Source organism: Pinus tabuliformis, chromosome 6 (genome assembly GCF_031772625.1).
Source record: "Pinus tabuliformis cultivar Carrire ecotype Pingquan chromosome 6, CPIR1, whole genome shotgun sequence".
Classification (NCBI taxonomy): Eukaryota; Viridiplantae; Streptophyta; class Pinopsida; order Pinales; family Pinaceae; genus Pinus; species Pinus tabuliformis.
In genome coordinates, this window is record NC_142292.1 from 1,352,859,891 (window position 1) to 1,352,931,979 (window position 72,089).

Below are 72,089 nucleotides of genomic sequence, written 5' to 3' on the forward strand. Positions count from 1 at the left end.
AGGCAATAACATACCATACTTTGGAGGAATATTTGCTACTACTATGTCCATCAAAATGGTTTTGGTAATATATTGGACTAGTGACACACACAAATCTTTGATTAAACCCAAATGTTTGACCTGACTTGAATCAAAAGAGAAAAGATCTTTATATGGCCTGGTGATGTCAAGGTCAAGTTTCTCCATTACAGATTTAGGCATTAAGTTATGGGAAGCACCAGAATCGAACATGGCATTATGGAGTATCTTATCATGTATTTTTAAAGCCACATAAAAAGGAGGAGTTTCTCCCTCTGCTGTTTTTCCTTTTACTTCAGGGCCAAATATCAATTCAAGCTGGTCATCAAAAACATTTACTGAATCTTCGTTTAGAGAAATTTTGAGTGATCTGCTGATTTGACTTCTGTAGGCATGATGTTTGGCTAATTCTGATAATGGAACAACTATCTTTAGTTTGCCTACTTCTGTCTCAAGATTGAAAGGTTTTTCGGTCTGAGTTTTCACATTTCGGATAGCTGAATTTTCTGCGTTTTTCTCGTCTTCAGGAGTGGGATCATGAGCCGAAACTTTTTCCAAATCACGTTCTGGAGGTTCTTCTTCTTTTCCTTTAGAAGGAATTACAGTGGAAGGTTGTTTGTTAGGTGGCTGAATGTCTGATATGTCTTCGATAGTTGGGTTATTTGGGTTAGGATCTATTCTAGCAAGAATATGTATAGGGGGGATACTGTTTTTACATTTGTTGGGTTGTTTGGTATCTTTCTGTTTGCTGATTTTAGGGACATCTATTCTTCTGCTCCTCAGATTGTATTGCTTATGGACTTCATAAATGGTTGTATCATATCCCTCCCTGAAGTCAAATGATTCACCTGACTGAGTTTGGAATTGTTTCACAATGTGAGCTTCTTGATCTTCATGGGTCAAGAAAACTTGTTGTTCATTATTGAGTCCCATCAGATTAATTTGAGTGTCTTCCATTGGTTCATCGGAAGTTGAGGCTTCAACATAATTTTCTTGAAATGGGGGCCTAATATTTTGGTCAAGCCCTGTCTTTCCAGTGTTAGGATTTTGATTTTTCCTGAAATTTGGATTTCGCCCATTATTGCTTGGTTGACCATCCCAAGGGGATTTTCTCTCAATTGTTTCAACTCTATCTCCAAGTCTATCTATTCCTTTAATAATAACATCTAATTTCTGTTCAAAGGCAAAAGGTTATTCTTTGAAAGGGGTCCTTCTTTCAGCTCTGGCTCTAGATCATTTAGATATCAGATTGGCCTCAACACTGACAGCTATGCTCTGCATTTCTTCTAAGTTTTGAGGAGCTCTTTCCCTGAGTTGGTATGCCATATCAGAATCAAATGCATCAGGGAACTTAATCAAAGCCAAATCTGGAGGAGGTTTGAGATTTTGAGGAATAACGTTGTAGATATTATTGAATATGGTACAATAATCTTGGACACTTTCTTGTGTACCTCTTATTAGGTTTTCATACTTTGATAAAATGTGGAGAGGATCTTTCTTCCTTTCCCATTTGTTCAATAAGGTCTAGTAAAGAGCTTGTGGGTCATTGATATTGTTTGCAGGGAGGGCTCTAAACCAGGTTCTAACATCTCTAGTTAAACTTTGAACAAATACTTTCATTCTGATATCATCATCATCAATCTCATAATTTTCAAAATAGTCGGTCATTTTCTTGGTATGTTGTTGAGCTGTGTAAGTACCAGTACCGTAAAAATAGGTTATTTTACTTTGATAGTCTTGAGGCATAGCCCCTGGATTTGAAGGTAAGTTTAGGGTAGTATATCCGTTTGCCATGGTTGCAGAAATAACTGTGACAACTGGAAGAGTAGGGATAACAATGGGAATATGTGTTGTAGATGGAGGAATGGAAAGGGTGGCTTGAGGTGCTAATGGTGAACTTGGAGAAGCTGTAGTAACCCCAGAAAGGTTTGGTGCTTTTCCAGAGATAAGCTTAGATTGGATGGAGTTCTGCAAATGTTTGTCAAGGTGTGAACTAGCAGAATTTTCTTATCTCTCTCGTCTTCTAACAATCCTAGAAATCAGATTAGGATTTTCAAACATAGGTGGAGGATTTGGATCAGGATTTGATCTAGTGTAACGAATATTTTCTGAAGCTAGTTTCTAGGTATGTTCTTAGTTTTTTCTTGGAGTAGTTTTGACAATACAACTTTGACAGTCTCTTCTAGGAAGTTTAGATGTGGAAATTTTTGAACTTTCCTAAAGATTTATTGAAAAGAGGAACTGATCAAATATTTGAAACCAATTGTTCAAAACATAAACTAGACCAGAGATAGACTAAAGCAGCATTTAGTTACTTCTGCAATTGCAATGCAAAAGTAGTTTCAAAGGCTACCTGGCTAACTTCAAGCTCCATCTGTAGTTTATACAGAAAACAATAGAAACAAATAATTATTCAGGTCCCTAGTGGAGTCGCCAATGATGTTATCATTGAAGTTGTTCCCAAGAGTTGTAAGAAAGGGAATACGGCCGAGGTAACCATAGACCAATCTTTTAGATATAGATTCTAGCCATTCTGCATCCAGAGAGGGCTCTCTCTTTATGATTTAGCTTTGTTTTGAAGGATATTAGGCTAGTTATGAAGTTTAGGGGTTTTGTTTTGAGTTTGGGTGGTGAGATTCAATAGAACAATGAGGTAAAATTGAGTAGTTCAGTCCATTGGGCATGATGGAGTCAAAGGAGATGGCTTTCTGGATTTGGTTTCTTAATAGAGGATGGCATCACAGAGCAAGGTAGTCGAACATGGAACAATTTAAAGGCTGGAATGAGATGGAGTGGGCTCAAATGGGTGAAAGGCAGTTAAGAATCCTTCAACATATTGAAAGAGGGAAAATGGATACTTACCGACAAAGAGCAGTTAAGAATTCTTCATCAAATAATCAATATGAGAGAATCAGGAAACATGAGCAATTAAGAATTCACTGTTTATACTAATTCTGAAGAAAACACAGAGAATAATAAAGACTAAAGACATAGTTCAAATTATGAAACACAGATGATATAATAAACATGAAAACTAAAAAACACAAGTTATGAGGGACTTATTGATCCAGAGGTTGATTCAAGAATTCTGTGACAGGTCCTCTGCTTCAATTCCTCATCTAGTAGACTAGAAAATAGTTTGATTCTAACAGCGTTTTATTCCAAAGGTTCAATATTATAGGAAAGTCTAAGGAAATCTACACAAACCCAAAAAACCCCTTTAATTCCTCTAATGAAGGGGATATTTATACAAGAAAATATGTAAAATAGATATACCATAAAAGCTCTGAGATAATATCTAAGTTTAACCTAAAGTAATTTACAAGCAAAGTAGAAACAACTAACTTATGCTGTGCTGGAGGCAGGATTTTAGGGTTCGACTTGCAGCTGTCCTATAGTAGCTTTGTGCATCTGCCTGTCTTAACTGCGCTCTTAAATTCTGATCTGCTTCTCCTTGTCGGCTCGAATACTCTTTAATTTTGACTTGATTTGCCTTTAATTCTACACTGATACTCTTTAATGTTGATCTGATACTCTTTGACTTGTTGCGTACCCTGTTTTCTTTGTTCATATCTGTCCGATGTTTAGCCCAAAATATCTCTGTGTATGTCGGTTTCTCTCTTCTGCAAGCTTTGGAAATCCCTCTGTTTGCTTTAAACTGAATTTAAAGAGGAAGAAAACTATAATATGGCAGGTTGGTTGAGGCCGAGCTCATCGATGGAGCTTTTTCCTAGTCGGAGGCAGTCGAAAACCTGAAAATGCAACCTTGGTCCCTTTTACGCCTGGAGCGCGCGGGGGCGCTGAATGAAAAACATAACAAAATGACCTTCTCATCCTTTATTTGACAAAAAGAATTTTTGGTGGGAAATTTTGGTTTCAAGGATGGACGACGTTAGCGAGGGTCAGCGAGAGGGTGATAAGCTGTTTTGCCTGCACTGCTTTTGGGTTTGGGTGGTCTCGGGTGGAGGCCTAGCGAACACACCGGGCGCGCGACGCGTGTCACCTATACGCGAGAAACACCGCGGTTTCCCCGGGACTTAACTTTCGATGGGGGAGGGGGTCATGATATGAATATCAGTCGTTGGATGGGGTGATGGAGATCACACGGTGGGTGCTCAACGGAGGTGGTGGGGAGTTAACGATGCAGGCCTGATCAATTAATTAAAGTTTTTTAATGCATCAGGGCTGATTTCATTGGTTTGGGGTTTGGTTATAATTAACCCGGGTGGTTAATTATCCCACGGTTTGCACGGCGAAGGCTATGAACAAGTTCCAAGTGAACCTATTAATCCCTAATTAATCAGTGCAATGGTCGTAATCGACCGGGGCGGGGAATATTAATACATGGGGCTTTTTATTATATACATACATTAATACGGGGAAGGGTATATCTGCATGGGATTTATATACTAAGACTTAGAAATTAATATGATTGTTGACATGAAAGCGTTATGCCAAATGTTAAAAACTTAGGCAAAAAGGGGAAAGTGGGTTTTGAGAGATATGGCTACTTTTCTAAGTAAAACAGGGTTTTTACTTTTGCAGTAGATGAAATGGAAGGAGTGGTTTTTTGGGGATATTAAGCAGATCTTAATATCTATAGGGGAAATTAGTAATTGATTCGGGAGAAGTGTGAAAGGGAGTTAGTCATGCCTCGCTTGAGCTGCTCCAAAATATCTGCCCTGCACTTGTGATAGAGGTGTAAGTTTAACACACATTTTGAGAAACAAAATCCATCACAAGTCTCATTCTGCAAAAGCAATCTACTTACCCAGCCTACTTTGCCTAACATTTTTTCTTGTTTTCTTTGGGTGCACTTAGACTAGCAAACCCTTTTTAATCTTCTTTTCTTTTCATTGTAAACCTACCTAAGTCTGCACTTATTACTTCCAAGGGCTCATATTAAACTGTTGAGCTCCTTTGCTTCTCTGCCTATCTACTTATCTGCCAAGATTAAACAGTTTGGACAGATTTTATTCTCTATCTCTAAAACAGGAAATTCAAACATGAACTGGCCAGGATTAAGCTGTTTGGCCATTCATCAATTGTGGAAAAAAGTTAATAAGTCACACACAATGCTTTATTTACAGAAAATGAAATAGTAGTGGCATTTGGACTTGCACACTTTCCTAGTCTTTTTTATTTGGGGTTCATTTCTTTTCATTTTTTCTTTTGACCATTTATTTTTTCCACCGTTTGATTTTTCTTTTAGGGTATACCCTCTTTACATTTTTTAATTCTTTTGATTTTTTGATAATATGGAAACCTTTACAGCAAGGAAAGGATGAACATATTACAGAGCTCAACCAATCAATCATGAAATATGACACCTATTACTATAGGAGTATAACAGGCTCATCAGGGAACAATGAAGACAATTCTGCTTCCAATTGTAAGGCCTTGAACTCATTTATTTTGCCAAATAGAGAAGCGAGATTGTCCCAACTTTTCTTTGGAGTATCAAATTTTTCAAGATAGAATAGAAAATTGTCCAAAACATGAAGCCCAATTAATCCCGTGGCTTTATCTACTATTTCACATGATATTTATTACACTGGGCAGTGGGCTTGGGAATAGGGAGTTAAGGTCTTTCAAAAATTGTTGAGTTCTGGTAGGGAATTAGTGCAAATTAGAGCCACAATTATGCTTGGGAGAATAGAAAAAATTGCTTCAGAGGACATTTTAGAAGAAATAGTGTCACATTTGACTTCCCTTCTATGTCTTCCCTCTAGTGGTGGGTCTCCATCTATTCAAGAGACAACTACTTTTTCCTTGGGAAGGCTTGCACGCAAAGGGGATCATTTGCTTTCTATTGTTGGATATTCTGATCTATTCCCATCCTTGTAAGACTCTTGCTAGAATTTGAAGGGAGAATGGAGAGGGTGGTGGTCAAGGCTTTAAGGGCGCTTATCATATGTACACAGAGTAACCAAGTAATTTTGGCTAGGAGTGGAGCACAAGTAATAATGAATCTTATAGCTTCATCCCCTAATGATGCAAGGAAAATCGCTACAGAAATATTGACTTCATTAACACTTAAAGGACATTCAATGAGAAACAACTAGTTTGTGTGGAATCCCCATGTTAATCTAGTCAGCTAAATTAAGCAGGATTGCATCTAGTGTCAGGGAAGCTGAGGAAATTAGACAACTGGGAGTCACTAGAAGGGTTAGAAGGATGCTTATGAATGTAGGTGTTATTCCTGTTTTGATTGAGATGCTAAAATAAAATGATTTGGCTGCAAAGATTGTTGTTGTGAATGCTTTTGGAATAATATTAGCCCATGTTGATTATCTTAGGACCGTTGCTCAGGTTGGTGCCATTCCCCTCTTTGTAAAAATGCTTGAAGGAACCAATCCCCAGGGGAAAGAAAATGTTGAATATGCCTTTTGTATTTTGGCAGTTGCAGAAGAGAATGCTATAGCCATTGTGGAGCACTTAGTGAGGATACTACAAGGTTCCAATGTTGAAACAAAAGCTGCAGCAACAAATGTTGTATGGGATCTCTCTAGCTACAAACAATTTATCTCTGTTGTCAGAGCTTCAGGTGTAATCCCTCTACTTCTGAAACTGTTTGAGGATGAGAATGATGATGTTAGAAAGAAGGCATTTGGTGTTTTTGCACAATTTGGTTATGATCGTGCTGACATACTAGCATTAACAAAGGCTGGGGTCATCCCCATACTTCTTTCATTGTTGCAGAATGAATCAGAGGAGCTCAAAGACAATGCTACTGAAGCTCTGATCAATTTCCAAGGGGACCCATCATTGAGAGACATGATTTCACAAGCATTTGATGTTCCTGCATTCTAAAATATACAATAAAGACTTATGAGGATACAACAATCAGATGAGCATACCACTCACTCTCTAAGGTATATGGGGCTGGAGCAATTTACATCATAAGTCTCTCTGGTTCATAAACAGTTCTGGATGATATGAATATTTATCTTTATTCATGTTTAATGACCAATCAAGCATGTGTATAGTGAGAGACATGACTAATTGGATATTCTCTCATTCTCGAATAGAATAGGAAAACAGAACCAATCCCTTCAAAAGGCATTGTGGGATATTATATTATTCGGCCAGTTTCACTGGATTCTATTCAACACCTTTCGAAAATTTTTAATCCTTTTAAACTAAAACCATGACCAAGTCACCAAGTCACCAAAATGATCTGCAAGGGCAAAGAATTATCTTGCAATTTAGAAAATACAACTAAATTTAAGTTTCCATGAATTGTAGACAAGGATATGCACTACAAAAAAATTTAGCCATAATACAAGTTCTTGAACTACCAAAAGTAGCATGATATCTTTGCTTTGGTTCATTTCTATAGATGTGCATTCATAATTATAGAAATATTAGGATTGCATTTTCAATAGACTGCATTCTAAGGCTCCTATAGTTAATTTTACATATTGTATTTATATGACTAACATTGATGCGCATACCTACAACTCTACCCTAATCATAGTATGCAGTGTTCTTGACAAGTCATCACTGAAATATTCAACAACCATCATTGGCAAGCTCAATGGAACTAAGTTATTTCCTTGAAGTTTTGTACAATGTTCTTCAACACCAACCTAAGCACAAATAATTACGAACGTGAGGCCATTTTAGTGTGCAGGATATTAACAACAGTATCAAGGCTCTTTCCTGGCATGACCTCCATCAAAACTTTCACATCATACTCTCGTTTGTTATAATTGTCATTGTGCAATAATACATGATATGGTGGATATTTATTCCCTAATTTTCTTTTATTGTAGTGACAAGAAAATATCAAGAGACTTAGAAGATGCATCGAAGGAATTGGAAATTCTAAAGACATCATATCTATTTCAATGAAAATGAAAATAAAATTCAAGTAAAATTTTAGTCATATACACTCTAATAACCATGTCCTTCAGAGTAGATATCTTTATTTGACAAAATTTCTACATAAGACAATACAATGAAACAAGAATCTATTCATAAGTCATCATTCTATTTACTGTAGATCAAACTCTGATTCTCGACCAGGTGTAGTTTTATCAATTGTTAGCATCTCTATCAATCCAACACCTTTTCCCCATGGTGAGGTTGATCTGATTGTAGAAAACACCTCAGTTCATGCATATCCCTTTTGACTATGATATTTTGTCACCTTGGAGACTTTGCAACGTTTTTGTCTTGTGGTTGTTCTCCTCACATTGCCGTCTTTTTACATGTAGTAGCTCACACATGCTTACTTACTAACTTACCCATTAGGGAAAGCTGATTTATGTTGATATGAATAGGGATGGGGAAGAATTAATCTCGAATATATCAAACTGGCCATCACTTCTGACCCTACTTGAGAGTACAAATTCATGTTGTACATAACGAGAGGACAACTCTAGAATAGTGGGCCTCTTTCTGTTATTCCTCTTTCATTGTTGTTTGTTTCCATGACCTTTTTTTTCCTTTCCTACTTTCCATTGATTTTTAGTTGGGGAATAATTTGTGGATACCCAGTGATTGAAGGTTTGGCTGGTAGTAAACTGTGGTTGAAATTTCAAACTTTGAGATCGACCAAGTTCTAGCTAGAGAAAAATAATCTCCTCAAGGTTTTGATTCATCAGAGGGCTATGTTGGGGATATAGTTTTCATGTTGAAGGAATAAGAGTAAGAGATATTTATGTGATCACCTAGATTGACCTCAAGCTGGAAGGGAGGCAAATGCTAGGGTAACCACAAACCAAGCTTAGCCAAGTAGCTAGCCCTACTAGGTCAAGAGAGGGCTCTCTCCATAAGGATCTCAGTCAAGATGAATAGATCAGGTAAAGGATTGTAGGCTAGGTATAGTAGCTCAAAAGTTTTGATTGGATTTTTTAGAGGTTTTTTCGGATGAGGAGGAGTTGGGCAGTTCAGGTCCGGGAAATTAGGTCAGAAATGCAGAGTGTTGTATGGGGCAAGGTAGGCATAGGCTTTAGCACTCTTGGGCTTGATGGGATGAGATGTTTTGGACTGGTGAGAAGCTGAGAAGGGCATCTGAAAATCATGGATCCTTCTTGGACTACAGAAACCATGAAATGGTGAAAGGTTTCCCAAGGCAGAGCACTGATGCAATGGATTCTACCTATCAAACTTGAAAACATTCAACTAGAAGCAATGAAATGTTTGATGGCATACATAAAACATAAAAACATATAATCACAGAAGAATAAAATATACTAGAACTCCATACCACAGAGATCCCATAAAAATAGATGCAATTCTTATTAATCACCTACCAAACTGCTTACAAACGTATACAATCAAGCTCTGAGCATCCACATTGAGTACAACCAGTAAAATTATTGAGAAAATACATGATATAGGCCTAAAAACAACTAATGCTAGCCTTAGGGGTCGAATCCATGAGAGTAGGGGGAGTTGCACAAAAGACTGAACTGACAGCTAAAGGCTAGGGTGGTCAAACTGACTCATCCCTAATATGATACAAACTGATTCATTACATGCCACTTAGGCCATTCATCTGATGTATCTACCCTAGGTAACAAAAACACACTTTAATTACATCATCATTATGAATTACATCAGTGAGATATCAAAATCCCACATGTGAAAAGTACTTTCTGAGAGAAATAATGAAAAATTTGGCTGCCTGTCAAGTGCGCAGCACCAGTGTCAAACGTGCAAGGCTTGAAGGAAGTGTTCAACGCCATCTTTAGGGTGAGTTTTGACCACCTTCATGGTGTCCAAATCTAGCTCAGGATAGCTCATTGGAAAGCTTATCCTTTCGAGTTTCCAAACATACCCTTAGTTTCCAAATTGAGCTTGATTTTCCCCTCCAAAACTGCAATCTCCAAAGACTTCTCAAATGCGCAATGCTTCCCTCAGAAAATAGGCAGAAACATGATTTTTAGGTGGTTTTTCATCTTTTCCACCTAGTAGTTTTGACTTTCAAATTTGCAATCGTGTTTTTCTTGAGTGTAAATGGTCTTATAAATCCAATGGTGGTGGCCATTCCTCCAAAATATGCCCCAAAAATGTGTGCAGCTCCTTAGGCGCTGCGCGTTTGACCAAGGGACTGATACAAAAATTACTGAAGGAAGTGTGTAGCACCAAGAGGAAACACACAACACCACTTACATGTGACGTTTTGCTGATTTCCTAGTGTCCAAATTAGGCACAGGATAGCTCATTGGAAATTGTGTTGAGTCTACCTTCCGTAACATCTTGAAATTTTCAATTTGGAGTTCATTTTCCCTATCAAAAGTTCAATCTCTGAAGACTGGTCAAAATGTGCAAAATGAGGCTTCCAAATTGCAGAGTGCTATTGCAGTCAACTTTTGGATGTCTTCCGCAACTCCAAATTGAGCTCATGATAGCTCATTGGAAACCTCTGTATGTCTAGCTATGATTTGAATCATCAAGCAAGTCATTTGGTCACTCCAACTAGGAGAAATAGTGATTTTCCCAAGGTCACTCCAGAAGTGCATCAACTCTCCTGAGGAAACTGTATTTTTGACATTTCTTTAAAACCATGACACCTGTGTAAAAAGTGAAGGCAATTTTTCTTACTTGGCCTATTGTGGACAAAAAAACTCTCACTTTTTCGAAATTCTTCCCTGTTTGGTCTAAAACATAGTTTGAAGAAAAATCAGCCCTATGTGTGGCAAATGATTTGTCCCTAGGAATGACTTATTGAAAAATGATGAAGACATGATGTGTATGAGTTGGAATGGCCTCATACTCGCTGAAATGACCTCCATTATGCCTCATATACTCAGGTGTATTTCATTCCATAAACAACCCTAGCTCAATGGGTGAGAAAATTAGGGTTTAGTGGAAAATGATGATTTGGACACCCCTGGGAAAAAACAACTCCCTTTGGAATGCACTTCACCCTTTGAAACTTTACCCTTTCACTTAATTATTTCCTTTGAAAAATTTATCTTTTGATAGTTTGACATCTTTAGAACACTCAGTTAACAGCTTGGGATGGTGAAATTATTACATTTTAAAGAAATAAAATTACATAATGAAATACACATTTCTCTTTACAAATCATCTTCACATGGTGAAGGGATGTTATTTGATCACCCTTTACTTGCTGGTCTTATGTAATGGAATGGAACCTTGGCAACCCTAATGACATAATGAAACCTTGAAAAACCCTAAAGACCTAATGAGACCTTGAAGGACTGAATTTCAAGATGACATAATGACCTCGTGACTGATACAAATGGCATGATAAAAATAACTTTATGGATGATGTACAGTCAACAAGATATGAAACTATGCCAGAAAGTAATAACATTTATGGAAGTGTGATGTTTTTCGACTAGGACTACCATTAGTGACTAATTTTTTGCATGACGTAGTGGAATGATAAAATATTGATGAATCGGACCCCTAAAATGATATGAAAAGAAGATTTTTTATCGCTGATGGTAGGATGAAAATACTGACACTAACATCGGCCTTATTGGGGATGGAAGCTCCTTGGAGGTGTCAAGAACACCGTAGACCAAGTGCCTAACCATGTGGGCCAATATGGTCAGAAACGTAAATTGAAATGCATGACTGAAAACTAACGACTTGACGACACAAACTAACTTTGGAACTGACTAAACCATGCTCACTTTTGTGAGATTATTAATCACACCCTACTCTAAGTGATCCATTCCTCACCTGATCAAGTGAAATGAAACAACCAATGCAACCAAGTAATAATTCTGGCTGCTTTTTTAATTCTCCACAAGTGCTTTCTTACGACCAACAAGAGAGAACTACTGAAATGCAACTCCCATGAAAACTTGTAAACAAATCCAAATTTTCCCAGATTGAATAATATGGATGCTCTATTCGACTACAAAAATATTGCATGAGGATCTTTAAATTCATGTGCACTAGGACTTAGCTCATCCAATGAATTACTTTGTTTTTCTCCTCATACCATGAATGCAAACTTTCATCTGAGCTTTGTGACGAGACTCCTAATGAAAATGACAAAGAAACTGGCTGCCAGATCAAGTTTGTATCAATACCTTTTTCAAGCTCACAGTTAGCTAATGGATTAGGATTTTGAATGCAGAGATCATCCAACACATTAGCTATTGGATCATGAAAAACTTCAAAAGACTGTTGCAACCCATTTTATTTTTGTTCCAATGAGATTGCAAGATTTTCTACAGGCTGCTCATCCTTTATTAAAGATATACTATGTAAATTTCCCTTCAAAAATTGAAATGATTCAAAACAAAATGGTACATAATCATCTTGCATCATTTGATCATATGTTCCAACTTCCAATTCTTCATCTGCAACCGAACATTCAATGGCATTAGGGGACTACAAATCTATCTATGAGAAGTCTTGAACAAGGATTTCATTGCCCTCTAGATGGTCAAGATAAAAACTATCAACGGTTGATTTCTAATTGCACGAAAGTGGTCTCTGATGAATTGAAATGAAGTAAAACAAAGAGGAAAATATCATTCACTTACTTCAATTTTTTCTGCACTTTCCTCCTCACTTCTATAGCTGATATGCAATGGCTGATCACTATATTCAAGTTGCTAAAAATGAACTTCCTCCTTCCAGAAACCAGCTTTTGATTTGTCTACAAGACTAGCTTATGTTTGGAGAACATAATCATCATCATCATACTGATCAAACTTAGGAAAATAATCAGTATAAAACACATCGTCAAGCATACATTTCAGATTAACAAATCTCTCTTCTCCAAGATGACCTATAAAAAATTCATTATTAGATCTATGACAACTGGGATAAGAAAGGAAATGTTTTGGATTAGTGACTTGTCTTTCCTCAATTAGTGAGCCATGGTCTTGAACATCATAGTCATTCCTTGTGGTGATCTTTTGCATCTTCTCTTCCACTACACTTACCAAAATGTCGAGCTTTACCTCTAAAGATGTTGATTCCTCTAGATCTATGTTCTTCCTATCTTCTTCCTTCAACTTTTCCCTTCTGATCAACAGATTAGCCTCTACATCCACTGCACTATTTTTCATGTCTTCAAGTGTTGCAAGGTTCCATTCTCTTAGCTAAAACTCCATTTCTGGATCAAAGGCATCTAGGTAGTGCAAGAGAGCAAATCCAAGAGGAGGCCTTATACTAGCAGGCGTCGAAAAATAGATTTGGTTAAAATTGGTTGAACATTGTTGTGTTGTCTCCCCTGGCTATCTTTTTAGCTAGTTATACTCTTCTACAATCAAGAAAGGTTTTTGTATGATCACCCACTTGTCGAGGAAAACTTTGAAGAACTACTGGAAATCTGAGTTGCTCGGATCAGGCAGGGTTTCGAACCAACTCTTGACTTTACCTTGCAAAGAGAGAGCAAAAAGAATAGTATTGAAATCCTCTTCATCAACTTCAAAAAGTCCAAGAAAAGACATAAAATCAGTACATGTCTCTCAGCAGTGATGTTGTCACATTCACCATCAAATCTTGGTAGATATAGGTAATGATTTTTAGGGAAATCATGGGATATAGGAAGTAAAATCAGAGGCTTGTATCTATCTATAATTTTACAAGTATAGGAGTATATATAAAAGTTGTAGAAATATTCTTGATATCTTTAGGCTCATAAGTTTGAAGACGATCATCATAAGATTCAGAAGAAGGGTCTTGATCAAGATCAAAGGCATGCGAAAATTTTGTATTCACAATCTTTAAAGGGAAAGAATCACATGAAGGTCTAGAATATTTTCTCAAATACAGTATACTTTGTAAAGCATTCTTGGCATTCTCGAGAAACAAGAAGAAATAATTTATAAAAAACAAAGTAATGTCTTGGACGAAATTCCAGCTTGAATACCTGATATTTCCATATTGCCCTTTCATGTTTATGCTGGTGAGATTCATCCTCCAGTGGAGTCCTTAGATTTGATCTCAAAACTAATTTAGAGTTTCCGGGTGAATGATTTTGGTCTTCCGGTGTCTGATCGTTGTCAACCATCAAAAATCAGATCTAAAATTGATACATTTTACTGAGGAACATAAAATTGTGTTCCCCAGTTGAGTCACCACTATGTTATCACCTAGATTGACCTCAGGCTAAAGGGAGGCAATGCTAGGGTAACCAAAAACCAAGCTTAGCCAAGTAGCTAGCCCTGCTTGGCCAGGAGAGGGCTCTCTCCATAAGGATCTCAGTCAAGATGACTGGATCAAAAGGATTTTAGGCTAGGTATAGTAGCTCAAAAGTTTTGATTAGATTTTGTAGAGGTTTTGCCGGATCAGAAGGAGCTGGGCAGTTTAGGTCTCAGAAATTAGGTCAGAAATGTAGGGTGTTCTATGGGGCAAGGTACGCATAGGCTTTAGCATGCTTGGGCTTTATGGGGTGAGATGTTTTGGATTGGTGAGAAGCTAAGAAGGGCATGTGACAAGCATGGATCCTTCTTGGACTGCAGAAAACATGAAATGGTGAATGGCTTCCCAAGGCAGAGCACTGATGCAATGCATTCTACCTATCAAACTTGAAAAAATTCAACTAGAAGCAATGAAATGATTGATGGTATACATAAAACATAAAAACATATAATCAAGAAATAAGAAAATGTACTAGAACTCCATACCACAGGGATCCCATAAAAATAGCTGCAATTCTTATTAATCTCATGCCAAACCATTTACAAAGGTATACAATCAAGCTCTGAGCATCCACACTGAGTCCAACTAGTAAACTAACTAAGAATCTACATGATATAGGCTTGAAAAAAACTAATCCTAGCCTCAGGGTTCAAATCCATGAGAAGAGAGACAATTGCACAAAAGACTAAACTGATAGCTAAAGACTAGGGTGGTCAAAGTGACTCATCCATAATATGAAACAAACTGTTTCATTACATGCCACTTAGGCCATTAATCTCGTGTTACATCTATCCTAGGTAACAAAAACACACTTTAATTACATCATCATTATGAATTTCATCAGTGAAGAATCAAAATCCCCAACGCTTGAAGGAAGTGCGTAGCGCCATCTTCAGGGTGTGTATTGACTGCCTTCCTGGTGTCCAAATCTAGCTCAGGATAGCTCATTAGAAATCTTATCCTATCTAGTTTCGAAAAATGTCCCTAGTTTCCAAACTGAGCTTTATTTTCCCATTGAAAACTGCAATATCCCAAGACTGCTCAAATGTGCAGCGCCTCGCTCAGAAAATAGGTAGAAACATGATTTTTAGGTGGTTTTTTGCCCTTTCCACCTAGTAGTTTTGAATTTCAAATCTGGAAACATGGTTTTCTTAAGTGTAAATGGTATTTTGAATCAAATGGTGGTGGCCATTCCTCCAAAAGACTTCCCTAGGACGCTGCACATTTGACCAAGGGACTTATACAAAAATTACTGAAGGAAGTGCACAACGCCAAGAGGAAACGCATAGCGCCACTTTCAGGTCCCTTTTGCTACCTTCCTGGTGTTCCAAATAGGTGTAGGATAACTCGTCATAAATATTTTTTGAGTCCATTTTCCATAACATCTTGAATTTTTAAATTTGGAGTTCATTTGCCCTGTCAAAATATCAATCTCCCAAGACTGGTCAAAATGTGCAGAATGAGGCTGCCAAAATGCATAGTGCTCTTGTAGTAAACGTTTGGAGGTCTTCCTGAACTCCAAATTGAGCTTGTGATAGCTCATTGGAAACATATATGTGTCTATTTATCATTTTACTCATCCCAAAAGTCATGTAGTCACTCCAGCTAGGAGAAATATTGGTTTTCCCAAGGTCACTCTAGAAGTGCATCAACTCTCCTGTGGCAACTATATTTTTGACATTTCTCTAAAACCATGACACCTGTGTAAAAAGTGAAGGAAGTTTTTATTCCTTGGCCTGTTATGGACAAACAATCTCTCACCTTTTCCAAATTCTTCACTATTTGGTCTAAAACATAGTTTGAAGAAAACCTGGCCCTATGTGTGGCAAATGATTTGTCCCTTGGAATGACTTATTGAAAAATGATGAAGATATGATGTGTATGAGTTGGAATGGCCTCATACTCGCTGAAGTAACTTCCATGATGCCTCATATACTTAGATGTCTCTGATTCCATAACCAACCCTAGCTCAATGGGTGAGAAAATTAGGGTTTAGTGCTTGTGGAAAATAATGATTTGGACACCCTTGGGAAAAAACAACTCCCTTTGGAATGCACTTCATGTTTTGAAACTTTACCCTTTCACTTGACTATTTCCTTTGAAAAATTCATATTTTGATGGTCTAGCATCTTTGGAACACTGAGTTAACTGCTTGGGATGGTGAAATTATTACATTTGAAAGACATAAAATTACATAATGAAATAAGAATTTCTATTTACAAATCATCTTCACATGGTGAAGGGATGTTATTTGACCACCCTTTACTTGCTAGTCTTAATATGCAATGGAATGGAACCTTGGAAACCCTAATGACCTAATAAAACCTTGAAAAACCCTAAAGACCTAATGAGACCTTGAAGGATTGAATTTCAAGATGACATGATGAACTCATGACTGATACAAATGGCATGATAAAAATAACAAGATATGAAACTATGCCAGCAAGTAATCACATTTAGGGAAGAGGGATGTTTTTGGACTAGGACTACCATCATGACTAATTTTTCACATGACCTAGTGGAATGATAAAAAATTGCTAAATCGGACCCCTAAAATGATATGAAGAGAGGATTTTTGATCATTGATGGCAGGATGCAAATACTGACACTAACAATTTCTATGCCATAGTTTAAACAAACCAACAAGGGCAACATCTCCAATTATTTTTCCATTCTTGTCTTTTAGTTGGAGATCCTTCGATAATGATATCAGAAATTATTTATGTTTTTGACTAATATGATTATAATCATTGAGATTTTTCATGTATAGCTATTTTTGGCTTCTTACACACTAAGTTTGTTTATCTTATTATCATGTAACTAGATATTTGATAAGGCCTCTAACATAATAGGAGTTGATGGAAAACTACAATTTTAACCATATGAATTAAATCTTTATATCTATATTTGTATTTATATCTTTATTTATTGATATGTGTCTTCATCTTTCGTATTCAACCAGAAGCAAATTAGACTTTGAGTTAAAGTTTGTAAACCTTCCCTCAAAGACTCTGTTAGTAGTAAAATATATCATAGGGAATTGTAAAATGTATGGGTTAATGCCATCTTCCAGTTTTAAAAATAGCATTTACTCCATGTGGTGTGGTTGGGATGGTGACTATTATGCCATGGTAATAGCATAGGTCTTGTCTTGTTACAAGTTGATTGGCTCTTATAGAGTAGACTCAGGACTGCATTACCTGCATTCATAATCACTCAGTCAAATATAAAACATTGGTAAAGTCTCATGGAAAAAGAATGTCATGAAATCTATTTAAGGTACCTCGCGTAAGATGATTTCTTAAACAATGCAAATCCTAGTCATGAATAAAAAAGTGAATTTAAGATACTTGCGATTAAAAAGATTATTCTATCATGATAAAATCAGTTATCAATGAAGACATTGGTTGAGGTGATCAAAGTCAAACTGATCAGTGATAGGAAATGATTTTGCTTGGAAGTGATATTCGAAATTTATCTTTGCTGGTTTCTGAGTTATATTATTTCAAATTAGTAGTATTTTTAAAATTATTCTTAATTAAGAAAGAAATATAAGACCTGCAATGTATCTGAGGTTCTTGAATGAATTTCTTAAACATGTAATTGTATTTCCATATCTATTGATTTAAATGCATTGCTTCCACCAACTATATTTTCCATAGTATATTGATATAAAGCAAGTTTAATTGAAATTTGTTCCCATGGGTGGAGTTTTTCCCTAATAGAATGATTTTCTGTACAGATTGTGAGCAGAATTAACATGGCTATTGCAACAGATGTCTCTCGCTTTGAAGGAGTGACAATGGCACCTCCAGATCCAATTCTGGGTGTTTTAGAATCCTTTAAAACAAATAAGTGATTTGAAGCTTAATCTTGGTATTGGAGCTTACAAAACATAAGATCTTCTATCCTTTGTTCTCAATGTGGTGAAAAGGTGTCATTGAATTCTTTTTCTTTTAGCTAATATGCATTGAATAGTATAAAGGTTTTGAGGTCTTTATCTTAGTTTATAGAATTTTGAGGGCTCTTTTAGATTTATATTATCAATTGGAATCCTTCTTATCACTGCTTCTATTTTGCAGGCAGAGAATCTGATGTTGGAGAAGGGAGACAATGAAGAGGTATGCATGTGGTTTTAGTGAAGAAACTATTGCACCCTTTCCATGGGAATCATTTTAAGTTTTTACATATTTGACATTATCTTGTTATGCTTTGTCTACAGTACCTCCCTATTGAAGGTTTGGCTACTTTTAAGAAGGCTATTGTGGAATTGTTGGTGGGAGCTAACAATAATGCAACCAAGAAAGGACTATATGTTGTCTCTGAATTATTGTGGACAGAGTAGGGTGGGTGTGGCAAGGTGAGATGAGTGGCACAATATTTTCCCTTATACAGACTATGTTAGGAAAAGGATATTTGTATCTCTGTAGATCACCTAAGAGATGGTAGGGAAGGTTTGTATCATAGAGCACGTTTTTCAGATTGGCATTATAGCGCTTTTACGATGTGTGTTTTAGGATGATGATATTTTGTGCTTGTGTATGTAAAATTAAATTTACATAATACCCTGTTGATGCTTATGCAGGTGGCTATTATCCAAGGCCTTTTAGGAACTGGTTCTCTTTGCCTCACTGCTACCTTTATTGAAAGATATTTTCCTGGAGCACAAGTCTTGATTTCTTCTACAACTTGGGGTAATTATTAGATTTTTTATTCTGAGCTCTATGTAACGTATTTAGAGTTGTGATACTGAACTCTAAGTTATATATTTAGATTTGTGATACTGAACTCTATGTTATGTATTTAGAGTTGTCATGCCCATCTTACAATTGAACATTTTAATCATTTTGATGCAAACTAATATTTTATCTATTTGAAGCTATTTGATTCTAGTTTGATTTTGACCAAGGAATCACAATAAAATTTTCAATGATGTTGGGGTTCCATGGTCAGAATACAGATACTATGATCATAGAACTATAGGACTATATTTGAAGGGGTGATTACAAACATCGAGGTAAGAAACATTTTTGTTCTTGGATACTTTCACAGAGATATGATAGGTAAATGCACTATTAATCTTTTGTTAGTAGAGGAGACTGATAGTTTCTCAACATCCTTTAGCTTGCACCCAGTGCTTCTTCAAGGTTGTGCTTACAATTCAAATGGAATTGATCTCACTCCTGAGTAGTGGGAGAAGATTGTTGATTTCATTCAGGAAAATAATCTTACTGCTTTCTTTGATGTTTCTTATCAGGTTATTGATGATATGGGGGTTATGTTTACAACCTTTATATTGTGAATCACTCATTTCATATTACTTTGTTCTTTCATTTGTTTACATTTTTCTATATTGACAAGTCTTATTTTGTTTTTTGAAAATAATTTTTTAGTTTTTACTGGTTCTTCATTTTCAAATATTTATGATTGCATTGCAAGTTCCCTCATAATTTGATTATCAATATGAGAATAATCATAATATCATCAACTTGTTGATTCCAGGATGCAAGATTTTACCAAGAATTTGTATGATTACCAAGATGCAAGAGTCTATCAAGACTATGTACCATACTAAATTGTAGGGTGACATTGGAACCAGTAACATAGGAAACACTATAAATTGTACTATTATTGACATGCATTTGATAGTAATCTAGGTTGTCATAACATACTATGACACTAGCCAGTGGAAATAAGGGGTTCATATGGGTTGGATTATTGTTAATCCACCTATTCTCCAACCTTGACCTTGTCATGCAATTGAGAAAGGAACAGTTTCACTTGAGAGAGTATGCAGGTTGCAGGTTTTCTTGGAGATCCCCTTGGAAAGAGTTGTGAATGTCAGCTCCAGATATGACAATAGATCTTTAAGAAGGTCTCTGAACTTCTTGCATCAAGACGGGAGGCCACAAAAGATCTAATGTGCCACATCATGTCCAAAGTGTTTTACCATTAGGTAAGTGTCTCGTGTTCCTAGGATCATTCAACAAAAAATTTGAGGGAGGGATGCCTTCCAGACCCTTTCCTTTGTCCTCTTGTCATGCCTCCTCATCTAGCCTAGCAACCTCATGTAGGCTTCTTGAGTGATTGTAGTTGAAGGATGAATGTGGGTGTCTATTGCCCACTTTGAAATAAGGAGGATTTCCTTTCCCAAAGACTGACTTCTAAATGTCTTCATCAATATCTTCTCCATTGTTTGAGCTCGGGGGAACCCTTCTTTCCTTAGGGTAACCTACAGTTCCGCAACTTGAAAATCTCTTTCCATAGACACTGGGGGTAGACCCCACTTCTTAATCAATTTAGGTCTGGCTTCATAGATGAGGATTGGGATATGCTTGTCCATGGATGTGGGAGGGTGAGTCAAAATATAAGCAAAGGATAAGATCAAACCCATGACCAACATTAGCCAAGAAACTTCAACCACCAAACAGAGATAAGTGAAGGAAAAAACCAACTGCAGTGAAATAAGAAAGGCATGGTATGTTGGCTTACATGCTGAAAAATAAAACTTGTTCATGTTGTTCTCCATAGATGAGGTCTATTGTTACATGTTATAATTTGATTACTGTTAGGGAGGTAGGTGTGGGGAGGGTATCTTCAACCTTAAAGCATATCAAATAATAATGAGGTGGAAGCCTTGGAATTATACAAAGGTCTCTTAATCTTAAAATATAAAGGGGTCCATATAGTTACAATGGTGGGGACCCCTCAATAATTCAAACATCAATGTATCAAAAGGATTTTAAAGAATTTCAGTCTATATAGGCTAGCACAAAGAATTCTAGTAGTGGTTAAATACTTTGAAAATATTTGAATTTTTTAGTGTCCCATGAAAGCAAAACAAGGTCATGGACAAGTAGGCTGATAGGAGAACTAGGTTACAGATGGGTGTGTGATTCAAATGGGGCCATACTATCCATCTATCCCCATGAATTCATTTGAATCTTAGGGCGAGACCTCATTTAAACACACATAACATCTTGTAAAGTTTGACACGGTAGTAAGTTAATACATCAATATCACCCCTTGTTGTTCTTCCTCACAACTTTTTCATAGGTGTTTATGAAGGCTACATTGGAGGAGTCAAGTGCCACTTGTGGGTTTATTTGGCTAGGAATTGGGATAAGGACTGCATTATGCTCCCTTCATTTGGGCTTTGACCCCCTCTCTAAGTGCAAGAAATGAGCATGTGGGCTTGTTCGATAGGGAATTGGGACTTTGTTTGACTTTTTTGTCTCTAATTTAGACTTTGACCTTTGGCATGAGCAATGGAGATAAAATGATGGTTTACTATTTGTTCAGATTGTTGGGACTGTGACAATGGCTCACCACCATTGCAAGAATGTTTCTTGTGAATTTTCTGAGCATGGTAGGGTAAAAAAGGAGTGAAGCACATGAAAAAGAAATAGTTGAGGTGTAGTGTAGTATGATGAATTCCACCATTCTTTGATAGAATGTTATGATGTTATCCTTCACACTCAGGTTCTATTCTTGCAAGTGACATGACAAAACTTTGAGCTTCACAGAATTTGGTTTACCTTGTGTAACATCCTCAAAATGAATGTTATAGACATTTTTGTGCCTTACAGCATTGAGCATGAAATGTCCATAATCTAAGGGATCCAAAGTCCCTAAACATGTTGTTCCTACCCCTAGAGGAACAAGGCTAACTAACCACAGCAATTCACAGAAGTTCTCCACCTGAAACCACTCAAAAACAAGTCAATTCAGGATCATGTCAACTGCTCCACTGAGCATCTGCGCTAAATGTCAACTGCTACACTGGCTACCTGCGTTGAATGTCAACTCCAACACTAGCTACCTGCACTCAGCGAGTTTGGACAAGTGGCAGGCTCATTCCTCAATGTGTCAATGCTCAGGAAGCTTCCAAAATAAAACTTGCCTCAGGGAATTCGACTGGTGATGAGTAAGAGGTTCCAAATCTCCAAGTGGAAGCAAGAACCTCCAAGTGGACTCAAGAACTGAGAGAGGGAGAGGACACTAGTCAGATCTCAAGCTGACTCATCCTCTCTCCAAAATAACTATATATAGATCTCTCCTCCATGAGATCTGGAGGCTGGAATTTTGTTATTGCAAAGAATTGCCGTTGGTTTGAAACTGGAAACATTCGGTGCTTAATGCTTTGAAGGGAGTTGAAGAAGGAATTCTATTCTGCTGGGAAGGAGATGCTGGATTGGAGCCCTCTAGGTTGTATCTCTTCCTGAACCTTGTTATCAATCAATAAAGCTATCTTGGTTTTCTCCTATATACTGGTGTATTTGTATGATTGCATTAGTGTATTTGATTTACTTCTAATCCTGAATCATTTGTGAATATGAATATCTGCCTTTGTGTTGTGTTCTTCTCTTGTCGCAAGTAGCTGTTCTCTTGTCACAGGTAGCTGTTCTCTTGTGATCTCGTGGGAATCAAGTAGCTGTTCTCTTGAGCAAGCGAGGAGGCAAGTAGCTATGAACACCCAAAGAGAAGAGGATCTAGATCGAGGGACAAACGAAAGACAACGGTAAGTCTATCGATCTCCCCTCTTTCACATTTCACAAAGGAAGAAATCAGAATAGTTGTATCTGTTTGTTGCTAAGGCACTGTCACACCTTAGGTGGATAGGATCGTCCTGCATAGGCATTTTTCCCCACAACAAATTGGCGACTCCGCTGGGGAGATTTCTTTAGTCATTTTATTTGTGTTTACATCATTGTTTGCTTCATAGACTCAACAGCAATAATCGAATTGCTTCTGCAAAGTAGACTGTTGCTGCCTTGATCCTTCACTGGATTTTGTCTATGATCTAAAAAATGGACTCACAAATGACTTGATGATCCTTTGTGATAGTCTTTAGTACCCTCTCAAAGCATCCCTTTGATTATACCTTGCTTGTGTTTCTGATTTGGCCTGAAACAATTGATTTTTAAGCATTTTATGACCCAGAACCCAGGGGAAATGAGAGTTTCTCCTTCAGCGCAGACACTGTGAAGGCAGTTTTCATTTCAACGCAGGTCCCGTGAAGGCTACCTGCGCTGAATGTCAAACCCACAGTGTTGGACTTGCGCTGAACCAGTTTAGCCTTGTGCAACTGGGGTTCTCTGCTGTCTGTTGCCCTGTTTTGATCTCTGTTTTTTGCAGCCTTTAACCAGCATAGGTACCAGTCTGATAACTCCTTTTCTTTGCTTAGATTCTGCCTCCTTTTGTACAAAAAGACTGTGAGTGTTTTTATGTGTTTTTACGTCATTTACAGTTTTCCTTTGCATGAGTGAAATAATCATCCTGTAGCCCTTGATTCAGATCTGATTGACTGTGATCTTAGGAGAGAGTTCATTGGCTGTTTACAGTTGATTATCATTTGCTTTTGCTTATTGGTTTGAGTTTGTCTCTTTTAAGTGTCGAAACAGGTATTCATTTCGAAAGTCGCAGGTGATTGTAATCTCTTCTACCCTTGTTGTTTTCGAAAAGGTAAACTTGTTTCTATCTGTCGTTTAAAAGCAAATTCAAAGTTGTACAAAAAGCTTTCTTTGTAGGCATCTATACTAAGAAAGCGAAAAACAAACACCTGCATTGTGCATTTTCATTTTGATAAGTTTGCATGATTGATTTAGGGAAGAGTGCATTAGAGTGTGCTGATTGCTCTTTGAGAAAAGATAGTGTCTTTCTTTTCCCTTAGTAGCTAGGATTTTCAAAGTTGAAAAGATAATAAAGCTTGCTTATCATCTTAGACTGCATTTAGGAATTGTACCATACATCTCGTGGTGATCCTGAAAGGCAAACTTCTAAAAAGATCAACTTAAAATAAACTGAATGAACCTAACAACGCTTTGCAACATAACGCACAACATAGAGGTCTAGGCTAGAGACGTGTTTCGACGTCGTTAAGCCTAGTGACTGTCGATCTCGCGGAAGGTGGGTGATTCCTCCTGAGGGACGACAGCGCTAGTATGGATTGTGCTCCCACGTACCGTCCCGTATATATTGGGAGACCCCTATAGGCATATATCCTTTATCCTTAGGAAGCCGTGTCGGCCGCCCTACTGATCGCAATGCAGTGAACACAACATTCACAAAGATCGACCGCCCGTACCTTAAAAAGTATTCTGCGATTTTGCGAAAAGTTTGGCACACCCTCTGCCTAGATCTCTAGAGAAGTTTCTTTTGGCCTTTTTCAGACTCTATAACAGAAAACGTCCATCCGAGCATTTGTCACTTCGGGCTCGTTAAAACATCGAAGGAGAGTAGAGTCATCTTTAGATTTTTCTCGACTCTTTAAAAGTGAAAAAGCAAGTTGTGTCTAAAGCATCGTTAACAATTTATTTTAAACGGAACAATCACCCTTTAATCCTGCGTTGATCTTTAGGTTGAAAAGATGGAGCACACCAATCAAGGAATTCCTCTTGGTGGAAATCCTAGTCCCTTCTCCTCTTGGGGAGATGTTGGTGCGCCCCACATGGCCACATTGTCGCTTCCAGGACTGACAATTGGCCTACCAGTCTGGCTCTTTTCAACCAATGTCATTCAGAATACCACCATTCCTGAACAGTCGAGTCAACAGTTAGATCAGACAAGAGTTGCCTCCCAGCCTTCCACTTCATCTTCCTCCCCTCCTTCCTCTTCGCTTGACGGAACTGGTCGAATAAAAAACCGGGTTCCTAAGGAGAAGAAGGAGCCTAAGGCGACTGGGGGCAAACAAGTGTCATTTAACAAAAATCCACACACAGCACTCATAAGGCCTAAATCGCCATGCGTCATATGCAAGGGAGACCACTTCCATAGAGATTGTCCCTGTATCCCTCGGATACTAAGGGACTGGTCCCCCCGTTTGCACAATTCGGTAGCATCGACCTCTGATAGCCATGTCGACTGCTCACCATCAACTAGTGGGAGTGAAGCCCCAGGACAGAGCAGGAAAGCTAGATTTCCCTGCAGACTGTGTGAAGGCGATCACGCCATCCACCGTTTTCCCTTCTTAGATGAGGCAAAAAGAGTTCTGGAAGATCGCCCGATTTTACGAGCGCATCTCCCTCCTGGATATCAAAGACTCCTGCCAAGTCTCTCACTAGTTGAAAACCCGGCTGACCCGCCCAAGTGGTCAACCGAAGCACCTGTCATTGAAGAGGAACCGTCTGAATCCATACCTGACGAAATTCGAAAGGTTGAAATGGCAGTTGACCCGGTTTTTCCTTCAGAGGATCTATCTTCGAATGACACCATCACAGAAGAGAATAAAGATGACACCGTCCAAATTCTCTTCATCAGCACTGACTCCGATGATCAAGGGGGCAATGCCACCATTCCTTTATCGCAGGAAGGAAGTTCATCAGAGCGCTATCCGGCCGTATACTCGGTCCCACCACCAAGCAACCTGGTTGTGTCCTTCGACTGGAACCAACTAGGCAGACCCCGCTTGCCAGCTAGCATACCATTCATAATCATTGTCCAAATATACAGAATGGTAATGGCTGGTACAGTTATTGATGAAGGGGCATATGTGAGTATCCTTTCCTCTATTGCTTGGAAAGCGCTTGGTTCGCCTGCGCTTTTGCCTGAAATGAGAAATCTATCAGGCTTTGATAAGGGAACCAATCGACTTTTAGGGATCCTCCCCAATGTGCCCATAACATTGAAAGGGAAGACCATTCAAATGAATGTGATGGTCGTTCAAGGACCCTTGGATTATAACCTACTCCTTGGACGAGACTACATATATTGCATGGGAGCCATCGTCTCATCACTCTTTAGAGTAATGTGTTTTCCGCATGAAGGAAGAATGGTCAAGCTCGTGGACCAACTTTCATTCCCCAGATCACGCATCGCAAGTAGTGATGAACCATCCCTAAATGGTCTATTCACGCAAGAAGTGTCTCAACCCATGGTCCGTCCTCCTGATGAGCGCGAGTAATCCAGGAGGATATGACTGGAACCCAGGGGGCATGCGTCCTGGCCTGCTTCGACAGGGAAACTTTGGGTATAGGGTAGGTTTCCGCGGGAGAATATGACTAGTCCGTACCCCGTCCGTAGAGGAAGAGGGGTTGTTCTAGAATAAGATTCTTTTGTCAAAGTTATGTGAGTCGGTGGTCGCTGTCGCTCACCGATGGTAGACATCGCCGAAGAAGTGTTTTATTCGTAGCCGCGAACGAAACAATCTTTGGGTAACCTGAAAGAGGTAGGCCTCTCTCGGCAAGTCAAATGTTTTGGCGGAAGAAGTAGAGGTAACCTTGAAATTGTACTTTATGCTTGGGGGCATGCAAACCTTTTGGAGTGCAAGCAAGGGGCGGCTATTTATTTTTTAAGTTTTTAGGACCTCTAACCCTTTAAACTCGTAGGATTAGTCGTTTCCGAACTTGCCTAAAGAAAGGATCCGGGGCAAAGCTTACGTGAGATGAAGCTCCATAAAAAATAACATCTCCAATGAGACACTCTTATCATATGACTGGTATAAACGAGCAGTTTTAGCATAAAGTTAATGCTCGTTAAAAAATAAACGCAAGATCCGAGCAGTTTTAGCACATAGTTCATGCTCGTTAAAAAATAAACATAAGTTCGAGCAGTGTTTTGGCACATTCAAGCTCGTTAAAAAATGAACCTATTCCGGTAAATAACCATTGCGTATGTAACCTTATCTGCCATAAAAGCCTTGGTCGTATTTGCACCGTCACCTCCACTTTTCATTTGGCCGATCGTTTACCTCCATTTGATTGTTTACCCATTTTGAGGAACAACTGCGAAGAGTGATTTCACCTAGCCATCCTTGTGACACTGCCGTGATTGGAAAATTCCAACCTGTACCTGGAATCAACTGCTAACCCTGTTCATCACTCGTTCCTCAGAAGACGAGTCTTCTTTAAGCTCTTTTCAACTGACTCGTAAAATATGAAAAGATTGCCGAGTTTTGGCCTTCCAGCTCGTTAAAACGACCGGAAGTGCTATCCCTCCTCTAGATTTTAATCTTTTTGGACCTGAGGGATTATTGCACAAAAAGATCGAGCGCTTGTTTTGTTCGGCTCGTTAAAACTATCGAAAACTCATCCCTTCTATATTGTTTTATACCTTTTCGGACTTAAGGGATTAGATGATGAAGAAGGACTTTTGGAGTTAACTTTACGTACCTTTTCAGACTCTCTAAAAATGAAAAGGACCGAGTTATCCTTGTCGTTAGACTCATTAAACCACTAAATAGCGACAAACTTGTCTTTAGACGAGAACGAGTTTCACTATCGCTAGACTCGTTAAAACATAGCGATGGGCTTGCCCGAAGGGCAGGTTATAGAACAAGAATATGTTATCCTCCTCAAGCTTGACAAAAATAAAGAGGTACTGGTCAACAATGACTGGGGAAAAATTGGGAGAAAATCAAGAAAACTTTGATGGTAGTAGGTCGCTCTTGAACATGACACTTTTCATCCGTACCACAATCGGGTTGGGTTGTCTCATTCACCAGTCACATCACCATGGTCTCACCATACCATCCATATTTGGGGTAATGCTACCGATCCATCGCATCAGTGTCGCCATATGTTCAAGAGAAGTCGTTCAGAAAGAGTCAGCCGGGTCCCATCCACTGCCATACATTATCCTTCATCCATTCATGACCGCCACCCTGAATCATATGTCACAAATCGTTTTCACCTCCATTAAAATCATTAGCTCCGTTCCATGTCACTGATGTGGGATTCATCAAGGCCCTCCTTTGACGGATCGCTTCTTGTCGACATCAGCTCATTATCCAAAAGGTTGATCTAGGAACAACCCCTTCAGTACTTTGAAGCTTGCATGCCTCAATGGCAAGTTTCTCACTTCCGGCGACAGGTATACATCAATAACCTTTGACCAGAAGATTTTGCGTGGTGTTCGATGCCAAGTCCTTTATTCACACCACGTGAATTGTACTGCAGTACCTTGAGGGTCATTATCATTATCGGTGATTCCTCTCGCGCTTGTTAACGGTTGACATCATTGACCGGTAATCAAGCGATGTCTTTCCATGTTCGACTTCAGCGCAATTCTCACATGGATCGACTTGTACTTAGAGTGAATATCGAACGAGTTTGAAGACCCCGGATCTAGTTTCATCCATCCGAGCTGCGATATATATTTAGTAAAGATAAAGACATTTGACATGTACATCATTGCAGCAGATGATCATCCTACTCAAAGGATGATAATTTCGCCAAAATTATCAGTCTACCATCAGACGATCGTCTGTTCTATGTACAAAAATGAATTTATAAAGCTGAGCATGGGAATGCCCACCTCAGCTAGATCATGAAAGCAGTATGAATCATAATGTATTGTATTGTATCTTATTACAGGCCTCCTCCCAGCAAATGGATGAACTTCAGACCCTCCTGGATAAAGCATTTCACCCGATAAACGGCCTCATACTTTAGGGGGCAACTGTTATAGACATTTTTGTGCCTTACAGTATTGAGCATGAAATGTCCTTAATCTAAGGGATCCAAATTCCCTTAACATGTTGTTCCTACCCCTAGAGGAAGAAGGCTAACTAACCACAGCAATTCACAGAAGTTCTCCACCTGAAACCACTCAAAAACAAGTCAATTCAGGATCATGTCAACTGCTCCACTGAGCATCTGCGCTGAATGTCAACTGCTACACTGGCTACCTGCGTTGAATGTCAACTCCAACACTAGCTACCTACGCTGAGCGAGTTTGGACAAGTGGCAAGCTCATTCCTCAATGTGTCAATACTCAAGAAGCTTCCAAAATGACACTTGCCTCAGGGAATTCGACTGGTGATGAGTTAGAGGTTCCAAATCTCCAAGTGGAAGCAAGAACCTCCAAGTGGACTCAAGAACTGAGAGAGGGAGAGGACACTAGTCAGATCTCAAGCTGACTCATCCTCTCTCCAAAATAACTATATATAGATCTCTCCTCCATGAGATCTGGAGGCTGGAATTTTGTTATTGCAAAGAATTGCTGTTGGTTTGAGACTGGAAACATTGGGTGCTTAATGCTTTGAAGGGAGCTGAAGAAGGAATTCTATTCTGCTGGGAAGGAGATACTGGATTGGAGCCCTCTGGGTTGTATCTCTTCCTGAACCTTGTTATCAATCAATAAAGCTATCTTGGTTTTCTCCTATATACTGGTGTATTTGTATGATTGCATTAATGTATTTGATTTACTTCTAATCCTGAATCATTTGTGAATATGAATATCTGCCTTTGTGTTGTGTTCTTCTCTTGTCCCAAGTAGCTGTTCTCTTGTCTCAAGTAGCTGTTCTCTTGTCACAGGTAGCTGTTCTCTTGTGATCTCGTGGGAATCAAGTAACTGTTCTCTTGAGCAAGCGAGGAGGCAAGTAGCTGTGAACACCCAAAGAGAAGAGGATCTAGATCGAGGGACAAACGGAAGACAACGGTAAGTCTATCGATCTCCCCTCTTTCACATTTCACAAAGGAAGAAATCAGAATAGTTGTATCTGTTTGTTGCTAAGGCACTGTCACACCTTAGGTGGATAGGATCGTCCTGCATAGGCATTTTTCCCCACAACAATGAAGGAAAATTTCTAGTGGGTTACTTTGAGAAATACATTACGTGGAAAAGAAAATGGAAGGAAGAGAATGAGAAGCATTTTCTGAAAAAAATTATGTTAGGGACTGTTGTGCAATGGACACAACAATCACATGTTGGAAATATGGGATTGTCAAAAAAGTGATGCATTCAATGGGATTCAATACAGGAATTATTTGGAGTTAAATGGACATCTATGGTTTCTACAACATATGGTTCGAAGAATTGTGGCCCATTTTGATTTACCTCTAGAAATTGTCATATCCCCCTCTTGAAGATTCAAGTCCATTTGTGGCTATATCGTTGGTCATTTGGAGAATTGTAGGGGTATTCAGCTTGTTCAAAATCTGGTAATGGTTGAAAGTACATATAAGGTCAGCCTTGTTGCTGCAATCGGGAAAGAGAGGCACTTGGAGGGCTATTGGAAGTGAGCCAAAGGAGGAGAAATAAGAAGATGCCTGTAGTATGCATGGAAACTAGTATTTTTCTTTTCCATTTTTATATATGTAAGGAAATACACTTGTAAGGCCCTTAGAGGTTGGATCAGGGAAGATTGAGTATATGGTTTGAAGGATTATAATTTTGGATTTTGGACATTCGGTTATGGATACTACTTTTATTTTTTGTATTACAAAGATGTTTGGTTTGACTGCAACATTTTCTTATAAAAATATATATTTTATTATGAAAAAATATAATTTGATTACTATTGTGATGCTTGTATGTGTTCTTAGAGAACCTAGATGTGTCTTAGTATTTGATGTAGTAATGAACTAAAAATTTCTTCTGAAAGAGATTATTTTCATGATTCAAAATTGAGATTTTACTTGAATTTGCAGGGATTTGCAAGTGGCAGTCTTGATCAGGATGCATCATTTGTGAGGTTGTTTGTAGCTCATGGGATGGAAGTTCCTGTTGCTCAGTCCTACAACAAGAACTCAGGTTTTTATGCAAAACGAATAGGAGCTATCAATGTTGTGTGCTCCTCATTAGATGCAACAACTAGGTATCACTTGTAAATTGGGGATTTTTATTTTTCCCATTGGGTGTTTATATTGCTCCTAGATATTTAGCAATTGTTTAAATGGATAATACAGTTGATTCAATTTTAGCTAGTTTTAGTTTGGATATTTTTTAGGATGTAAATGAATATGAAAGAAGAAAATCAAGTGGGTATTCAGCATGTTCAAAATATGGTAATGGCTGAAAGTACATATAAGGTCAGCCTTGTTGCTGCAATCGGGAAAGAGAGGCACTTGGAGGGTTGTTGAAAGTGAGCCAAAGGAGAAGAAATAATCATATGCCTGTAGTATGCATGGAAACTAGTATTTTTCTTTTCCAGTTTTATATATGTAAGGAAATACACTTGTAAGGCCACTAGAGGTTGGATCAGGGAAGATTGACCATATGGTTTGAGGGACTATAATTTTTCATTTTGGACATTCGGCTATGGCTACCACTTTTCTTTTTTGTATTACTAAGATGTTTGGCTTGACTGCAACATTTTCTTATAAAAAATATATTTATTGTGAAAAGAATATAATTTGATTACTATTGTGGTGCTTTTATGTGTTCTTAGCCAACTTTGATGTGTCTAGTAGTATTTCATGCAGTAATGAACTAAAAAATTGGTCTGAAAGAGCTTATTTTCATGATTCAAATTTGACATTTTACTTGAATTTGCAGGGATTTTCAAGGGGTAGTCTTGATTAGGATGCATCATCTGTGAGGCTATTTGTAGCTCGTGGGATGGAAGTTTATGTTGCCTAGTCCTACAACAAGAACTTGGGTTTCTATTCAGAGGGAATAGGAGCTATCAATGTTGTGTGCTCCTCATTAGATGCAGCAACTAGGTATCACTAGTAAATTGGGGTGCATTCCTCTCAGGAAGATATGGTGTAATAAAGGTGACACAATCGAGACATATTTATGCTTGCATCATCTACCTAAACAATTTGAGAACCCCTATACCTCATCCATGTTGAGCAGATCCAGTAGTTATTGCATTTCATGAAACCACATTTCTCTCAAGCATGTCCTCAAAAACCTTTAGTGAATCCTCTACATCCCCACATTTTTTATACATGTCAACAAGGGCACTCCCCATGATAACTCTTGATCCAAATCTAGGTATAAAGTGGGAATGGACCTCCTTACCTTATTGTAGCACTGCATGTTTAGCACACACATCAAAAACACTACCCAAAGTGAACTGGTCCTACTTTATCCTGATACATGTCAACATGTCCTAGTACATACTAGAAGAATTAAATTATTTTGGAGCAGAGACACTACACCTTTTCATCTGTGAAACCATGAAACCATTAGATCTAAAGAATGCGTAGAGAAAATATGATCCAAGCTATAAATAGGGTAGGAAAGGAAGGAAATAAGGGAGTAATAGGGGAAATCCTTTGCTTCCCATTTGAATTTCGGGAGGTTACTTGGCAATTTGTAACCTCATAGCATTAATGTAAGGACGTTGACTGTGGGACAGAGACATAATGGATATGGTGGAAGGGTTAGGATGAAAATGGTTTCGAGGGTGTTAGATTGCCAGAGGTGGCAAAAAAAATGGTAGGAAAGAAGTCTATTTTATCTTATAGATAAACTATGCCGAAAGTAAGGCATGTCATCGTTGTTTTTAGGAGATCTTTTAGTGGAAAACTAGTAAATGCTAAAAGTGCTACTTGAGGTACTGCAACACTTAATAAAGATCCCACTCATGAGACACACTTGTGATTGAGCCCACCTTTAGGTAGCCATTTCCATATATTTTTTAACAAAATATAATTTTCTCATAATTTTTGAACAAAAGCTATTGTCATATTTCATGAATGTTATCCAGAGATCAATTATTTTGTCGTAATGCCCTTTGTCTGGAAAAAATGAAAATACTTTGCCATAACATATTTAATGGCATCATTGCAAACATAGAACTCAACATCTAGAAGTTGGAGTTGTCAAGGAGATATCTTAACTTGTGTGTGCCATCAGTAACTTATCACTGGTAGCTGATTTGGGTTCCCTCCTTTCCCATTAACTGTTTTTGTCAGAAGTGTAAAATTTCACAATTAAGTGTGTTGTAAGTGTCCACATCATGTTTTATGCCTTTAACTGGCATGTTATCCCTAATTCTAAATGTTGCCTCTAATTTTACACTCCTGCAATAGCCATGGATAACATCATAGTAAGAAACAACTGGAGTCAACCCCCTATCTAGCATATCATCGAAGAGTCATTCAACTGCCTCCAACTCTCCTTTTACACAGAACCCACTGATGGGTATCTTGAAAGTATTAATGTTAGAAGCCAAATAATTTTTGACCGTCTTCTCCTACACTTTTAAAGCTTCCTTGCATTCTATCTTCCTTGCAATAACCATCAATTAAAATGTTATAATTTGAAACAATGGGCTACAACCCATTATTGATCATGCAATGAAAAATTTTATCAGCTGCATTTGTTTCTCTTTGCATGCAAAGTTGGGTAATGAACAGTATGCATATGCCTGATTTTGGAACAATGCCTTTTGCGAGCATTTCATCCATTAGAACCAAAGTCTCTTGAATATTTCCTTCCCACAAGTGCCCAAGACTTAGTGTGGCATAAATACTTTTTTTGGAGTATGAGACCTTTCTTTAGTATTTTAATAGAAATACTATGAGTTTCCTGAATCTCTCCATCCTCCTAAATCCCACCAACAACCATTTTGTAGATAGATATGGCAGGAGGAGGAAAACATTTGTGAATCATTTCCTCCAACAACTTCAATTCCATCCTTGAATTCCCACTCTAGTAATGGCTGTATATAAGCTTGACATAGCTACTTTTTTTGGGATTCAAACCCCTTTCCTACATTTCATTAAACCATTCATTTTCTTCTTCCATTTTTCCTCCTTTATACAACCCTTCAATCAGTGTAGTATAAGTTGGAGCATTCAATACTATACCTTTTCTAATAATGTCATCATGGATTATGTTTAGTTGTTCAACATTGCCCTTGAGGCAGTTAATCTCCACAACTGTAGAGAAAATGGTTGATGTAGGAACTAATCCTCGGTCTAACATTTGAAAGAAAGATTATTCACTTCCTCTACCATTCCAAGGTTACAAGGCATGCCAATGAATGAATTGTATCTAGCTATGTCAAGGAGAAGACCATGTTCTAGAATTTGATTGTGTAGCTATGTATCTTGTCTAATGCTTCCCTTCTACAAATGAGTTTCAATTAAAACTGTATAAATTTTGAAGCTTGGTTTCAATATCCTTTGATGAATTTGTTGTACGAGGTAGTAGACATCCTTCAAATTACCTATCTTGCAGAGACCTTTGATAAGTGCATTATAAGTTTTTATTTGAGGCACAAAGCCTCCTTGTGAAATGAGATCATTCACACTATCAGGAGCTTATAACACTCTACTTTCCATGTAGTATCCATCAATGAGTAAATCATAGCTACGAAAGTCAAGAACATAGCCTGTTTGATGGATGGCTTGTATAATTTTGGGGGCTTCTCGTAGCTTAACCCTATAAAAAAAAGTTTCAACAACATAATTCCAAGTATTAGTAGTTGGACAAAATCCCATTTCTTGCAATTATTTAAAGATTTCCATCACTAATTCCAGTTGTTCCATATGATCTAAAGATTTAAGAAGCATATTGCAACAATGAACGTCACCCGCAAAGACTTGTAATATGTTAGCAACTTCTAGCATCATTTGACATTGTGCACAAGTCTTGTTTAAATTTTAAAGTTATATAGGTACCGAATAACCTAAATATGTAGAAATTAATGCCCCAAAAATGCTTGAAATTGGGGATTGATCCTTGCGAGTAATAACAAAATGATCTATTACAACCTGTGCATCACTATACAACTTTTCCCTTATCAATATATGAATAAGAGTTGAGTGAATTTGTATAGTTTGCTCAATAATATGTTTTTCTTCTAACAAGCTGAAGAATTGCAAAGCCAATCCAACATTATCATAGATTTCAAGCAATAATTGAATTAGAACACATGGAAACAATTTAGATGATAGTTCCTCCAGCATATCCCTTCGAAAAATTACAGATAATATCAATATTACCTGAATTAACTTCTTGAGTGTAAACACATTGTTTTTGTTCACAAATTTCAGTGTTGAGCTTCCACGAGACCACCTTTGCTGAAAGATATCTCATTTCCATAGCATGATCAAGAAAATAATTAGTCTTGTGATCAAAATATCATGTCCTTATGGCATGAAACCCCTTCCATCTCCCTAAACTATTTCGAATTTCAAGCCTTCTTAGCAGGGGTACTGTTGCAAGTGTTAGGGATTTAAAGATCATGCAAGATTTAAAACTCATTATTTTAGCAGCTCTATATAGATAACATGGCCTTGGTTCACTGTTGAGTTCAACGGAGTACGAGGCCTTCCATACCAGGGTCCCATTTTTTCTTGGGTTTTCCCAACCCATATGCCATGTTGAAAAAAGGATAACGTTGGATGTTGTATTGGGGGATCAGGCATAAATAATTCCCTCACATCTCATTAATAAAAAGACTAACATCTGAGTAATACTATTCCCATCATTTTCACTCTTGGTACAATGATGTAGGTCCAATTAACTATGGCTGGCTTGTTGTTTGTGGCTTGGTTTTATATATAACATATGTCTCACTTGACAAGGGACTAGCTCCATGGATAGTCAATTCAAAATTTCTACTTCAAAATATAGAAGTATGTGTGGAAGCAATGCTACAACAATTTGCTGGATATTTAATCTGATTGTTTCAAAGAGATTCCTACCTTTGATTGATGTGTTGGGCACATCCAAAACATTTATAGTATTTGCAGTTATTGTTGGTGCTACATTCCTTTTTGTCCTTGCTATTGTTCCTGAGATGAAAGGCTTGAGCTTCAAGGAGGTCGATAAATTATGATAGGGGAGACCACATAGTGGTAGTATAGGTGAGAAAGGTTCTTTTAATAAACCCCTTCTTGATGATCATCATACATTTTGAAGAAGCAAGTCAAATGTTGAAATCTCTCATGAGAGAGGGAATTCAAATCAAGTGCTGCAAATATGCATATGATACTTTTGAGGTATTATAGAAGAATTTACAACTTAAATGGCATATCATTAATCATATCGGCAAGTTTTGCATGGTGATGGTGTCGTAATTTACATTATTTCTTGATAAGATGCTATTACTTTTTTAAAAATTCCATTGGATATTTTAGATAATGGATGCTTCTACTTACATCATTCATTAACATACCATTTGAAAATATTTTGTATTGCTACCACTCCCAAAATATAGGAATTTTAACTTAGCACTACATTTGCATATGCAAAGGATATATATTTTATGCTTTCCTTTGATTGTGTAAAGGATATATATTTTAAGCAAAGGATATATATTTTATGCCTTCGTTTGATTGTTATAACTTGACTCTGGTGTGGGAAGGTTACAAGAAATGGGATTAGAAAAAGGACAGGGAGACAATGTAGAGCATGTCTTCGATATGATTCACTTGTTGTTGAAGATCCTTCAGGCATCTAAGCCATTGACTTTAGAAATGTTTCTAGTAGAGATTTCTAAGGTTTTTAATGTTTCGATTCTTTCACCTCATGGTTATTTTGGGCAAGCAAATGTTTTAGGAATGCTAGACAAGACACTAGCAACCAGGTAAACAAGTTTCTTATCATTGCAATGTTCATTCCATGACATCATCTCTTTATTATTTGATTGTATTTTGAATGTTTCTTTTGATTTTGTTTTGTATTTTAACTATGAAATTGAAAATACTTGGTATCATGTCCATTTAAAAAACATCCAAAGATTGAAGATGAGTTTAGTATTACATGATATTAATTGAAAACCTTTTAGTTGTTTTGTGTTAAAATATTTTCATGACTTTTAATTTTTTTTTATTTTGATCTTGTCATTTGAGCACAGGTTGTCTATATACTTGACCAAGTTCACATATTAGAGAATGAAATGTTTTTGCGAATAAAAGAAGGGTTAAACATCACAACTCAGATTATTTGTTTTAACAAGTTATCTATGACATAAGCTTTTTAACATGTAACTTTTTTGCATCATTATGCCTAAGATTTCTCTGAGCGTTGAATATAACTAAGTTACAAAGTTATTCTTTTCTATGGTGATGTTTTACTTTCTTTGTTTAAATAGGTCATATGGCCACATAAGGGCCACTATCTTCAACTGAAGAAAACTTGTTCGAGTTTCTTGCTTTTATGGGGTAAAATGACATTGGCATTGCTGATGTTAAGGTATATGTCAGATAAATATTTTATAGTCTACTTTAGTTTATACTCCAGTATTCATAATTTTTCATGTCTTAATAATACTCTAAATTGTATTTTCTTTCATTTTCAGGAGAGGAATTCAATATTGATGGTAAGAAGCATAAATTGAAGAAAGAGGAGAACAATAACACTGGAGCAACAAATGAAAAATGAGATAGAAAAGAACCGGTCTAGTGATACCCTTAGAGCCAATATCTTGCATAAGACACAAACATAGAGACTGGTGGTCAAGTCTTCAGAGTTGGTGAATTCACTTGCAATTCCTTGGGAACATAGTGATAATGTTTTGAAATGATGAAACAATATTTCATGTGTAAATTGTAGTCCAACCAATATTAAGTTGGAAGCTCATATTGTAATACTTGACATTTTATATAATAAAATTTATGTAATTGAAATTATTTTTATTTGCACTTGATATTATTTAGTTTTGTAATTTACATATGTAACTTTGTGTTATTATATTAGATGAACATGCACATTGTATGCCATTTGTTTTAATTTAATCACAAAATCATACTAATTAATTTATGTTGATTAATAATGAACCCATAAATCAATCTAAAACTACTAAATTAATAGTTAATATTGATAAATGATGAGCAAAAATAAAATGAATATATGACTAAATTAGTCATTTATAATGATTATGAATGAAATGAATCAAAATTAGTAAATTAGTCGTTTATATAATGAATATGAACTACCAAAAACATATAAATGACTAATGAAAAATGATAAATTTATGATTACAAATGATGAATAAATTTTACATATATATGATTATAAGTAGCTAATTTATGGTATCTTATAACACAACTAAAATTTAGTCACATTTTTTTAGTCGTTAATTGTTTTCAAAGGATGACTAAAATTTGCATATATATGACTATTAGTAGCTAATTTATAGTATCGTATAACACGACCAACTTTTTGGTCATATTTCTTTGGTCATTAATTGGTTTTCTCAGGTAATCATATAGTAATATATTTTGTTGTATATTTGGTCATTAATTGCGACAATTAATGACTAAATCAATGGCTAAATTAATGACCAAATTTATGACTAAATATACTGCTAGATGATAAAATTGAGACAATTAATTAATGGCTAAACTAAAAACGACTAAAAGTTGGTCGCGTTATAAGATACTGTAAATTAGCTACTATTGGTCACCCACTGAAAAATGGTCGTTTATATGCAAATTTTAGTCATTTTTTCAGTAATTAATTAGCCATTTGAACTAGTGTTTACATGAATTTATTTGTGAAAGTTGTCATTGATGTCAATATGGCATGTTAGAGGTGGAAAATATTCTTGTGATGCAAGAATAACCCTGTCATGATGTTTCCGTAACATTATGTTCAAACCCTAGGAATAAAACTCTAATGATAAAACCCTAGATGCACATGTTGAGTACATTAATAAAACCCTAGAATATGGATGTTATGATAACTATCTTAATAAGGTAACAAACTATGCTATGATGAATGTCACAAACATACTTGACAAGATCGGTAAGCTTCAACAAATGATCATGGTTATAGTTTTTATGATGTGTCATTACAATATAAAATTTCAAATCCTATGACCCACACTATCATCATGTTTAGATTGCAGATGTTGTTTTGCTATCAAAATATTTTTGGGCCACATTATTAATACCAACCATTAAAGATGGTCATAAGGAATCAAATGGATGTTTCATAGAACCGGAAAAATGTAGTTATTCTTGACAACTTTTTTTTTTTAATATTAGATTGAAAAGGAGAAAACATTGAAATTGAGACACTTTGGTGTCTAGCAATATACGAAGTTGTACAATTTCATTCTAAACTTGGTAGATAAGACAATCAAGAAAGAAGGACACTTTGTAGTTGTGGATCTGAGTGTTCATGTGTTACAGTGGAGCTCTGCACTAATAGTACCAGTGGACATATTAATCCTAAATATATACACAAACATCTCAAGAGGAAATTGATTTAAAATCAACATTTATTAATTTGCATAAGTCGACTTTCCTACCAAAGGTCACGTCTATTCCTTGTGAATCAAACCAATATAAATACAAGCTTATTCTACTTTATTTGGAAAAAAATTTGGCTAAGATAAAAATCTAAAATTCTATGAAGAAAAGGAATAAAAAGATTTCGATATGAAGTGAAGAAGAAACAAATTTTGCATGGGTATTTGACATCTTATGTGAGATTCCTTTGAGAATATTTTTCTTAATGCTTGGACTCGAACTTGGCAGAGGGAGCTTGGATTTAATGTAGACGAAGCTTGAAAATGTGACAAATTTCAGACCAATAGTTGCAGATTTCAGACCTATAGAAAACTTTGATTTTTGGCCTCTGTAACACCCATAATAGGCCTACAACGTGTTTGTAACATAGCTATATTTTCAAAGCTGCACAATACCTCTGAAATTTGGCCTATTAAAAACTTGAAATTTGACCTATTATAGGCTTGCAATTCGACCCTCATGTGGCTCATTTGATCATTATTACAAACCTGTTATTACTTTTGTTACAGAACTGTGGACAAGTATAAGTGGAATATTTTGCAGACCTGCAGAAAAATTTATTTTGATTTTATGACTTGAAGAAGCTAGGTCAGACATCGTTCTCATGGACCTTTGGAAGCTTGCATTGCTTGAAGACTTATATCCTTTGTTATAGATCCCCTATGGAAAACTAGTGAAGATCGCAACTGCAAAACCCGAACTTGAAGCAATCTTTGGGAATATTTTTGGAATAGATTTGAGAGCAGTCTTTGAAGCATATTGGAGCAACCTATTAAGGACACATATTGGAGCAGACTTCTTGAAAATCAATATACATATTGAAGTGTATTTGGATCTCCCTTGGGTATACCCTTGAGGGAATCCTTGAAGAGATTTTAGAAGAACATCCTGGAAGAACTATCTTGGAGTCTTGAAGATTTATTGTGCAAGTCTAAGAGCAACCTTTGAACATTGCAACATTGTTTCAACGTAACAATTTTGAAGACAATCTTGTAACTGAATTTGAAGAACATGTTGGGGAATCGTAGTGGAGTAGTCTAAGAAAAGTGTGAAGTTTTTTTCCGACTTGAAGTCATGAACATCTGTGAAGAGAAAGGAGCCTTTGAGAATTGGGATGTTGTACTTATTATTGTAGTGATTGAAATCTTGAGTGACACTTCAAATTTTGATAGCTTATTGAAGAACACTCTAAGAGTAGTGTGAAAGTATACTGGAGAAGGCTTTGTAGATTTGTCTTGGAGATATCTTGAAAAATTCCTATTGTGTAGTTGTTGGAGAAGACCCTAACTAGAGCAGGCTTGAAGACTATTTTGGAACCTTGTATATCTTGGAGAGTGCCATGTATCTAACCTTGAAGATTCATGGAGATCCTTGGAGATCATGATGCATTAGCCATTATGATGTAACCTTTGAGAAATTGTTTGGGTACATGAAGAGATGTGGAGACATATTCATAAGAGGGCAAATTTATCACTGATGAGATAAGTTCCTTGGAGATCGTTTGAGGGCAGTGTTGAAGGTGAAGATATTGTTAGGGATCATTTCAAAAGATGTTGGGAGTTGTGAATAATTGTTGATCTTACCTTGAAGAATCAAAGAAAAGTGTTGGAGCCATAGAGGATATCAATCCTTAAGATACCAGATTGGAGCTTGTACTAGAGAGAGGGTTGGAGCCCTAGATTTTGGTGCCTCAAAATGACAAGGTTGGAGCCTTGGGAAGACAGGGTTGGAGCCTTGGAAAGATAGGGTGAACTCCAAGTTGGTGCTTGGAAAAGTACATGTTGGAACCTAGTGGATTGGAGATTGGTGTCTTCATTTAGGGTTGGAGCCCTAGTTATTATTTTACTTGATTTATTAAAAAGAAGAGGATTGGAGTCCTCGTTATTTCTGATTAATAAAAGTATTTTTTCTTATTTTTCATTTTATGTTTATCTAAGTGATATTAAATAGTAAAGTAATAATTGAAAAATAAATATTGATTCACCCCCCTCTTAGTATTTCCAAAAACCTTTGGGGCTTAAGATGTGAGAAAATTAGCTCAAATTAGGCTTTAGTCACCTAGGGTTGTTCTCTCATCCCTGAGTGATGTTTGAGAGTAGTAAGCTGTTAGCCCCACTTTCATATCTAAAGCTTGGAGGTCGGGCCAGGTCATAGTAACTCTTCACCTCATGTCTACCTTGGAAGGGTTGTGAAATTGGGTAAATGTGGGAGGGGGTGGTTATAAGGTGGTATTAGAACCTCCAGGTTCAAACACTTGGATTTGATGGGCATAATATGTTTTTCATGCATGCATGTTCATTGTCTGTGTGTTTGTTTTATATGTATTGTGATGATTATTGTTGTGGTTTTCTTCCATCATGATAGTGATGTTGGGACAATTGGTATTTTGATTTCTCTATATATAAATACATTATGCTAATATGGGCTGATTTGTGTAGATGAGATAGCCTCCGATGAACTTCAATAAGGAATGTTTCATCATGTTTATATGTTGTTTATCTGACATGGTATTTTTGCAGGAAGAATATCAAAGATGAAAATCAAGATGGTGGATTACAGTTCACATGACTCTCCTTATAGATCAAATGAGAAACACAGATATAATTATTCTCCTGGCGTAGTAGATACTTTGAGAATTTTAAAGGTAGATATAAGTAGTTGCAAGGAAGATACTGACAAATTTAATCATAGGAAAGACTTCCTAGGGCACATGAAAACCAAGCAGAGGTTAATGCAATGATTCTTGAGAATTTATCATATTTTCTGAGATAGGAACATGCACGAATAAACTATGGATAGGATGATATAACTAATGGGGCATATGATATAAAATATCGATCACGGCATAGGCCATATAAGGATGACATAGTCAAATATGGCAGGTTCTTGGATACACTTGATAGGATAGGTAGTGGTTATGGGTTCTATTTTAGTTTTGGATAAGAGAAGTATCATGGCCATGATCACTATCATCACTATCAGATCTAGGGGGAGTAAGAGGGGATACTTCCCAGATGAGTTCAAGAAATCCAAACCTCTTAGATTTGATGGAGAGATGAAGAAACTAGAAGATTTAGAGGCATGACTGCTTGGGATGAAGAAGTTCTTTGAGCTACATGATTATATAGAGAACATGAAAGCCAAGTATATTATTTTCAGTCTCAATGGAAAAGAAAACATCCGGTGGGAATATGTGAAGCATGTTAGAGACATCAGGAAAAGGAGTTGAGTTAGAATGGGTTTAAAAGACTCTTTTAAAAGAATTACTTGTATGCGAGATATTATTATGGTAAGACTAAGGAGTTCTACAAGTTTAGGATGAGACCTATGATAGATGAATAGCACACGACTTAGTTTTTGGAGCTATTGAGGTATGTGCCATTTATTAAGGATAATAAGAGAAAATTTCAAAGATTAGTTAGTTGATTTCCATTAGAATTTAAGGATCAAATTGAGTATAATGAGCCTCAGGGATTGGAGAATGTCATTGGGAAGTTGAAATATTGTTATGAGTCATCTAAGCATAAGTTTGAGCCTAAGAAGTGTTGGAAAGGGAATGACAAGACTAACAGAATGTTGGATAAGAAGCGAGGAAGACCTCAGGATGTAGGTAACAAGGAGAATGCAACGTCATATAAGAAATTCAATGCAATTGACAGAGGACATGGATTTCTTTCTAAGGATAAGAATAAGGGTGATGGAAGGAATCCTTTGCAGTGTTGGACTTATGGCAAGGATCATCGCAAGGGAGATTTTCAATAACATCAGGGTGGAAAACCTCATATTTACAGTGCTTAGGAGGCACAAACAATAGGATATGTTGGAAAAAGAATTCCTTCGATTTATGTAACATTGGATAATAGGCAAGATTATCATCAGACACGTATTATCGAGATGGAAGGTAATATTTGTGATCAAGTTGTTTCTATCTTGATTGACCCTGGATATAACTATAATTATATCTGTCCTGACTTGGTGGATAAGTGTTTCCTGAATAATGAAGTGCATGCAGAGTCTTGGTTGGTACAGCTGGGTATAGATACCAAGAAAAGTGTTCATCATTGGGTAAGACCTTATGCATTTGAGATGAACGGTATATAATTAACCCTTTTTGGACTTTATATTTTGACAGATCAAAATCAAATGATGAAGCTGGTGTAGGTTGCATTCTTGTAAGCCCTAATGGTGAAAAGATAATGTTAACTTGTAGTTTACAATTCGAATATACCAACAACGTAGTTGAGAATGAAGCATTAGTGAAAGGTATTAAAAAGGCTATTAGTATGAATGTGTAGGATATTAAAGTGTTTGGAGGCTCAGAAACGTTATTAACTTTGTCTCCAACAATCTGAAAAATTACTAATCTCTATTCCAAAATCTAATCTATAATTTTTTGTGATTCAATATTAGTCCCATCTCAAAACTCTAAAATTCCAGTTCTTATTTGTTAGCTAATGTGGCTTCAAAATTAATTCCCCCAAAAGATTTCAAACTTGATCGATTTTCGATAGAATTAATTTTCAAACCTTCCATCTCAGATAACATCACTAATCTACGTGTGTTCAATGATGATAATGACATAATTAAATTTCTTACATTTTAAGGTACATATTAAAATCATGTCATTGATGAAAAAGCTCATAATCTTGAAATTAACAAATCTTTCAAAGGTGATAATCTCAGAACTGAAAATTTTATTCCCAAGTCTCTGGTTAAGCTAGAGGACTTTTATGATCTTCAATATAGGTTCAAAAACTTTGTAAATTCTAAAACAAATAGTCCTACTATGAGTCATGAAATCAACAAATTAGGTATAGTCCAAAATCTTTAAAATGTCAATATTGGATTAGGATGTTCATCTTCAGAAATAATTGCATTAATAAATCTCCTCAAGCAGTATAAGGATGTTTTTTCTTGGTCATACAATGATCTTAGACCTGTTGACACATCCATTATTCAACACACAATCCTAATCATCCCTCAATCGAAACCTGTTCAACAAAAGTTACGGAAATTTCATCCAAATCTTGAATCTCAAATTGAGGCTAAACTCAATAAACTATTAACGGCTAAAATTATATTTCCCGTAAGACACTCTAAATGGGTTTCTAACTTACTACCCATAAGGAATAATAATGGTGACATTCAGTTATGTATCGATTTTTGAAACCTGAATAAGGCTTTTGAAAAAGATAACTTCCCACTTCCTCCTATGGAACAAATTCTTCAAGTAGTGTCTAGATCTGAAATGCTATATTTTCTTGATGGATTTTTGGGTTACAATCAAATTTTAGTTCACCCAAACAATAGGCTTAAAACAAAATTTAGAACTAAATTGGGTACATATGCATATCAAAAGATTCATTTTGGGCTCATCAATGTGGGTGAAAATTTTCAAAGAGAAATGGACACAAATTTTAGAGGTGTGGTTAATAAAATTGTTGTTGTTTACTTGGATGACATCATCATTTACCAAAAAAGGAAATCTAATCACTTACATAATTTGGAACAAAATTTTGAAAGATGTCGGAAATATGGAATCTCATTGAATCCTAAAAAATATTTTTTCGCACTCACCGAAGGTAAATTACTAGGATTCATTGTATAAAAAGAAGGCATCTCCATCGACCATAATAGAATTGAAACAATATTAACCATTCGATTAACGAATAATAAAAATATATGCAATCATTTCCTAGATAAATTAATTTTGTTAGGATATTTGTTCCTAAGTTCACTCAAAATGTCCTATGCCCTCTAAACATAAATAACTCATTTAAGTGGAATAACCTTGAGAAGGATGCTTTCCATTCTATTACACAAGCCATCATAAATTCTCTTGGTTTACTCTCTCCAAATTTTAGAAATGAATTCATTCTCTACAGTTTCAGATCTGATCAATCTTATGTGGCTCTACTAACTCAAAGAAATGATCAAAATGTTGAGGTACAAATTTCATTTGATAGTTTGAGTATTCAAGGAGAAAAATTGAAATACTTTGATGTTGAGAAACAAGCCTATGATGTGTTCAAAACCATCAAACATTTTAGGCCATTCTTGATTTAGTCTCACACAAAACTCATTGTTCCATTCCCCATAGTTCGAAATTTGTTAGTACAGAAATATCTTGGAGAAAAAAGAGCCCATTAGGTAAGTTCCGTTCACGAATATGATATTGAAATCAAACCTGCCAAAATCGTGTGTGGTCCAAGGCTATGTACAGTAATGACTAAGGTGATTGATTCTAATGCTCATGACGTTTCTGATGAGCAAGAAGTGCAGTAAATAAAACAAGTATATTCAAACCCTGATTCTTAGTATGTTGATTTGATATATTATTTGACTCATGGTACTACACCTTTACATTTAGATACTAAGAAAAAAACTGCTTTGATATTCAAATCTAATCAGTATAGGATCATTGATGGTGTTCTTTTTCATAAAAATTATGATTATTCTTTTCTTCATTGTTTAGAGAAATCATATGATGAAAAGGTTTTGTAGGAACTTCATGATGGATCAGCTGGTGGTCACTTTGCTGGTAACACAACTGCTCACAAAATTTTGCATGTAGGTTACTACTAGCCAACCTTATTCAAAGATGCACATGCCTACGTGAAAAAAATTAAAGGGAGAGCCAAAAGACCAACAATCCCTTTATAGTCTGTGGTGATTGATCAACCGTTTGAACAATGGGGACTTGACAACGTTGGTGAGATCATTCCAAACCCATAAAAGGAACATAGATTTATTCTTACTGCAAATGATTTATTTACAAGATGGGTGGTGGCTATATCTTTGAAATATGTTACTTCTGAACAAGTTATTTCATTTATTGAACATAATAATATTACTAGGTTTGGTCTTCCCAACACTTTAATTTTTGAAAACACTTCTTACTTTTCTTCAGCTCCACTTATAGTTTTTGAAATTCAAAAAGGTATACAAATTTAATATTATGCTAACTATTACCCATAAGGTAATGGTCTTGCAGAATCCACTTAAAAGAACCTTCTAAATCATTAAGAAAATTGTTGATGAGAAACAAAAAAATTGGGACAAGGCACTGATTAATCCCTTATGGGCTATCAGGATAGCACATAAAAGCTCGATAGGTACTTCTTTCTTGGTTTATGGCAAAGAAGCTATTTTATCCCCAAATATTACTTTTCCATCAATATTCTTAGTCCAATCTATACAGGAAGAACCATGTTCTTGCTTACAACATAGGTAAGCCCAAATATTTCAGAAGAAGCTAGAAGCAAAGCTAATGAATCTTTGATTAATCATCAGAAACTTGTAAAATAATGGTTCGATAATCATACTCTAGTGACAAAATTTTCAATGTTGGAGAGTTAGTCTTGAAATGGGTCAAAGCCCATGAAGACAAAGGAAAAGACACAAGATTCCAAAAGTTGTGGCTTGGACCATTTCAAATTTCCCAAATGATAGGCTCATCTACTTTCTTCCTTCAAACTCTAGATGGAATAGAGGAAAACATACGAGTAAATGGACAAATTCTTAAAAAATAATTTCCTTGAAAATGAAAACAACCTTTGTAAATGTGTAATTAATCATCTGTATATTTTTGGTGTGAAGGTTGTTTCAGTTATAACAGTGGTGACAAGCTCATCTTTATCTCTCACTTAGGTCTTATTTTTTCTATAAGAGAATCATTTTAAAAGTATGTTGAAGTCAAATACATGATCATCTTCATCATAGTTGGATTTTCATGTCACATTACTCTTAACAAGGAAGTATTCGCAAATGCTCCTCACTTATATCTTACTTAGAAATTCATATTATTTTAACTAAATGCACCATCATAAAAAATACATAAGATAAGGTAAGCCCTAAAATGAACAACACACTAAATGCCATCCCATGTATTCTGGCCTTTTTACATAACTTTCTGTATCACCTTACTTTCCTTGCCTAATTAAAAAAAAAACAAAATACTTAAAGAAATTCTTTAAACAAGTGATAATAATAAAAAAGGCAGTAACACGAAATTTGAAAGCACTGATTGTGTGGGAAGTGTATGTAAAACCGCTAGGGCTATGGACACTTGCTGGCAACACATAAGTGCATGCATTATACGATGGTAACTTCACCAAGGTACTATCTAGGTTCGCTGGTAGCGAAGCAATGTCGGGTCTAGAAATTACAATATATAAACGTACATGTTAAATGATATTAGGTGTGACTCAGTAATCAAATCATAAACCTTTGTGCTACTTCTACATATCATAAACTGCATTCTAGGTTAAGGCATGTTGTGAAGGTTTTTAGAAAAATATTTTCTCATTATTTCAATTTGCATGTATTTTCTTGATTATGAGTATCTTGAGTCATGGATTTTAGTTTCTTTACATACTAATATTTACTCTCTTCCTTTGACCTGAACAGAGATAACTAGTCTTCCCAGTTTCTCACCTGTTGTTCTAGCTACAACAACTCCCATTTCAGTTTGATTTTTTCACATAAATCGGAGCCATTGTTCTATCAAATTCTCATTTCCTTTTTAGTTTTGATATTAGTATTGATCTTATTAATGTAAAGTGTAGTTTTCTTCTTACGCTTCGCTTAGTGCAAGATGAAATTTCACATTATTTTTTTCCTTCCCTCCAGTGACATTTATCACACTTGATTGCTTTCCCTCGAGACGTTTTTCCATCACGCACTACACATTGAGATCACACGTTCACTCGGTATTCATGGATTAAGGAAAATAGATTAGTCATATCATAAAAAAAAAAATTATATATCGATGAACCCTTTCAAACAAGAACAATGGTTTCCCTGAAATGTGAAATGATTTTATTGATAATTGTTTTTTTTTTTTGTTTTTTTATTTTTACTATTTTTTGTTTATAAATATTTTTGTTTTGTTCATAAATATTTTTATTAATATATCTTTTGTTTTTATTAATTTTTTTTAATAATGTTATAAACATTTTTGTTGTTGCACAAGCATTTTTTTTTAATAATGTTATAATGTTATAAACATTTGTTAATAAATTTTTTTATTTGTATAAACACATGTTTCATTAACAATTTTTTGTTGTTGTCGTCTACTATTATGTAGTCTTCATTTAGTTTGTTATTACTTTAGTTTTTAAATATTTTTGTAAATATTGAAAGTCATGTTTTCCCATTTCAAAAATTTGATGACCAAAAATTCCATTTACAAGTGACTGAAAATTACAAACTTTGGTATTACACCATACAATGGCGTTATTTTCCACAAAAGTTAGTCAACCATATTATATTGATTCTTGGCATGTGTCCAGGCTGACCTATACATTAAAAGTTGTTGGTTACATTCCTCCACAACATATACTCCTTCACGATGGTTTGATAACATTCACAAGCTTGTGTTTACTGGACGGTTTTTACGATGCTTTAATTTTTAAATTGTTTTATTAAATATATTTATCCACTAATAACGTTTTTTGTTTTCTTAAAGGACCAGAACACATTCTCTCCTACAATTTTTATTTCCAAAGGAGAGAATTTACAACACTGGTTGGTAGTTGCGCAGAACTGCATGATATTCCCTGGTGCTCTCTCCAAGTTGAATGATCTAAAAATGGAGGATCTCAAGATTCTTGGTCAACTTGGCCAAATTGTACCCATAAGTATACACCTTCATTGGCTATACGTAGAAAAAATAGTTTAATTCGCTCGAGATCATTCTAGGAAGGGACGAATATGTAACAGTTAGGCCAATCTTAGTTCGAATTACACTATGTACTCATTTAGAATTAGATTTAATTTTTGATGGAGGGCATCGAACTCTTAAGGCTCTGAAACTTATTTAAACGAGTCTTTAGTTACGTCAAAGGGGTTTGGATATCTCATATCACTCGGCGTGTATAAAACATCTACGTGTTATTGTGCTGGAAGTCTGAGTCAATTTGCTCGATCGAGACTGTTTCTGGTCTGTAAAACGGATTTTCGACTTATCCTACTGTCTCCTCTATCGATTAGCAGGAAAGTTGAATTGGTCATTTCATAATTGTTTTGACTTATTAACTTTTCTTCCTACGTCATATGTTCTATGTATATATAATTCACATTTTTTATTTGATGAATTTATATGCATTTAACATGTGTTGAGTTTGTTTTGTGTCACATAGATATTGCGTCGTCGGTTGGCTAGTTTGTGTTTGATGCATGTTTTGTCTTAACACTTATATATATTATATATAATATATAAGTTGCAAATTTGTTTTCTAATTTCAGTACCTGCTATCTTATATTAAATAAAAATGGAAACTCTTGCGAAATCAACTTGTTATTTATTCTTTTGAAAAAAACATTTAATGTTTCCTTTGTGCTAATTAAACAAGTTTCCTTTTAATGTATTCATACATCTGCTCTAAATTTCATGTCAATGGATGTTATACTATTAGATTTAAATATGTTATTTATTTTGTTCATTTTTCTCATTCATACTTACATGTTACTAGTTATATGTGTGTGGATGTTGCAGGTTGTGTTAAGCTCATTTCAGATCATTTAGTAAAATTATTTTACTAACTTGCAGGAAAACTCAAGGTGATCTCTTAGTTAGATTAATTTTTAGCTAAGAAGTATTTTGTTTCATGTACATATTGTTTGATCCATCCATTTCACATGTTGTGGAAACACTGTAAATTCTATGTTTGCAGTTACACTCTCAATAATAGTTTTATTCAATTAATCTTTAATTGACAAATTCGCTCTGCATCTCTTGTTTATGTTAACATAAGTTTAACCCTATAATTGTAAATACATCAATAATGTATAATAAAGTTTCATTCAGATTAAGTTCTTGCACTACTTTCTTGCCATATTTTAAAATAATACAAAAAAAACACTTTCTGAAATCAAGTCTCCATTCATTGGAGCATCATCTTGTGAAGAATAATTGGATCCAAAATTCCAGTAAGGACTTCCAATAATGGAAAATAATCTAATCAGGTTTCTGACCAAGTAGTTCCTCTTGTGTTGAGTCAATACATTTCTAGGCTTCAACACTTTTGGCACTAGAAGGAGGGCACTAGGCAATGAATGGCTAGTAGGTCTCAACAAACATCAAGTTAATTTGAGTCAAGACCTTCACCCTCATCCACACCTATACAACCTGAACCTTCTTCCATACCTACTTCTTCCATCTCTCCTACTTCCTTTTAAGTAACTCCTCCACGTTTCAGTTTTGTTGATTCTCCTCTTGGAACTTCATTTCAACAATCATTCACTCTTTCACCTTCCCTCAATTTCCCACCAAATTCTTGATATTATCAAAATAACCTTGACGACATCCATTATATTAGACAAAGAATTGAGGGATTACAAAGTCCAGGAAATAATGAAGAGTCTCTCCTGATTCAAGTAAAACTACTTCTTCTCTGCAACTGAGTGTTCTTACTAGATCTCAGAGCCTTAGATTAGGAGTAAAACCCCTTGAAATTCCATTGCTAGCACACCCACATAGAAGACCTAATATTGCTGGTAGTCATAGTGGAAATGAGCCTCCTTCAACACCTCCCATATATTTTCTGCTTCAACCACCTCTTCCTCCCCCTCATTAACCCATCAATATGGCACGTCAGAAACCACAACGTATTCGTCCTTTGAAAAAATAGGGAGCGATTAATGTTCCTGGTGATCAACATGATATACCTAAAATTCCTGAAGAGTGGCTTCCTAAATTTGATCCCGAAGAAAAACAACTTCTCAAATACCATATCAATAATTTCATGTTATCTCTCAATTTAAGAAGAGTTGAAGAAGAGGATATTGTATGTCGACTCTTTCCTTACACATTCGAAGGAGAGGCTTCAGCTTGGTATTTTTCCCTTCAACCAAATAACATCTAGGATTGGGATACTTTTGAAGACCTTTTTATTAAAAAGTTTGGAGATGACAAGACTTCATCCACTATCTTAGTTGAGTTGTCTAGGATAAAAATGGGCCCGAAATAAAAGGTTAAATACTTTAACCAATGATTCCTCAAGATTCTTAACAAGATGCATGATACATCTAAACCAGGAGTTGAAATTCAAATATATTTCTATACTTCCTCTTTACCTGTGTCTATTTCCATGTTTGTTAAACGTGCTGCAAAAGCCACTCTCAATGAAGCCATGCAAGAGGCTTTAAAGGTAGAGAAAGAAATTTCTAGTATTGCAAAAATGTCACCATCTAAATAACCTAAAACCTATAATCACATTAGGATAAATCTTCCAAAAGATTAAAAGAAAGATAAATATTCTTTTGACATCGAGAGCCTACATAAGGTTATGAAAAATTTAGCTAGTGAAATGGCCAGTGTCAAAGAAAAACTAGCTGAGGTATCCACATCCAAGAGACCATTTAGACCATTTGTTAACAAGAACCAACAAATTGCCCCTGGTGGTGAAATATCTATTGCTGAGACTAAAGAGATATATGCAAAGGATGAAGAAAATGAAGAATAATAAGTAGAGGAATTAGATTTAAATTCTTTTTGGCATATAATTGGTACATTTGTAGACGTTCTATCAATACAAACTAGAAGAAAAATTGTTCAACAAATAGTTACTTCCCCTCAACAAAAATCTTCTTCTCCTAAACCAACATCAATATCAAATCAGTCCCCAAATAATGATAATGAAAGTTCCAATTCCAAAACCTTAGTTGTCCCAGATAAAATTGAATATGACATTTTGGAAGATATGAAAAGAACTAGAGCTAACATCATCTTGTATGAATTAAAAAAGCTCAAATGAAAAAAGTATATGCTGTTGAAAGCTCTAAATTCTATTGATAAGTCTCCTTCCTCCTGTCACATCAGCCAAAAGGTGAAAAGTTTTTATTAATAAAAATGTTGTTTCTGATAGCTATATTGATTCTATAATTATTGGAGATAGATCCAACTCACATACACCTCCCTTTCTCCTTACTTTTGAAATTTTCAACAAGAATGTTCACAATTGTCTAGTTGATTCTGGGGCATCTTCTAACATTATGCCTTATTCAGTTTGTTTGAAACTCAATGTTGAACCTTAGTGATTAGATATCCATTTTGGATAATTGGATAGGAGAACAAAGTTAAGGTTTTTCGATAATTACCAAATATCCACTTTAGGATCTCCTCTTGTTGGCATTATGATGTATGTGTTGTACTTGATGGCAACCCACTTGTAGCAGAACAACTCACTTGTATATGGTAACTAGATGAATCTATAGAAGAGATAACAGATGTGACAGAATGCATGATAGTAGTGTTTATAGATGTGATGAAATGCAGGGCAACTTCCAGGAATCAATTCAGACAACAACTCACTTAGATGAAAGATCACAATATAGCAGGTAAACAACAAAGAATGATAGATTAGTGTTCACAGAATGAAGAAAGAGAGGTATACGCAGGTTCACCACAGACCAAGCATGTATACATGCTAGTTCATTATATACAAGTTGCGTATATGTGCACATGCTCTTTCATAGAAGGAAAAGCACGTATACCTTGGAAAACTAAATTTTTGGTCCGAAGTATTTGTTCCACGGTATTGGTCCAAGGTATTGACCCTAGGTATTAGATCCAAGGTATTGGTCCTAAGTGGTTTGGTTCCATGGTATTGAGAAAGGCCTAAAACTATAAAAGGAGGAGAAGATCATTAGGTGAAGGTGTGCAAGTATCGAATATCTTATGAAGTATTAAGATATAATATGCAGGTTATTAGCTTATGGTGTTGTTCTTGATCTGAGCCAAGGATGAACCTTAGCATTTGATGAAGGATAAGATCTAAGGATGTATCAGGATCTTAAGGCTTGAAGTGAATTATATTTATGTGGTTTGATCATGTATCTGAATAATTGCGGCATGTTGTAGTATGTAAATATGATGACCTAGGTATGACTGAAGTATGGAATAGTTGTAATGTTTAAATCATCATTTACAGATATACACACAATTTCACTTTAGAAAAGGAGCGTATACATGCTGGTTCTGCATATCAAAGTAGTGTATACATCATAAATTTGATTTGCAGATCTGTACGCTGGTTCGCTTTGAGGAAAGTGTGTATGCATGCAAGTTTGGCACATGGAAGTAGCGTATACCCTATAAAATATGTTTTAGTTGCTTCTATTTTCTATTGCAGTGTTATGGGTTCTGGCTTGGGTTCTGGTTACTATATTTTGGTGACAACATTTTGAACGATTAGATTGATGGGTTGTCAAAGTGATTAATTGATTCAGTTTTGTTTTGTTCAAAAGGAGATTGGTTGATGCTGATATATTTGATGATTGAATGATGTTGTTGATGGATCCAGTTTGAAAATTTATGAAACGTGGTCCCTGGAAGAAAAGAGAAGGTTTTAGCCTTTTTTTGGCCAGCACGTACGTACTAGCAAACATATCAACTAGTACAAGAGCTAGGGGGTTGTAGCTCGCTTCCAGTAGAAGCTGGAGAACCAAAGAAGGTTGCAGCCTTCTGTAGGTAGAAGCCTGCGTACTGGTATAAGACTGCACCAGTACAAAAATTGTAAACATAATTTTCTTATTATTAAAAGAAGACAGAGATGACAACAGCAGGTGGTTTTCACCCACATTAGGTTTCCACCTTATACTTTGGTGTTCATGTGTGTTGCTTATATGTGATGCTTTATTCTGATTTTACTGCACCATCTAATGAATTCCTAATATACTGGTTAAATTTCAATACATGATAATTTGGGTAAATCAAAATATATTTCCATATACGTTGGTTGCATTAAGTACAGTTGTGTATTCATGCTAATTCACTAAGCTGAAGTAGCGTATATAAATCAGTTTTGAAAATTAAATTATTGATCTGATAATAATGATTCACCCCCCTCTCAGTATTATTTCCAACAATTGGTATCAGAGAAGGTCCTTTAGAAGAAGCTTGATCACATGAAGGAAGATTCAACATCATGAGTAATCAAGAAAGCAGGGGATCCATTAGACCGCCAATATTTGATGGGAGAAACTTTGTTTATTGGAAGGTAAGAACCACAACCTATGTTCAATCACTTGGAACAGATGTCTGGGAAATTGTTGAAGGAGGATATACATTTCCATTAGCAATTCCTACAGATACGACAGGTAAAAATCAATATGAAAATAATGCCAAGGCTGTCAATACATTATTGGGAAGTTTGTCACAATCACAGTTTGTTAAAGTTGTGCAACTCAAATCAGCCAAGGAAATATGGGACAAAATCGTTCTAAGCTATGAAGGAGACTCTCAGGTAAAACATGCTAAACTGCAAACTCTCAGAACTCAATATGAAACTCTCAAGACACACAATGATGAAAGTATAGCTAGTTACTTCTTACATATAGATGAGGTTGTTAATTGCATGAAGAATCTGGGTGAAGTGATAAAGGAAGTTACCTTAGTTGAAAAAGTTTTAAGATCCTTGTCTGCTAAATTTGAATCAAAAGTATATGCCATAGAAGAAAAGTAGGATCTATAGACTATTACTACGACACAACTTCACGAAATCATAACTGCCTTTGAGATGAGAAAAGGAGGTCCATCAGATATGAGAGAAGCGACACTTAAAGCTTGAGCAAAAGGAAAAGAAGAACTCAATGAATCAGGACATATTTCAGAAGAATAAGAGGAAGTGAACTTTGTCAAGAAGCTGCAACGGTGTTCTGAAAGATTCAAAGGTAAACTACCTTTCAAATGTTTTGCCTATGGTAGAGTTGGTCATTATGTTGCCAAATGTCCTCATAAATATAAAAAATGATAAAGGGAAGGGAACTGCAAAATGGAATAGAAAGCAAAGTGTAAGTAAAAACAACTACTATACTCATGAAGATAGTGATGGTTTATCAAATAGTGATGAAGATGAAAATAGTAATGACTATAGACTTCTGATGGCTTATGAAGATGATGATTTCTTGGATGCTTTAGATGAATATGACCTTTATGAAGAAATCTCTAAACTCAAAATTTGTTTAGAAGAAAATAATATGATTATAGATACCTTGACATACCAACTTGTTGAAAGAGAAAAACACAATGAAAAACTAGAATGCGAGATTGTTGGTCTAAGAAAGGATCTTGAGAAAACAAATGCTCTCAATATTAGATTTGCTAAAGGATCAGAAACCTTAAATGACATTATCAAAGTGCAGTGTTCTCCTCTGATAAAGATAGGTCTTGGATATACTAAAGAAGCATCTCAATCACAGAAGCCGTCAACCTCCACTAAAAGCTATCATGATGTAGCAAAGAGCGGTGTATAGTTTTACAATTGTCAGCAAAGGCATAAACCAAATCACTAGGTAAATCAAGTTCAATTTACTTCAAGGATCAAAAGAAGCCACAACCAACCTCAGGTAAATTGAACTCAATTTTCTTCAAAGATGAATATCAATAGAAACTACAATCACCAGGTGTTATAGACATATTTGGGCACTGCAACCCCAAACTCATATGTCCATAAACTGAGGGCTCCTGAAGTTCCTAAAAGTGTTGTTTCACACCCTAAAGGATCATGGTCAACTGATTACATCATTTCCCAGAAGTTCCACCTAAAAAACTACTCAGAACTGGCCAAAACTGGACCATACAAACTGCTCCATGGGCAAGGTGTGATGCATACTGACCGCCTAACTGGCCAGGTGCAATGCATACTAAAATGGCCTTATGTGGGGTGTGATGAGAGAGAATAGACAAATGTAAGAGATAGTTTGCAAGGTGGATGATCATGGAATCTTCCAGAAACTTCTCTTGTGACACTTGCCTCTCTGAATTCACCCAGGGATGAGTAAGAGATCATGAAATCTCCAAGTGGAGCCAAGAACTATCAGTGGAACGACACTAATCAACAACCCAAAGTTGACTCACACCCTTGCAAGACATCTATAAATGGATCCCTCATCTGAGAGATCTAGAGGATGGAATTTTGTGTTTGGTAAGGAAGTGCTATTGGTTTGTTGAGAAGAGACATTGCATTGTTGGGTGATTTGCTTGTTCATGAGGTGAAGAGGGATTCTACAACTAGGAGGATGATGTTGGATCAGATAGCTCGGTTGTAATCCTCTCCTACATTACTATTAATAAATTTCTTTGAGTTTTCCTCCATATGATATTGTATTTGTGAATCTTATTGTTTATGAATGCAATTGTATGGTCAATGTGTTTCGGATTCCGCATTGTTTATGATGTTTTAGATAGAGATGCTTTGGGATTTTGCTATTACTTTGACTCTACAGGTACTATTTGAAGCGAGACAAGTAGGAGAGGAGTGGCAGATTCTATCAAGGAAAGGAGAAGTCAAGCTAGGATCAAAGTGAAAGATCTAGGTTGCTGCTCTTTTCTTCTCTTCCATCTATCACACTTAAAGGAACTCTTGAAAAGATTTCACTGTTTGTTTCTAACATAGCTACCTGTCTTAATGGGACTAGCAGTTTGAATCGACACTAGTTTTCCCTGAAACAAAATGGTGACTCCACTGGGGAATGAATAGTTTTTTTTGTTTATTTATTGTTCACTTTATAAACTACAGACAGAGCCTGAAGTTAGCTAGCTAGCCTTCGAAACACCTTTGCTATGCAATTGCGAAGTAGATAAATGTTGCTTCAATCAATCTCTGGGTTGGTTTATGAACTGAAAATCTAACTTACAAAGCATCCTAAGTGCCCTTGTGGCAGCTCAGATCCTCATCAGATCCTATCCTTATGCTTTGTGTTCACTGTCCATCATTACTTAGCCTAAATCACTGAACTTAGCTGCAAGTTTTGAGAAAAAAACATGCTCAGTTTTTCTCCCTAGCCCATCGCACTCTCTATAACTGTGCAACCTAGATGCATTGCACCTCTCGTGTGTTGTAGGTGAGATGCATCCCTGTTTCCCTCTGTTTCAGGTGTGATGATTGAGTGAACTATTTTTCTCTCTGAAATTTTGTTTTTTCTCTTTGTTTTTAGCTTTATTCAGTAGTTTTGTTGTTCATGGTCAGTACCTTCTTGCTGTAACCATCTTCCTTCACATTATTTCAGCCTCCATCAGTTAAGAATTGTAAATGTTTTTGTGTATTTGTCAATCGTTTACAATATTCCTTTGTCGAAAGTAGCCCAATCGAACTGTCGTTTTGATGCAAGTGTCGTAATTGTCATTCTGAATCAAAAGAAGAGTGTCATAAGGTCTTCCTCTTATAGATAGTTGATTATACTTTTGCCATTGTGCTTGACTTTGAAATTATTTGTATTTCAAGTGTCGAACATAGTTTTCAATTTGAAATCGAAAAGTGTCGTCTTAGTCTTCCCTTCGTTTTGGAAAGAAAAGTTTTTTATACTGTCGCTTTGAAAGAAAATAGTTTAGATCTGTACTTAACTTTATTTTTGTCATTCACGCATTAAGAAAGTGGAAAAAAAATACATGCATGTGCATCTGCATTTTGACTCATTGCAAAATTTGATTTAGGAAAGTGCATTTAGTGTGTGCTCTATGCTCTCTGCTGAAAGAAAATCATTATCTTCTTTCCTTTGTAGCTAGGATTTTCATTGCTAAAAGAACATAAATGACATTTTATCATTTTAGATTGCATATTTACGAATTTCACATTTACATCATGCGGTGAACCTTGAAAGACAAACTTCTAAGTAGGATCAACTCTAAAATAAACCTCAATAGACATAAATTATTTGGAATCTAACACAACACATCTAGAAGTCTAGGCTAGAGACGTGTTCCAGCGTCATAAAACCTGGTAACTATCTTTTTCATTGAAGGTTGGGTGATTCCTCCACATTGATACGACAAGTGCTAGTATGGACTTGTGCTCCCCGTACCGTAGAGTATATATTGGGAGACCACAATAGGCTGATATCATTTATCCTTAGGAAGTTGTGTCTGCCACCCTATTGATCATAATGCACTGAACACAACATTCAGGAAGATTGACTGCCGCACATAAGTCCTTGGTAATTTCTCTATCATTTATCACCAAGGTGTATTTTTCAGTTTTACGATTGATTTGGTAAACCCTCTGTCTAGACTTCCAGAGCAGTCACTTTCATTCTTTTCTGACTCCTTAAAAGAAAAGGTCCATCTTAGCACTTGTCACTTCAGGCTCATTTAAAATCGAAGGCGACTAGAGTCACCTTTAGTTTTTTCTCAACTCTTAAAATTTGAAAAAGCAAGTTGTGTCAAAGTGTCTTAAAATTCATTCAAATTGGAATAACATTTTTCCCCTTTAATTTTTGAGTTGATCAGGTAATCTAAAATCGTGGAAGAAAGTCAATCAAAACCCCATCGTTCACGGAGACTAGCGAGCCAACCGTCTTTGACCCCAGAAACGAAACCATCTCGGGCAAAGCGTTCTCATTTAACTGGGTCAAATTCACCTGATTTATTTGGAACTTGTGTTTCAACATCGTCAGAGACTACAATTACTCCAATTATTTCTGGTACATGTGCCTTTACAGAAGAAGTTCTGCAGTTACAAGAGGATATTAAAACTAATCCTAGTGTAATGGTAGACACCTCTATTCCTGAAACAACTCCACTTAGGATTGATCTAGAAACTGAAGTTCACTTCCCTAAACATCTGGAAGTTGAATTCCAAAATTCAGAAGGTGTCACCCCTCCAGTATCTGCTACTGCAGAAGCTACACTTTCTTCGGCTCAAAAAATATTTTACAGACCTGACGATCTACCTCTTCCACTTGGATTGATTGCTATAGAAGAGATAGTAGAGTATCTTCCACCCAGTACTCCAGTGCATCTTGGAATTGGGATCCACTTACATCCTTCTACTATAGAAGTTAGTTATTTTTCATCGCAAGTTCCTGTCGAATCGCTAGGAAATCTTTTGGATAGACTAAACATGTCTGAACCACCATGAACATCTAGGACTGTGTCAACTGACACAACTACGACAGAGCTTCCTGCTGCTGTTCCTACAATGATTGATGGTATACCATCTGTCCCAGCTAGTTATCAACAACAAACCAGAGTCCAATTAGGGATTGTTTCGATGGCATGGTCTGTTCCTTTCTTCATCTGGAATCTCATCTGGTATTTCTTATGTTGAAACTCAACAAGTTGATCCAATGTGTCTTCAAAGGCTAATCTACCCTTTAAGTACTGGATTGCCACCAGATGGGGGGCAGTATGCCCTCTCATTGTTCCCTCCTAAAGAACAACCATATGAGAGTTTACAAAAAACTTTAGGTCAAACTAGAATTACAACCAGCGGTTGGGTACCAATACTGCCTCAACAACCAAGTGTTCTATATTCAATGCAACCAATCCATCCTGTGTCAAATTTTCCCACTACACCTGCTATTGTGAATGTATCACAAGTACAAGTGCTACCTGTTGTATGTTAACCTCGAGTTTCTCAGGTTGCAATACAAAAGGCTCTCGTTTCAGCGATTCAATCACAACCTCAGGTTAGTGCCTCCTTATCGGGAGTGACTCAGGCTCCAACAGGTACTATGACTCCGCATCTTGGTTAATCATCTAGTATTTGACAACAGCAAATGGTCCAACAACCATGGCTGGTTCAATATCAACAACTGCAATTCCAGCAATCATACCAAGGACCTAAGCAACAAGTCTTTGTAAGTAATGGGCAACCACATTTCCAAATCGGTTATCAACAACCATACTATAATGGTTATGCCCATCAACCTTATCAAAGTTACCAGCATCTAATACATTATGCTGGTATGAAAAGACCTACTGCTCAGGCGATTCCATCTTATCCTGGGTATGCTTCTCCTAATATGAATCAACAGTTGCCTTTCGTAGCAACTCTAGAATTACCAGATCTAAATCGTTTGACGAATGATCCAATTGCTTACGCCCCTTGGTGGCCTACGATTCCTCATAAACTTCCCTATGATATTCCTAAATTCAATGGAAATCTGGGTGAATATCCATCAAATCATGTAATGACATTCCACTTGTGGTGTTCATCGAACACCCTAAATGACGATTCAATTAGGCTTCACCTTTTTTAGCGAACGTTAACTGCGCTAGTAGCTAAATGGTATATAGAATTGCCTAGAAATTCGTTTGATAACTTTAGCACCCTTGCGACTACCTTTTTAACCCATTTTTAGTTACCTATAAGGTACGAAACAGGGACAGAACTCCTTACCAACTTTAAATAGATGATAGCCACTCAAATATCTGATCATATTCATGAGTGGCGGTGTCATCAAAGAATGGTTAATACGTATGTTCCTTATTAGCTTTTAGCTTAATGGTTTATAAAGTCATTTTTACCCTCTATTACAGAGGATGTGGCTAAGGGAGGAGTTGTCATTGAAGAGAAAGTCATTGCATGTGTGCAATATTTAGACTTGATCTATACTCAGTCTGGCATGCTCTACGAAAAAATCCCTAATGCCCCTAGACCGAAATTTTCCATTCCTCCCCCTCCTAAGTCAAACAAAGACTCTCATGCTGGCGATGGCGTGATAGGTACAACAAGAACGAAAACCACAAAGGCTACATCTAAGAAAGCCTGTACGGTTTCTAGTCAAAAAGCAGATGATGAACCTCTCGACTCGGAGGTCAATGCCGTGTCAATCGACAAAGGCAAAAATCCTAAGCAACCAGGGGGCAAGAAGAAAGTGAAAAATAATAAGAATAAACAGGAAAATTCACCTCCTAAAAAAGCTTCTGAAAACCCTACTAGGCAAAAGAAACCTCGTTATCCATGTTACATATGTGACAAAGAGAATTTCATGAAAGATTGTCCACATAAAGCTAAGGTTATGAAATTTTTAAAAGCTTCAAATACCCCAACGGTGTTGAATAATCTGTTTCTGAGCCCAGAAACAAACCTGGTTGCTAGTGCTCGTGCTTCCCCATCCCAAGTACTTATGTTATCCATCTCAAAACAACAAAATGATGCTTTGATATCAACAAGGAATAAATATTATGGAAATCCATAGTCGTCAAATGGCAAGGCTACAGATCAACCTGGTAATTCGACAACAACTTTGATAGAACTTGTTCCACCAATCATTCCTGAATTAACAATAAAACCGCCTAAGGGAGTAGTACATAAATCGATGTTTAATCCTTGTGCTCAAGTAGCATAGAATTATAATATAGTGGAGGATCTGGCCCAATCGCCAACCATTATGTCGACACCTGAAGTACTGAAAAATTGCCCCTCCCAAAAGTAGGCTTTGTTATCAGCGATAGGTGGGATTGATCCAACGGATTCCAATCTAGTGGCCTTTAATCATAAAGGATACGAACGTCAGTTACCGGCCCAACTCCGTTTCCTCATATAGGTAAAATCCCTCAACAAAACTGTTCATTGAAAAATCATTAATGAGGGAGCATCTACCTGTATTATGTCAATGAGTTGCTGGAAAACATTAGGCTCTCCACCCTTGTGACAATCATCAACGACATTAAAAATGTTTGATGGAAGAACGTACACGCCGTATGGGATATTAAGTAACTTGCAAGTCGAACTAGGGGGCAAGAATGTAGAAATTGAAGTCGAGGTCATTGATGGAAACCTTGACTACAATATCCTACTAGGCAGGCCTTGGATTTACGTTATGGCTGCTATTGTGTCAACATATTTTAGAGAGATTGCATTCCCCTTTCAAGGAGGAATTACAATCATTGACCAACTGACCTTCCTCCCCAGCAGTTCACAAGTTACCGGAATCATTCCATTGATCCATGGAGGTTCTCAATTGCTTCAACATGTCGGAGTAGGTCTCCTAAAAGACTCATCCTTAATGGGTACTTTTTCCCTCCCGCCTCCAAGTAATCTGGCGAAAGTGGCCACAGTGGAAACCTATCATATGATATCTTCTACATCATCAAATATTAAGAAGGACTCTGACCATTTTGATAGTGTCGATCACAACGAGGTTTTCATAGTTGAAAATCTGATTGACATGACTCAATTAAGTGATGTTCTACATTATGTACTAGGGGCATTGGAACTAGATATTTCCTTCATGACCCTTTATGAGTTGTGAAGAAAGGTCGCTAGAGTATAGTTCGTTGACTAGTGTCAACCTCGTTAAGAAATGAAACCAAGGATCTGAGCAGAATTCCTTGTCTTGTGTCAAGCTCGTTAAAAAATGAAACAAGGTTGAGCAAAGTTCCAAGTCGAGTCTTTCACTTGATCTCATAAAGGAACCTTCATTCCATCCACCTAATTACCACGAGTAGTCTGGTGAATGTAACGAAGCTTAGGGGGCATGCACCCTTGTCTATTTTGCAGACAAACCCAACTGTAGAGATAAGTTTCCCTGTAAGTTATGTGATCGGTATGGGCGACCTTTCACCTTTGTCTATTTGGCAGACAAAGTGCAGGAAGTGTTTTGTCTAAGTATTGACAAAAAATCATCCTGCTTAACCACAGTAAGTTTCCATATGGTTACTAAGGACTTTTTTTATGCTGGGGGCATGCAAACCTTTTTATCCAAGCAAAAACGACCAATTTAGCGTTTTTAGTTTTTTAGCTTTATAGTTTGGTTGCTCCTAGCTTAGATAAAAAGGAATAAGAGAAATGTTCCCACAAGGTTCAATCTCGTTAAAAAATCAACCTGCACTAAGCACATGTTGGCACAAGGTTCAAGCTCATTAAAAAATAAACCCACCTCTGGTAAATAACTTTTGTGATTGCTTTGCTATCTGCCTTTCCTGAACTTTGGTTGTGTTCCTTCCATCACCTCCATTTCATTCGGCCAACCATATGCTTCCACTTGATTATTTACCCTTTTGAGGAACATCAGCGACGAGTGATTCTGATTGCCCCCCTCTTCACACTGCCATGTTTTGAGAAGTTCCAAACTTACTTGGAACCAGCTGCTAACCAAAAATACCACTCGTTCCTAAAAAACGAGCCTCTTTTAAAAATATATTTGGACTCGTTAAATATAAAAAGATTGTCGAGCTATTGGCCTTCCCAGCTCGTTAAAGTAAGGGGAACACCATCCCTCTTATATATTTTAATCTTTTTGGACTTGATGGATCATTAACCAAAAAGATCAAGAACTTGTCTTTGTAAACTTGTTAAAACTATCGAAAAGTCATCCCTTTCTTATTATTTTACACTTTTTCAAACTTAAGGGATTATTCCATGAAAAAGGACTATTGGAGTCTCCTTTTCGTCCATTTTCAAACTCTCTAAACAAGAAAAGGAACGATTTGTCTTTGTCGTTAAACTCGTTATTAAAACAATAGCGACAAACTTGTCCACCCAGACAAGAATGAGTCTCATTAACGCTAGGCTCGCTAAACACAAAGTAACAGGTTTGCCTGAAGGGAAAATTATAGACCAAGCATATGTTATCCTCCTCAATCTTTTCAAAAATAAAGAGGTACTGGTCAGCAATGACTATTGAAAAATGGGAATAAAACTTGAAGAACTCTATTGGTAGCAAGTCGCTCTTGAACATGACACTTTCACTCCATCACCGTGACTGAGTTGGGTTGCGTTTCCGTTCATCGTCACCATTGGTCCGACATGCCATCCATGGGGTTAATGCTACCAGTCCATATGAGTGTCACCAATATGTTCAAGAGAAGTCATTCAGAGAATTCACCATCCAGTAAATGCCTCATCCACTGCATTACATCCACACTTCATTTTTCATGACCGCCATTCCTGAAACTCATATCATCAGATCATTTTCACCTCCATAAAAATCATTTTCTCCGTTTTGTGCCGTAGATGTGGGATACATCAAGGCCCTCCTACAACAGGTCACTTCTTGTTGAAATCATCTCATTATCCAAGAAGTTGACTTAGAAACAACCCTTTCAGTACTTTGAAGCTTGCATACCTCAATGGCAAGTTTCTCACTTCCGGCAATAGGTTTACATCAATGACCTTCGAGCGAAAGACTTTGCGTGGTGTTTGACATTGGCTCATGTATTCGCACCATGTGAATTGTACTATATTACCTTGAGGGTCATCATCATTATCGATGACTCCTCTCGCGTCTATTAAGAGCTTACATCATTGGCTGGTAATCAGGTGATGTCTTTCCATGTTCGACTGCAGAACATATTTTTGCATGGATCGACTTGTACATCGGCGAAGATTGGACGAGTTTTGAAGACCCCAGATCTAGTTTCATCCATCTCGGCTGCAATATATTCATGAAAATAAAGACATCAATTATACACAGAAGCTGCATAGATAGTCATCTAAGCCAAGGAAGATGACTCTTCACACAAAGAATCACTAGTCTGCAATAGCAGATGATTATCTGTCCTATGTAGATGGAAATGAATTTATAAAGCTAAGCATGGGAATGCCCGCCTCAGCTAGATCATGAAAATATTATGATGATGATGTATTGTATTGTATCTTATACAGGTCAACTTCCAGTTTGAATACCTCAGATCCTCATGAATAAAGCATTTCACCTCACATCAGAAGATTTACAATCTCATGCTTTAGGGGGCAGCTGTTATAGACATATTTGGGCACTGCAACCCCAAATTCATATGTCCATAAACTAAGGGCTCCTCAAGTCTGTAAAAGTGTTGTTTCACACCCTAAAGGATCATGGTCAACTGATTACATCATTTTCCAGAAGTTCCACCTGAAAAATTACTCAGAACTCGCCAAAACTATACCATACAGACTACTCCATGGGCAAGGTGCAATGCATACTGACTACCTAACTGGCCAGGTACGATGCATACTCAAATGGCCTTCTGTGGGATGCGATGAGTGAGAATAGAAAAATGGCAGAGACAGTTTGCAAGGTGGATGATCATGGAATCTTCTAGAAACTTCTCTTGTGACACTTGCCTCTCTGAATTTGCCCAGGGATGAGTAAGAGACCATGAAATTTCCAAGTGGAACCAAGAACTATAAGTGGAATGACACCAATCAAAAGCCTAGAGTTGACTCACACCCTTGCAAGACATCTACAAATGGATCCCTCATCTGAGAGATCTAGAGGCTGGAATTTTGTGTTTGGTAAGGAAGTGTTGTTGGCTTGTTGAGAAGAGACATTGCATTGTTGGGTGATTTGCTTGTTCATGAGGTGAGGAGGACCTCTACAACTGGGAGGATGATGCTAGATCAGACAGCTCGGTTGTAATCCTCTCTTACATTACTATTAATAAAGTTCTTTGAGTTTTCCTCCATATGATCTTGTATTTGTGAATCTTATTGTTTATGAATGAAATTGTATGGTCAATGTGTTTCTAATTTTGCATTGGTTATGATGTTTTAGATAGAGATGCTTTGGTAGTTTGTTGTTACTTTGACCCTATAGGTACTCTTTGAAGCGGGACAAGTAGGAGAGGAGTGGAAAATTCTATCAAGCAAAGGAGAAATCAAGCTAGGATCAAAGAGGAAGATCCAGGTTTGTCCTCTTTTCTTCTCTTCCATCTATCACACTTAAAGGAACTCTTGAGAATATTTCATTGTTTGTTTCTAATATAACTACTTGTCTTAGTGGGACTAGCAGTTTGAATTGACACTAGTTTTCCCTGAAACACCAGGTTAGTAGATTCGATGATCGCAAGAACTTCTTTAATGGTCAATGTTTCTCATGTCATAATTTTTGACACAAATTTGATCAATGTGTTGCTTACAAAACCATCATGACTAGAGAAGCATGAAATCAAAGGAATGTGATAGGGATCAAGAAAATTTCCTATAATAACTTTTCTCTTCTTGAAAATGAAATAGAATTCTCATCTATAATAACTTTGGCCATGAAGAATCTGAATGCAGGAGTAAATTTCGGCAAATACCTCAATAGGAGAAAAATCCATTAATTCCCAAAATATGGAGAAATAAAGAACCACAAACAGAAAGATGTGGTATAGCTTTGTATGCAGAAGGACAAGAAAACCAATGGTACATTGAGAGTGTATGCTCAAAATACATGACAGGTGACAAAGAAAAACTACACTCATATAATGCGTTAGAAAAGGAAAGGAGTGTCTCATTGGGAAACAACACTCCTACTATCATAAAAGGTAAAAGCTCTGTTTTCTTGAAAGAAAAAGTTAAAGCTGGGAATGTTATGCATGTTGATGGTTTAAAGCATGACCTATTGAGTGTGAGTCAAATGTGTGATCAATGAAATGAAGTATTGTTTCAATCAAATGGATGTGTTGTTTGTGAGCTTGATACAGAAGAAACCATGATCAAAGGTACAAGAACTCCAAACAACCTATACATTGTCAAGGGAGGACAACAATAGTGCTATCTAAGAAAAAATGATGAAAAATGGCTATGGCACAGAAGGTTGGCACAACTAAGCTTTTCTCAAATAAGAAAAGCATGCAGATTCCAGGCTGTTCGTGGTCTTCCAGGTATCAACATTCCTAAAAATACTATATGCAAATGATGTCAATTTGGTAAGCAAACCAGATCTCACTTTATCGAAAAGGAAGGGTCAGCTAGTAAGCCTCTTGAACTTGTTCATACTGATTTATGTGGACCATCAAGGAAAAGTCACCTCGTGGAGAAGAATACTTTATATTGTTCATTGATTCTTTTTAGAGAATGTGTTGGATAGGTCTTCTAAATCATAAATATGAAGCATTTGAAAAGTTCAAAGCATTCAAAGCTTTGGTTGAAAATGAATCAGATCTCAAAATGAAATGCCTCAGATCTGATCGAGGAGGGGAATTTACCTCGAATGAATTCTTTGACTTTTTTGAACAACATGGAATAAAAGGCAGCTCTCCACTGCAAGAACTCCTAAAAAAAATGGAGTGGTAGAAAGGATGAACAGAACTGTTCAAAAAATGGCTCGTGTTATGCTAGATGAATATGGAACTCCTGCAACCTTCTAGGGTGAAGCTGCATTCGCTGCCATCACTACTCTCAGCCAAGAAAATGTTCGAGTAAATAGCACTGAAACTCCACATGAACTTTGGTATGGTAAGACTCCTACTATAAAATACTTCAAAGTTTTTGGAAGCAAATGTTTCATCAAAAGGAATGACAAAAAACTTGTTAAGTTTGAACCCAGAGCAAATGAAGGTTTTCTTCTTGGCCACTCTTCCCGAAGTAAAGGATATAAATGTTATAATAAAAGAATTGGGAAAATTATTGAAAGTATTGATGTCATGGTTGATGAAATATGCAAAAATTCAAAACAAATAAAAACTGAAGATTATGACAATGAAGAAGATGAGGATCAATTTCCCTCATCAAATCACACTAATTCTGAAGAAGAAACAAATGAAGCAACAGAAGTAGAGATAATAGTAGAAGAAAAGACTCAGTCTAGGTATGTTCAGAAGAGTCATCCAGAAACTCAAATTTTAATGGAAAAAGGGGTAGGTGTGCAGACAAGAAGAACTATTACAGAAGCCTCAAGATATCTAGCATCACTATCTTCTGACGAACCTCAAAATGTAAATGAAGCATGCAAAGATGAATGTTGGTTCAAGGCCATGATGAAGAACTTGAGAAAATTGAAAAGAATAATACTTGGGAATTAGTTCCTAGATGTCATGATAAGAATATCATAGGAACCAAATGGATATTCAAAAACAAGCCGAACGAAAATGGAGAAGTTATCAGAAACAAAGCCAGACTCATTTGCAAAGGATATGCTCAACAAGAAGGTATAGATTTTGAAGAAACTTTTGCACCTGTTGCTAGACTTGAAGCCATAAGAATGTTTCTTGCTCTTTGTATTTTTCAAAAATTCAAAGTATACCAAATGGATGTAAAATTTGTTTTTCTTAATGGATCTTAGAAGAAGAAGTCTATATTGAACAACCAAAAGGATTCATTTTTGGAAATGATGCAAAACTTGTATGCAAACTCATAAAGGATCTCTATGGTCTAAAACAGGCTCCAAGGGCCTGGTATTACTATCTTGAAAAATATCTCCACCAACAGGGTTTTTCAAAGGGGCCAGGGGTAAGCAAATCCAAAGGAATCACACCTTGAGGCAGTCAAAAGGATTTTCAAATATCTTCAAGGAACATAGAACTTTGGTTTATGGTATCCTAGAGATACGAATCTTACACTTCATGCATATACAGATGTATATTGGGCAGGAAGTGTTGATGAAAAAAAAAGCACTAGTGGTGGTGCATTCTATATGGGTTCCAGGTTAGTGTCTTGGTTCAGCAAGAAACAAAGTTCAATTGCATTATCTACAGCTGAGGCAAAATACGTGGCTGCTGCATCTTGCTACACACAACTATTTTGGATGATGCAAACCTTGCAAGATATTCAGATCACATGTAATCCACCCATCTTCCTTCCATGTGATAATACAAGTGCCATAAGTATTTCAAAGAATCCAGTCATGCACTCGAAGACCAAGAACATACCCATCAAATATCATTTCCTACGTGAACAAGTGCTTGAACAAAAGTTAAAATTGGAATATGTTCCCTCCAAAGAATAGGTTGTTGATATATTCACTAAACCACTGCCCAGAGCGACATTTGAATATCTCAGACAAAAGCTAGGAGTAGTTGTTGCACCATTCTTGTGTTAAATCCTATTTTTTCAGAGAAAAGTGGTTATACACGAGTTTCATGAAGCGTAATCACGTACATACACGGGTTTCTATGGGCACATTCGCATATATGTTGGCTTAAAGAAAAGCAGTGGCCTAGACTTAGGAAAAAGGGGTCTGCTATGGTTTTGTCAATTATCTACTCTGTTTGATGATATTTTCACTCTGCTGATAACATGTGGAAATATATTGGTACTCATAAATTTTTTGATAACTTGATGTATATCTGATTGACGATGATGCTTTGATATCTCTTACTGACATATGCAATGATCAGATCTGACAGTGAACAGGTGGAATGGGTTCAGGGGGAGAACATGGTTGATGATATTTTGGGAAGTAGTGATGGACATACATAGGTTGCTAGTCTGGACGCTGTTGACAGATGCTGCTGATGGTGCAGATCATACGATAGTTGTTGATGACTATCATGGTCTTGTTTAAGATATTTGGTCTCTGTTATATATGTCTTGTATATATTTTAATGTAACAGTCATGAAAAGACCTAATTTGTAACCCCACTATGCATGGGATAGATGATGTAATGTTTCTTGTTTTTGACAGGTATAAACAATTGATATATCCTCGCTTGGTTGGGTGGATTCGTCAAATTTGGTATATCCCCCATTGGTTGGGTGATGGATGTATGTATGAGTCATTAGTGATAGGAAGGTCATTTGTGATGTATGTATAGAGTCATGTTCTTCTTTCAGAACATCATTTTGCAGACTTTGCTTATGCTCAGGGGAGCATGGACTCGATCATGGGAGCTCAATCAACACACTTCAGCATATCAGAGAATTCAACATGCACTCAGAGTGAGCATGACCCTTTTCCCTTGATGTCAAAGGGGGAGAGTGAATTGGTGTGGTTATTGCCATCATGTCCAAAGGGGGAGAGTGACTTGGTGTGGTTGTTTCCATCAAGTCCAAAGGGCGAAATTGTTGGCATTATGATGTATGTGTTGTACTTGATGGCAACCCACTTGTAGCAGAACAACTCACTTGTATATGGTAACTAGATGAATATACAAAAGAGATATCAGATGTGATAGAATGCATGACAATAGTGTTTATAGATGTGATGAAATGCAGGGTAGCTTCAAGGAATTAGTTCAAAATGCAACTCACTCAGATGAAAGATCACAGTATAGCTGGTAAACAACAAAGAATGACAGATCAGTCTTCACAGAATGAAGAAAGAGAGGTATACATAGGTTCACCATTGTCCAAGCTCTGTATACACACATGTTCACTATATACAAGTCCCGTATACTTACACATGCACTTTCATATAAGGAAAAGCACGTATACCTTGGAAAACTAAATTTTTGGTCCGAAGTATTTGGTCCATGGTATTTTGATCCATGGTCTTGGTCCAAGGTATCTGGTCCGAGGTATTGACCCTAGGTATTTGGTCCAAGGTATTGGTCCTGAGTGGTTTTGGTCCATGGTATTGAGAAAGGCCTAAAACTATAAAAGGAGGAGAAGATCATTAGGCCAAGGTGTGCAAGTATCGAATATCTGATGAAGTGTGAGATCTAATATGCAGATTATTGGCTTATGGTGTTATGCTTGATCTGAACCAAGGATGAACCTCAATGTTTGATGAAGGATAAGATCTAATGATGTATCAGGATCTTAAGGCTTGAAATGAATTATCTTTATGTGGTTTGATCATGTATTTGAATAACTAGCGCATGTTGTAGTCTGTAAATATGATGATCTAGGTATGACTGAAGTCTGGAATAGTTGTAATGTTTAAATCATCATTTACAGATCTATATGCAGGTTCACTTTAGAAAAGGAGCATATACATGCTAGTTCTGCATATCAAAGCAGCGTATACATCATAAATTTGATTTGCAAATCTGTACGTTGGTTCGCTTTGAGGAAAGCGCATATGTACACAAGTTTGACACATGGAAGTAGAGTATACCTTATAAAATATGCTTTAGTTGCATCTATTTGCTATTGCAATATTCTGGGTTCTGGATTGGGTTCCGGTTACTATATTTTGGTGACAACATTATGAATGATTAGATTGTGGGTTGTCAAAGTGATTGATTGATTTGGTTGTGGTTGATTCAAAAGGAGATTGGTTGATGCAGATATATTTGATGATTGAATGATGTTGTTGATGGATCCAGTTTGAAAATTTATGAAACATGGTCCGTGGAAGAAAAGAGAAGGTTGTAGCCTTCTGTAGGTCAGCGCCTACGTACTTGTAAACATATCAGCTAGTATAAGAGCTAGAGGGTTTTAGCTCCCTTCTAGTACAAGCTAGAGAATGAGAGAAGGTTGTAGCCTTTTGCAGGTAGAAGCCTGCGTACTGGTATAAGACTAAACCAATACAAAAATTGTAAACACAATTTTCTTATAGAGACGACAACAACAGGTGGTTTTCACCCACATTGGGTTTCCACCTTATATCATGGTGTTCACGTGTGTTGCTTGCATGATGCTTTATTCTGCTTTTACTCCATTGTCTAATGAATTATTGATGTACTGGTTAAAGTTCAATACATGATAATTTTGGTAAATTAAAGGATCGCTGCATATACGCTGGTTGCATTAAGTACAATTGTGTATACATGCTAGTTCACTAAGTTGAAGTAGCATATACAAATAAGTTTTGAAAATTAATTATTGATATGATAATACTAATTCACCCCCCCTCTCGTTATTATTTCGAACACCTCCAATCCTCAAGTTCACCAAATCATAGAAATCGTAGTTGTCAACATTCCTGAACAATGTGGTTTAATTTTAAATTGAGATTGGTTACAACAATTGAATGGATATCTCGCGACAGATCTGTCTCATCTTTCTAATAGGCAACCAAATAAAATCATAGTATATAGAGGAAGACATATGAAATCTACTGTTATCGAGTTTGGAGAAGAACCGAAACCAAGTATCACATCAAATTCCATTGTTGGTAATTATTCATTCGATTCTTTATTTGGAAACTTTACTGCACAATTGTCTCCTTTCGAACAAGGCTGTCAACTCTCTGAGGTTGACAATTTTTCTCAGAATGACTCTTCGAACAGCGTAAATTTTGTAGAAACTTACATATTAACTCTGTAGGTAACCTTTTTTGAACTTTATATTTTTATGGATCAAAATCAAATGATGGAGCTGGTGTAGGTTGGATTATTGTAAGCCTTGATGGTGAAAATATGACATTAACTTGTAGTTTAGAATTTGAATGTACCAAAAATGTCGATGAGCATGAAGCAATAGTGAGAGGTCTTAAAAAGGCTCTTAGTATGAATGTGCAGGATATTAAACTGTTTGGAAACTCAGAAATTATAGTTAAACATGTCAAAAACGCTATTCACTGTGTCTCGAACAATATGAAAAGTTACCAATCTCTAATCCAAAATATAATCTATAATATTTCCTCATTCAATATTACTGTCGTCTGAAGACTCCAAAATACTAGTGATAATTTCTTGGCTAATGTGGCTTCAAAGTTAATTCCCCTGAACGATTTCAACCTTAGTTGATTTTTGATAGAATTAATTTTCAAACCTTCCATCCCAGATATCATCACTAATTTGCGTGTGTTCAATGATGATAGTGAAATAATTTAGTCTATTACAACTAAAGG

The 72,089-nt window shown here is 36.4% G+C and overlaps 2 pseudogenes; both read left to right on the top strand.

Annotated features, from left to right (window-relative positions):
* The first annotated feature begins 5,386 nt into the window (after positions 1-5,386).
* LOC149263644 (uncharacterized) lies at positions 5,387-6,990 on the top strand (annotated as a pseudogene).
* Positions 6,991-17,867: 10,877 nt separating this feature from the next.
* On the top strand, positions 17,868-30,662 carry LOC149263645 (aspartate aminotransferase, chloroplastic-like; annotated as a pseudogene).
* The last annotated feature ends 41,427 nt before the right edge of the window (positions 30,663-72,089 follow it).